A 72,089-nucleotide genomic window follows, 5' to 3' on the forward strand; every position below is an offset into this window, starting at 1 on the left:
GAAGCTACACGACCTGTTGACCAGTATCAGAAATTTCACTCTGGGGTTTTAAGTTTACATTAAAGTTTCTTCCTAGTAAACCTCAGTAATCCAGACAGGAGTGTGGGGTGGATGGACGGGCGAACACATCAAGTGTCGCATCATGAAGCGGGATTATTCTTCGGCAGTGACTTGTAATAGTTTTGAGAGGCTAAGACCAACGTGGTGTTCTCCTGCTGGTAGGGACGTCCAATCCGAAAAGGCTTCTTTACGTCGTCGCATTGACAAACGAAAAAAAAATGTTGATTTAATTTATGACTTTATTCCCTACTGCAGCATTCAAGTTACGGCCACACCAACACACTTGTCAGATAATAATCAGAGAGGCAGGATAAGGTGGTTACGAGAAACAAACGTCTATTATATTTTCCTTTTAACTGATTTATTGTTGAGTCTGTAAAACGAGAGAGAAAAAAAAAAAGACTTTACCAATCACAAGGCCCGCAGCCAAACTTGTCCTACCACCGAAATCACTTGTTTTGTCAAGCTGACAGTCCAAAAGAGAAAAATACCGAAAGAATAGACATCTTGGAAAATGCAACGTTACATGCTCAATCACACTTAAGCTGCAATTTTCCATTTAAATGATACCTCGCCATGAAACCACAAACATTTGTGTTTGTGTACGGAATAAACTGAGAAGTAACACCATGCCTGTTAGTGACCCTTGGGGTTTGGGACAGAGCCAGCCTTTTAAGTTTCCTGCACTTCCTTACGATCATATTGAGTACACAGACATGTCGGAGGGATATCTAGCTTCTTTAACATTTACTTTTTAAATAGTTGAACTACCTCTTTAAAAACTATGAAAAGATTCAACTGGACTTTACCGAATAGGGTATCAAGCAAATTATTGTCGATTACCTTCCCGCGAGTCGACCGATCGCTATTATCCGCTTCATTAACTGCTTGCTTGAGCCAAGTTTATTTCCCACTGAGCATACTTTGGGTTTAAGGAAAAACTAGAATCGCAACTTCTATATTGACACGTTCAAACAAACAAACGTGTAGGACTTTCCTAAACTTCCAAAAGCCCGACACGAACAGCAGCGCCCGTGCGAATATGGTCTCCCGACTGGGTTTCTAAAAGGTTCCAGTGCTTATTGGAAGGGCTGACGGAGCCTTCTGCTATAAGAGGGCAAACTTCTCCTCCCTCGAGGACGCCGGGGCTCTGCCCTTCAGACGATCTGGCTGTCTTGTTTGGAGTTCTGTCATCCTGCTTTTCTTCCACTTGAAGGAAAATTTGAGCTTAACATGAACATGTGTCGAGATCAATTATCGCCCTTCTGAAAGGCAGCAGCTCTTTTGAAGAAGGTTCTCTTGAGGAGGGATGCGTGAAAACTTCCAAGTCAAAACGCACATGTCTGGAAAGAGTCCTGCTCCCAGACAATCTTAATTGGGAATTTTGTGCGTTGTCTGCTGTACTCCGGGCACAGAAGTGACAGTTCAAAGAGCAGTCCCTCGCTTTATTACTCGCATGCAAACCATTGGTAAAAATGCCTTTTCATCACGAGCAACCAATCGGTCATTTTCATGAGAGCGTCTTTTAAAGTTAAAACCAACAATTTCGCTGCAGCACAGCTAAACATTTCTTTCAGTACGTCTCGCAGCCCACAATCCCTCCGTCCTGTCACGACGAGGAAAATCTGCACTGCGGTTCAAAATAAAATATTGAAATGAAGAGTACTTTCCATCTCCCGTGTAACAAATCAAAACCGTGTCTGTCGACGTGCGCCATTCTGCGTGTTCAATGCGAAATATGTACGATGAACCTGCAGACCGGGTGTGCGAGACGGGTATCTCGGCTTTCCATCTGGCCGTAGTGCACCAGACGAGACTCCGCGTTCGGTTTTTGACGTTTGAAGATCTCTCTTTTAAGATACAGAGTTCAACGATGGATAAAGCAAACTTGAAACTGAAAGGACGACTCAGACGCCCCCCTGGCTGTTTTGATTAAGGCTGTGTGCGGAGCGTGCCTGGTGGAGATATTTGCTCAGACTAGGCCGGGGATTAAGAGGCTTCCCTTCTGGGAACCAGAGAAAACAGAGGTCTGATCCCCTCCATGTCCCTCCGCCGGGCAGAAGTGGGTGGCGGCTGTGCTCATGTGTGGAAATCGGAGGTGTGTGTGTGTGTGTGTGTGTGTGCGCGCAAGCGATTTTATACGTGTGCGACACTGTGTCGTCTGCATATATTCTAAGGGCGTGTGATTGCGTGCACTTACGGAAAGATGCACAAATATATATATTCTTATATAAATATGCCATTCATATATATATATATATATATATATATATGCACACACACACACAGACCTATATAAAGTATGTACTTTACTGGGTGTGCGTGAATGCTCTCACTGCAGCTTTCCTCTTCAAAGCAATCTCTGATCCCTTTACTTCATCATTTTACATGGCCTATATGATGCTCAAAGCACTTCACATGCTCGTACACACACACACACACACACACACACACACACACACACACACACACACACACGCACACGCGCGCGCCAGCGAGCGCTCAGAACCTTGTTTTTCCCCCAAAGCTGCTGCTGTTACACATATATGTGCAAAAACGGGCTCAGAGTTGCGTGTGTGCAGAGAGGGATCCGGATGACTGGAGGTTTTCGGTGGCTTACTCGGAGTTAAAGCGGGAGGAGGGAGCTAATGGTGCACAGGTGACTCCACACAGGTGCGCGCACGTGGCGTTTTGCGAGGGAGGGCGACGGCGCGGCGACGGAACGAGTTAAAGAAGCATAAAAGGGGAGAGTATCAGAAGAAAGAAAAAGCGGATCAAAAGAGACTTGCGAGGCTACCAGAAAATGCCTGTTTTTCTGCGGCGGCTCGCCCTCCAAAAAAAAAAAAAAAAAAAAAAATTCAGAAAAACACCACATGCGGTCAACTGTTTCTCAACGGACAGGCTTCATCGTGCCGTTGATATTGAGCTGAATGCACTCTGACAAGGGCGGTCTGTACGTCGTCCCGCGGCAGATGTTGTCGCTCCGTTTTCCCTTTCATTGCGAGGCGCCCTTCAGAGAATCGGGCTCGTTGGCAGGAAAACTGTCTCCGTTTATTACGGCGAGGAACCGTCACCGAAGAGGCCCCCGCCGACCCACTCGGGAAGAAATAACAAGCAAATTGAAGCGAGTCAACAAATGGACGTCGGCCTCCGCTCCCCTCGACTTCCGGGCGGGTCGTTAATGTCACGACATCGTTTCGGTGCGTTGACGAGCTGCATTAGTAAGCTTGAGAAAACGTGCAGACTTTCGACAGGCTTCCTTCCTCTCATCACGGCTCGTCTGCTGAGCGGCGGTCAGCGCAGTTTTTCCAAAATCGGTCGGCGGACTGCGGGAGGAAAAAAGGCGAAGGGCAGAGAAAAACACGCAGGTGCGGCGGAAAAGGAAAAGGAAAAGACGAGGGGTGGAAAGAGAAAGAGAGACGGTCTGTTCAGGCTCAAGCTGTGATTGAAATCCTGTTTATACTTTATTACATTAAGTCCGCTGTTGCTCTGTTGAGGCATTCGGTTTGATTATAAAACCATTATCAGGAAGCTGCGGAGGTGATATACATTCGAGGTGGGCCCGGTGATCTTAAGCAGCCAAGACTGCTCATTTGTCAGGTTGAACGTCAACATATCCGTCAGTACTTCAACGACTTCAGAAGTCTTCAGGAGCTTTTCAACCACTGCAATTCAACAGAGGTTTATATTTTTGACGGCAAAATCTTCCTTAAAGCTGTGCAGACAATGTACAGATTGAGCACAATTGTGTTTCCCGAATAAATTTAGGATTTCTTTTGTTTGTTTGTTTTTGTTTTTTGTATCCATTGTACCAAATGGGTTGACGTCCGGTTTGAGGCAGACGATGACACCGCGCACGTCAGACAGATAACCGAAACATACGTGGACTCGCTCGCATTTTGAGCACGGTCTAATTTCCCACATTGCTGCGCAGCATTAACAGTAACGAGCTTTCGGAGTTGTCTAACTAGTGTTTTACATGCCGCGGTTGACCGTGGACTTCGACTGTTCTGTTACATAACTGAAACCAACCATGTTGTCAGCATCAACCGTCTGTGGGTCTTTTCTTCCTTCTTGCATCCTGTTCAAAGTAAAATCTCTTGAGAGGAAAGCAGATTTTTTTTTTTTTTTTGGTTTCTTTTCTGGTCAACATTGCCATGTTGTTTGAATAAAAACTTTAATTGAATTGGCTAATGGACAAACCCAATCATGGGTTCTGTGTTTCTGTGCGAGCACCCAGATCGTGACTGGCTGATTAGACCATCCGATTCGGGCACCGAGTCCGATGTTTCGGGCCGTGCAGAACAGGAGAGTTAACGCAACGGGCAAAACTACTAACAAAACAGCTGAATATTTGCTTTGATTGTCACATGCACACTTATAGCATTTTTATATATATATATATATATATATATATATATTTTTTTTTTTAAAAGCCAAGAGACCGTGAAGGGCTTTTTCAACGCGCTTGAAAATGTTTGCCCAAAAAGCTTGTACCCGAGTCTTGGAGGTGCCAAGGAGCCGCCGGCAGACCCAAAATAGGGCTTTTAAGACTGCAAGGCGTCTCGTGAAATCCTCGGCGGCTCCTTCGACACTCCGGCCCGGAGGCCGGACAGAGATCAGCTGCGAAGGTGTAACAGAGGAGACGGAAGAGGAGCAGCTGAAGGAGCGTTGGGATTCTGCAGGACACTGAGCTTGTTAGCGGCGCGAGTAGCACCGTAATGACTTCGGTGTTCGGTATCCGATGACGCCGCGTGCTCAAGATCTTTAGGCGGAATCGTTGCCATGGAAAAAAAAAAGGAAGAAAATAAAACGACAATAGAGGCCGATGTAAATAAAACATTTACATATAACATCTTTTATTCAAGGGGTGCCTTAAAAACCCCAACATCTTTGAGAAAGCAACAGTCAGCACAGCACAGTTAGATTGGTTACATAATCCGCCCCCCACTCACCCCCCCCCCTCCAAAAACAAAACAAAAATCGACATTAGGTTTTCTTTTCTGATGCCCACACCAAAGAAAACTGCTGATTGTGTATCTTTTGAGGCACATCTGCTTTCAGAAAGTGGCTCACAATACAAGTAGACAGAAATTAGGAACACAACTCGGCCATTGTTCTCATGCGGCCTGGTTTGAAAATCAGACTTTTACTCGCACGCACGCACACGCGCACGCACACGCACACGCACACACACACACACACGCACACACACACACGCACCGCCTCGAGGCAAGGAAGGCCAGTGACATCAAGTGTATTCAATTCACAAGGAGGCATGTTGAGGAAATTCTAGTCGCAGTTTGGAAAAGACCTTTCGGAGGTTCTTTTTTTTTTCCCCCCCCCTCCGGCGGAGTCGACGTTGCTTAAATAACAGAGAGCGCTATCTTTGCCTGCAGCTTCATTCAGTGAAGTTTGGGAAACGACCCTTGAAATAACAAACTCACCGCTCTGGAACCGAAAGCTAAGTGGAGACGAGTGTTCCCGCACCGCACTCATCAACGTATAGTGGATACATATTGAAAACGAGGCGGCCCCAAATTAAAAATGTTTGTAGTGTACGGTATAAAACAAACACAACTTCTAAAGGCATGGTGAACATAATAATAATAATAATAATAATAAAAAGAGCAAATAATCACCGAGGAGTTATTTGAAATACGTACATACTGCTCGTGTACTTCTTGAATAAATACATTTCAAAAATACATATATTTTTATCTTATTATTTTTACTAGAAAAATGTTACAATTTCAAAGCAGCTATGTATGTTTAAAATATGGCATTCAATCACCCAGTGAGGTTTTTTTAATTTTAATTTATTTATTTTTTTTATATCAAAAGCCCCCAAACACAACGTGATTTCCCCCCAAGAAGAAGCACCGCATTACTATCATTTCTGTTTCACAGCCACGGACTTTCAAACTGAAACAGAAAAATCTCTTTCTGCAGATGGTGCAGGGAGATATGACACAAATCCTTCAACAATTCAATCTTTTTTCTTTTTTGGAAGAAGACATCTTCACGAGAGCGGATTAGAGGCAGCTCTGATGATGGGAAAAAAGTAACAGAGGAATATTGCATATCTTGGGCGCCACCGAAGAGCGATTGGACCTCCTCCTCTCCTGTAACAGCTGCATAATGCTTCGGGTGAGCGCTGAAGATGGAGCGGTAGCAGCAGCGTGAGGAGAAGAAACGTAAAACTCCCGAGAACAAAGTTGGAAATTTATGAGAAAAATGTTGAAAGTTTCACAATATTTTAAGAACGAACTGGAAAGGCAAAATTCACATTTTGGCAAAAAAAAAAAAAAAAAAAAGAATAATATTTTGAAATGAACAAAAATACTTCTAGAGTAACATTTGATAAAATTATAGCTTTATTCTCAAGAATTTACAAGTCAAATTGCTGTAAATTGAGGAAAAAAATATATTGTTATGCAAACTATGCCATAAATATAAGCAGAAACTAAATATCTAAATAAATAAGAAGTGATTCTTTTATTAGCCTGAAGTTTTAAGGCTGTAAAAGTCTCTTTAATCATTTGAGAGATTTATTATATTTCAGGAATACAGACAACATATTAAATAGTGTATATTAGATAAGATATAAATATGTATAAACTATGCTTGAGCATGTTATTTGTGAAATATGAAAACTTTTTTGCCAAAATGACCCCCCCTCCCCCTAATTAAAAAAAACAAACAATCATTCAATAATATGACCAGGTTCGAATGACATTACAACTATATTATTTTAATTATACCTTTTATCCTCGTAGCGATGCAACTTTATTCTTAAAATCTTCGATTTTTCTTTCCATCAGTTTCGACCCCAAGATTCCGTCCAACGGAATTTTTTTTGTTTTTGTTTTTGTTTTTGTTTTTTTGACAGTCCTCGGTATCAAAAGAGAAAAACACATTCAGTCATCCCAGCCAAAGAACCGTCCAGTCATCTGGTAGAACTTCATGTTGAAGGGCCGGTAGAAGTCCCGTAGCCTCTGCACCACCTCGGGATCAATGTTCGGGTGGGTTCGTCCTTTGGTTTTTCCCAGGCAGTGGGGCTTGCTGCTGCCCTCCGCTTTCTTCAGGCACGGGAACCCCTTGGTCTGGTTGAAGTAAAAGTGTTTGTCCGTGATGATCCTCTTGAGCCCCAAGAAGTCCTGCACGCGGCCCAGCTCTCCGGCCGGGTCGCTGATCAGACGCTCGCCGCTCACGAACAGGATCTGGTCCATGGGGAAGTACTGCAGCCAGTTGTCCAGGTGCTTGGCGTAGATGCCGATCTGAATGGCGCTCCACGACGTGTCGATGAGCCCCGTAGTCCTGTTTTTGAAGGTGAGGCTCTCGAAGGAGGGAATGTCGGGCTTCTTGGACAGCGTCTGCGTGTAGTCTGAGATGGCCCTGGTGACCGGGTCCCTCACCACCACGATCAGCTTGGTGTCCCGGGACATGGCGGAGATCCGGGCCGGAGCCTCTCTGGTCACGAAGTAGCTGGGGGTTTTCTCCATGGTGATCTGGCCCTCCAGGGTCTTCGGCATCAGCTCTCTGCAGAAAGAGCGAAAGTGACGAGAGGAAGAAAGAAAACAAAAGGGGAAGTGAGATGTTTATTTAACCTGCACTTCTGACTGAAACGTACCCGGCGACGGTCACAGTTCTGCGACCGCTCTTACTGCAATAAACACTTCGACTGGATCAACTCGGCCTGTGTCATCAAAAACGTTGAATCCAATCAATCAAGAATAACACTGGAAACAGTTTGTCGGGGGGGGGGGGGGTTATTCATTCCATTTCTATCACCTGTGACCAAATGTTGATTGGCAGTTTTGGCTCCAGCTTCAGGCACGTCTCCGGATGTAAAGAGATGTGGTTTGGTTCTGAAATCAAGAGGCGCTCCCTCGGGTGCATTTGAAAGGTCCAAAAAGAAGGACGTCAATCTCTGTACTATGGTCGTGCTGATCGTAAAATATTGACAGTGGAGGCTCTCTCGGCGTGATTACCTTCCCGTCTTCCTCTTTCTGCAGTGGATAATAATAAAAAAAACAAAACATAAAAAAAAATATTTGTATTTTCTTCCTGTGAAAAGTGAGCATTTTTTTTCTCCTTTTAAAAACAACAAAACAAAAAAAACAACAAAAAATGTTCAAACTGGTTGAACATTGTTTATTTGACGTATCATTTGGTAAATTGCCGTTTTGGTAAGCGTTGGAAAGCCCTTCCGTGTGGCGTCGTAGCGTAGCTGCGATTATCGTTGACTTTCAAGTCGTCAAAGTTCACTTTCTTAACGGCGACCGAAAAAAAGTTCAGCTCGAGCGATCGCTGAGATTCTAACGTTTGGTTGCGGATTTAAAATCGGCGGAATTTTCCGGTCCCTCCCCGCTTTCCTCCTGCCCGGCCGCCTTCAAGGACCGTGACCTTAAGCAAAGCGGGTAAAAGCAGCCCATGAATGATTAAACACGCCCCCCCGCCCCCACCACCACCACCACCACCACCACCATCTACCATTTAGAGTCTCTGCAGAATTGCGGCTTTAAAATTCACCAAAGTACAGAATGCGAGCGTCAATTATTCATCTGCTTGGCCGGTGCCGCTCAGGAAACGGGGACCGGCGCCGACTTAAGTGGCCCGGGCCCGCTGCTCCCGGGGCGGACCGGGTTTTCCACCTGTGACGGGGGGGGGGGGGTCCTCCCGAAAACATCTGAAGGACGGTTGTCGACGGGACCGATCGCGTACCGTGACGGTCCGACGGCGGGCGTCTCCTTCTGCCGTGATGGGCACCGTTCCTCCTCCTCCTCCTCCTCCTCGCCCCTACACAATCCCCGTTTAACACACACGGCGTGAAATCGCCGGGATGCCGCTACACAATCATGCTCCGTTTAACACACACGGCGTGAAATGAGACGGAAGGCACCGGGATGTTTGCCGACGCCGAGTTTTACACAAACAAAAGCGCGTTTCTTTAAAGACGCCGACGGGTACACGTGAGGAAAAAGATGTTTATTTCATTCTATTTATTTTTTTTAAACGATGAAACCGGACTTTCGGCTCCGAAGTGCAGCGCTTTCTCGACCGAGCGCTCAAATTCCATCTGCAGACTTCGTCTCCGAGGACTTGGTCGATTTGAATGTTGCCTTTCTGGCGTTCGCTTGAAATGACTGTTGCCGCTGTAGTTTTGTTATTGTCAAAGTAACACTCCCAAACACTTCCCTTTCAATGAATGTCTGCCGTGTCACTTTCTCTCGCTGAATCAGATAACAACAATGCTGACTCAGCGTCTGGCCCGCCGATGAAAGCCTTTTTTTTTTTTTTTTTTTTTTTTTGCATTCGCAGCGTTGTGAGCTAAACAAGCCGTCTGTGGCGACATTCCCGGGAATAATTACAAGCAGCGTGAAGTTAGTGACGCATTTTCCATGACCCGGGCAGCGGCGGTAATGCCAGAGAGGGGGGGGAGGGAGGGGGAGGGGGAGGGGAGCTAATGCGACAGATGATCTTCAACTGACTGGGGTTGCCAGCGTCATTGTTTAGATATCTGGGAAGTTCAAATACCGCTTGTCGCTAAAGGGAATTGAATGGAGATTTTTTGTTGTTGTTGTTGTTGTTGAAATTTGTACTTTTAATGTTTGTTTGGTTTTTTTTTTGTTTTGTTTTTTTCTCTTACAATAAGATGCATTATAAAAACCAAAAACATTTGGATGAAACTACTTTCGGGAAAGATTAAATCAAGTCAGGAATACATTTGGAATCGATGTTACGACGACACAAATTAAATCCCTGCCAGATGAAGAATCCCAAAACTGCTGCAGGAGCCGCGATTTAAGCGAAAGCACGCCGCGCGCCTTTGCTGGTTTTCTCTTCTGCTGACTCTCCGGGCTTCAGAAACAGCTGCTGGTTGAGAGCTCGGTGTACGAAGCGAAACGGATCTCAAAGCCAAAAGTCAACACCTCCGGGCCGATGTCAAAACACATCCGGCCTACGCGGCTGAGTATCCCGAGTGGATGTTCTCTCTTTTGAGGAACGGAGCACGAGGTCAGCACAAGAGGGACCGGTGGGGGGGGGATGGAGGGCGAAGCGGTCGGTGGGAGCGACCAGCGTCGACACGGGTGACACCGATGCCTCGCCACCGACCGCCACCCGACCTCCGGAGTCCTCTCGGCGCCTGCGACCTCTCCCGCCGACGCCGAACGAGGCTGCCTTTCCTCTCGCGTTAGCTCCGCCCCGTCGCACCGGGGGGGGGGGGGTCCGCGGCGAAGGCAGCGCGACGCCGCTGTGAAACCAAATCAACCGGCCGGCCGGGATCGCGGCGGCCGCCGCCGAGCTGACGGGTCAACGATAAAGAACAGGGAGACTAATTATTGATGAAGGAAAGGGAGGATGAGGGGAAGGGGAGATCCCAGACGCCGGTCATGCAAGTAGTCCTCCCCCCCCGCCCCCCCACCGAGTGCCTTCCCGCCGACCTCGGCAAAACATGCTGGTTTTGGGAACCTGCGGACGGACCGAAGCGACCCCTCGCTGCTCCTCGACTTCGCCGCGCAAAAGACGACATTGTTGTGTTATGAAAAAGAGATGAGTCCGCACCGAAGGAGGCATCCATTTTTGATGGCGCGCGTCGAGCTCGGGTTTCCGCGGCCGGCGCACTCACGGCAGCGGCGCGAGGGCACTCGGGGAGGAAGGAGGGGGGTGAGGAGGAGGAGGAGGAGGAGGGGGAGGTACGCGGCGCGGCGGAGACGGCCGCGTTCGTGCGTTCAGGTTTGATGGAAACGTTTTTTGGGAGAACGCTTTCAGGTGCATCTGCGCGGTCGTGTGAAACGGAGGACGGCTCCAACAACAAGCTTGTTCCGTTATATGAAAATAAATTTAAAAAAAAAACAAACGTCGACGTGTTTTCTTCTCCTTCATCGGCGACGTTTTTTTGCAACCGATCCGGCATTCGAACCGTTTTTCACATCGTCGCCATCCCGGTTAACATTTAACAACGTTCATTCCACCGCACCTGCTTATCCGTTACCCCACAACGCAGCTTCGGGCGCGTCACGACGGTCGTTAACGTCGCACTTGGAAAAGCCCCCCCCCCTCCTCCCTCCCTCCCTCCCTCCCCCTCCATCGGTTTGATTTGGATTATTGCCACAAATTGAGGTCCTCCTCAGCGAAATCTCCAATTTTGAAAAGTTCGACAGTGACTCCAAATCCAATAAACAAAGAGAACCTTAAATCTCGACGTTCACGTTGCACTTCGGGGCGGAAAAGAGCGAGGAACACTCGGGTTTTTTTTCTTTTTTTTTTCCTGTAAATGAACTACCCCGGGGTTTTTCTTTCCATTCTCCAGCAGAAGCGCGCAGCACTTTCTAATGAAAGTTTACTGGCAGTGGTAGGTGATGTAACAGATGACAAACTGTCCAAGTGCTTGAGATTTACTGCAGTTCCAGATTCGGGCTTTGATGTGTTCAGCGTGCTGCTAAAATACGATTCCCGAGGCAACACTGATGCATGAAACACGGCCAGCGGGATCCACTCATGAAACGAGACGCAGGCCCCCGGAAAAAAAAAAACAACAACTAAAAAAAAAACTAAACAAGGAACACGGGCGCATGAACCCTGGCTTCCCTTTCAAATCAAATTCACTGCTTTGGCATGCGTTTAAGCGGCGGGAGAGAAAGAAGGGGGAAAAAAAATATATATATATATATTAAAAGGTGAATAAAGCGGTTTTGAACATTGCAAACAAATGTGTTTGTGTACATGTTAGAACATAACGCGTGTTGTAATTGTACGCGAGGCCTCTCATATGGAACTAACTAGGTGGAAAAGGCACGCCAGGACTCTTGGAGGCGGCTCTATTCCCTATTAAAAAAAAACAACAACCAAATCCAATGTACACAGTAACAGGCAAGTACATCACTCAATGCGTCCTTTGTAAGCTTGTCTATAAAGTAACCACTTTGGAATAAAGGGCCTGACGCATCACTGCTTTCGTTTCCCCCACTGAACGAATTTCACTCGCAAACCGACTCAACTCTGCCCTCATGTACAGCCTGTGACTCATGTCTGACTGTTATATAAACGCCCCCCCCCCCCCCCCCAAAAAAAAAAAAAAAAAATCCCCCCAAAAAAATCCGAAAGGCACCGTGAGGTCTTATTTACTGTAAATCGGCATATGACGGCGTGACATACGAATTAGCCAGGAGTAAAACAACAACAACAACAACAACAAAAACCAAACAAACAACGTGCTCCAAATGAGCCGTTTCCTGTTGTTGTCCTAGGCTTTTTTTTTTTTTTTTTTTTTTTTTAGAAAGCCGGTTTGGATTTGAGCCAAAATGTCAACTGACAGCAGTTGTGAAGACACAGAGGCGAGCCGGCGTGAGTGCCGTCCACTCCCCCCCCCCCCCCCAGCCTTTGATTCATTTTTCCTCTTCCAGCGGGGGAACCCTGGCAGGCATAAATACACTCCTACAGCGTTTCCTCCCCGTCCCCCCCCGCCACAACCACCAGATAATAATCTTGTAATTGGCTCGATATTTCTGCTGTTTGCAGGCGAAGCGGAGGGCCAGCGCCGCTGTCGGTGGCTCGGATATTTTCCAGGTCACTGGATGCTGGCGGAGGTCAGGGAAGAAACGGGGGGGAGGAGGAGGAGGAGGAGGGTGATTTAGAGTAATGGCTGTCGCGGGGGGTGAGAGGAAAAGCCGGTTCCTCGGAGCTCGGAGCTTTACCGCTCCGTCAACCTCGTGCAACCACACGGCCTCTTTTAAAAAATTTTTTTTTTTTTAACCACTATTTTACCTCAAAATTATCGATTCTGATTACGTTGACTAAAGACAACAAATTATTAAACCCCGTTCTGTTGTTAGGCCCAAAAAACAGAAGACGACGCTCTTGGATTTGAAGTAAACTTGGACTTTGTTTCATGTTTTCTGTCTTCACTCAAAATATTTGACTCCACTTTAAAGAGCAATGCTGCGGGAAGACTACGGCAATACAAGCAAAAGCTAAAGTCTCTGGAAGTGTACACTTTGATTTATGAAGAAAAACTATGAGGGAGGGAAGGGGGGTGCTCTTGTAAATAAAGAGGGAAATGGAGGTGGTGCATGGGAACTGTGTGTGTGTGTGGGGGAGGGGGGAGAAGGGGGGTAGGGGAGGAAGCAATTTTGAGCGACATACAATTTCTAGATAAGAGAGTCATCTATTCTGGGAAAACTAACCGGGAGGACACGGTCAACTGTTTTCTTCTGGGAAATGACGAATGAAGGTTTTGATAAAGCGCAAGTAGAAACGGAAAGAAACCCCGCACGACACCGGGGACGCGTCAGATAACAATGTCACTGCGGACGAAGAACTTTTAAATAACAGGAAATTCACTGTCAGACTGACGATTTAGTTACGTTTCAAATTAGACTAAAAAATTAGTCAGAAAGTGGTTTTAATATCGAACCTGTGGCTCCAAATAACGCGTTGCCTCTCGCTACCTTCTCGTTGTTATTAACAGACGAACGCGGGCGGGAAACTCTGGAGAATAAAAAAAATAAATAAAAAAACAAAAGCGTTTGTGGCGAGCCTTGAAGGCCGAGGCGGAGGAGTAAACGATAAAGGAGAGGAAAATAAGAGTGGAGCTGCGCGCTCCATCTGCATTTGTTTTTTTGTGTGCGTTCAGTCGCGCTGACGGTTCGCCGGTGAAGGCGTTCGAACGCACTCTTCTGGCCTCCGACACAAGGTTTGAAAAATATACGCTGGCCTCTTTCCATGGCAGTTTGATCTCCGGCTCCTGTTTTGAAAGGCTGTTTTTTTTTTGTTGTTGTTGTTGTTGTTTTTTTCAGACACACTCAAATATTAGAGACCTCATAAATAATGGCTGGAAAGAAAAAAAAAAGAATAATCAGACACACAATTTGTTAGTGGGCGATCTCGATTATAAATAGAGTAAAAGAATAATATTGTATCATGCCCCGCAGTAAAAAAACATTTCTTTTCATAAAATCTTGCTTTAATAAATCTCCCCGCTGGACGCTCGTCTCGCCACCGAGCTTTGAGAGTTTTCCTCCCCTTTATACAATTTTTTTTTTCTTTTCTTTCCATACCACAACTGCTATGCGATTTTTGTAAAAAAAAATTATAGTTAGCTTGGCAGTATGTTATAAATTTGTCAGCAGTATTTTTTTTAATTTTTTTTTTTACCAGAATCCTTCTGTTTTTCCTTGATACCCCGGTTTATTGCGTAAGGGGGGGGGGGGGAAAAAAATAACCTTTATCTTTATGGCAACTTGCTTATGAATTATTCACCCTTACTAACTGTGTTGGAAGAGTGACTGAGGGAGGCAAAGAGGTTTCGGGACGCGGTCAAGCCATTTGAGGCCTTTCAGACGTCGGCTAGCAGAGCCCGCTCGCTTCTGAGATCCGCACTGTATATCAGCACGGAGGGGAGGAGGAGGGGGGGGGGGGGGGGGAGGAACAAGAGAGCAAAACGGGAAGATGAAAAAAAATAGCCAAATATCTCAATTAAAACTCGCATTTTGTACCAAAGTGCAATGCCATCGTGGGCCACCAGGGGCTGGTTCCAAAAAAAAAAAAAAAAACAACCCAAAAAACCAACTTCTGGGGTCGTATAGACTCCCGTTCAAAAAGCATCAAATTTCTACCATAAAATACAAATTCAATAAATGTTTTCCACAACTCTTTATGCTATTTTTTTTTTTTAACCCTAACCCTGTTTTCCGGAAGTCGTTCTGAAAATAATACCACAATTAATTAGATATTAGGCTTCAGATGAGAGGTATGTTTGGGGGACGTGCCCGGTTTGACGGCCATGCCCGTGGTGCATTCAGGTTTCTGGGTCTATTTAGATGGGTATAGCATCTTTGGGTTCTTAGTCAGATCCACCCCCCCCCTCTCCCCTCCCCTCCCTCCGCGTCACTTCATCCAAATGTGGTCACTTATGGCTCCATCAAAACCAAGATGGCGTCGGCCAAAATGCCAGACTGCAAGCTTCAGAACGGCAGTTCACAAACCCAAAGGTGACGTCATGGTGGGTTACCACTTGGGTCGTACAGAACGGTCGCCAAATGTACCAGCGGTGCTGTAAGAATACATTCTTCCTCTTTAATTAACTCAAACATTGTTTTTTTTTTTTTTTCATTTTTGCCCTCGTTCTCTTGTTTTAAGCCTGTAAGTTTTTTTTTTTTTTTTTTTGAATTTAGTTTGAGGAAAAACTGAGCACTGCTTATCCGTAACATTATTGGTGATGAAGTGTTCAAGACGGACGACAGGAATTTCAGATGCAGCCTGGAGAAATACTTCCATTTATTTTTTATCGTTTTTTTTTTTTACACGTCTCTTCGTAGTTTGAGACGGAGAATTTGAATTTGTCCACAAAATGCCGCCGCGGTGCAGTTTACACCTGGACATTCGTTGCGATGTGATTCGCTGGAGGTGCAGTACTAAGCCAAGTGAAAAAAAAAAAAAAAAAAAAAAAAGCCTGTGTCCGAATGAGCTGCGACGTGGAACCAATTGTGATTACTGCCAGGAGTCTTGAGAAACCCACACGGACCGGGAGCAGCCAGCAGAGATGAGGCTTTAATTTTTTTTTTTTTTTTTGCATTTCTTGATTCATGTTGCATTAAACCAAACGACCATAAAGACCTAACCACTAAATATATACCCAAAAGAGGAGGTTCTGGATTGTACTTAACGTCGTCGCATGTAGCTCCGGAGTCGATTCTCAGACGGCGCTAACATTACTTTTTCATATTGCTCTGACCCACTTGTTCGGCGCTCCATGCAGTCGGAGACGCAGCGTGTGGCGATGACACTTCGGCGGGATCGGCTTTGGCAAAAGCTCGCTGCTGTTTTTCATTCTGCCAAGTCAGGTCTTTTTTTTTTAGGGACTCGGCAGCTCATAGGAGATAAGACACCTAAACTTGGGTTTAATACCAAAGCTCATTTTCAAGGTATTGTGCGTCTTGAATGTTCTCTCGTGTGCTGAAGGTGGCTTCATGAGGACACTTCGAGTAGCCTTTCTAGAGCCGTTCTTATCCTCTTTTTTTTTTTCTCTCTCTCTCTCTCTCTCTATGGTTTCTAGTATTGAAATAATCTGGAGAGAGAGAGAGAACGACTTGCCTCAAATGGAACCAATTTCAATGGGTATTTAAATTCTACATTTAAGCCTGATTTAAAAACACGCAAGAAAAAAGAAAGAAGCCCTGTGTCAAATGCATGGGAGCAAAATTAAATGTGAATTTGTTCAGAGCCAAATGGAGGGCTTTAAGGGGCCTACTCTGTGATAATTACCCATGACAAAAGGCTAGGGCTTTTGTCTTTGGGACCATTGCCATGGTGATTTTCAAGCTGCTGAAACATTCAATATAAACATTTCAGGCGGCTGAATATGCCACATAGACTGTCACTAAAAAGATATCCGTTATGGGCCACATTTCTTGCTGGCATGGATCCCGCCTGTGTGGCTGCTGCTGCTGCTGCTGCTGCTAGTCTTGTCGTAGGAAGAGGGACCTCAAATATTAAGACACAGGGGGGAAAAAAAAAAAAGATGTAAAAGCTTGTGATTTAAAAAAAAAAATATATATATATATATATAAAGGCTAAACTCCGATAACTAAAGCCTATTGCGCACGCAGCTGCAAAATATGATGGGCTGGCAAAAAGACAATCCCTTCCTTCTTCTCTTGGTTTGTAGGCAGAGATACACTGGCACCAGCATTCCTCCGCATTTTTCTAGCTCAGCGTGGTGATATCGATTTCAGCAACAAACCATTTAACATGTTCTCGTTTTACAGGGAGCATGCACCCCACCCCACCCACCCCACCCCAAAACACAAAGCCCCTCGTGTACGGTGGTGAACCGTTCGCTCATTTTTAAAAAAAATTTGTTTTTGTGTGTTCGTTTTAAAAAGATTGCTTCGCCTCTTTCTTCAACTCTCTCTCTCTCTCTACCGCGCCGCCGCTCGGCTCTTCCTTTATCATCTAATAAGTATTCCAAAATGCAGCTTATTAAACGCAGCCTTGTAAAAAAAAAAAAAAATCAAAGATGATGGTTTCATTACAGTTGTCAGCGCTGGGAGACGTGAGCGGACTCGAGAAGACGCGTCGTATGTGTAAAACGGGATGAGGTCATCATGAATGTGCTGAAATGCTGTTATCGCCTGCTCAGTAAGATGTTATTGTTTTAAAAAAAAAAAAAAAAAAAAAAAGTATGTCACCGCTGCTAGAAAATGAATTTGGACAGGCCGCAATAATACGGCGCGACAGTCTACTATCATTATTAGTTCAAACCAGCATCCTTCTTTTTTGTCAGTGTAGATATATCCTTATCGCGCGCTGCTCCATTAACTTATCCCAGCGTAAACATCCAGAGACACTTGGCTCGTTGATAAATCGCAGCTTATTTCAGACTCTTTGTCAGTTGAAACGGTTCGGTGCTACTTTCAATCCGCATTTTTGTGTGTGTGTGTGTGTGTGTGTGTGTGTGTGTGTGTGTGTGTGTGTCTGCATCTGTTTCCCATCACGTTGGAAGAGACGTACCGAGCGGTAGGTCTCGGCTACGGCTTGCGTTTCACCAGAGCGGTCGACTGACATCCAGCGTGTTAAAAATGAGGTAATTAGTGTCACGGTTACCGACAGTTTCGCTGCTGTGTAGCGTTCACGTTTCAGGATACGGCTGCCGTTATTCTCTTTTCTCTTCTGGACAAAAAAAACTAAAGCTGCAAATAGGATGCCAAAACACCCAAACGTACATTTTTCTCTGAACAATTAACAGCTTCTCTACCGTCTTTGGTTCTCGAAACTCGGTGTTTCCTGCTGGATATTTACACGTGACGTGGATGTAGTGTTATTATTCATAAACACTGTAGTTTTTTTGTGTGTGTGTGTGTGTGTGTGTGTGTGTGTGTGTGCAGAAGTTACTTAAACTGGAGAAAATGCTGCATTTGTTGAGGACAATATTCAGCCACGGGTTGATTTCCAGTTCTCCGGCCTTAAATGCAGTAACATGGTGTATGTGGGCTTAAAAATGATCAACGTCTATTCAATCCATTCTCATCCCACGGAGTCAAATACGGCCCGCCGGCGTTTCATCTATTCGCGTGAGATATAAGGTGCCTCAGGCTTTTGCGCCAATAACTGCTTGGTTAGGTTCAGGACAATATCATGGCTTGGGTTGAAATAAGTTACTTTATGTACATTATAGAAGTTAAATACATTATATTGTGCAAATGACTTTATTTCTCCCCCCCCCCCCTCAGAAAAATACACGTTGACTTTTGCTTTGACACGGACTCGAACACGAGTCTCTTTGGTAAAAGTCTTACGTTTGTTCCTGCCTGCACAGATGTTGTCGCTCTTTCTGCTCCGTCACATGACCTCCTCCTTCAACTCGGGTGGTAACACCAAAACGGCACCGTGTGTGTGTGTGTGTGTGTGTGTGTGTGTGTGTGTGTGTGTGTGTGTGTGTGGGACGGGTGGGTGGGTGGGTGGGTGTGTCTCTCTCTCTCTCTCGGACGCCCTCGGATGAGATCAGGCTGAACTGGAGGCCCACATGTTCACCGTCATCATAAATGAACACGTCAGTCTGTGTAACTCACTTTTCATAGTTTCTGGACAAATTTTTTTTTAGCTTTATGACACAATGGAATAAATGTATTAGGCCTCGAGTGCAGAGGCAAGACTTAATCTTTAAAAAAAAAAAAAAAAGATTTAATCCAGTGATGGGAGAAAAGGAAGGGACGAGGACGAGCCGGGCGCGGCGGCGACTGAACCGCGCGTCACACATCAGATTGTTTGTCCTCTCGCTTCTTTTTTGTTTTGTTTTTCTTCTTCTTCTTTTTCTTCTTCTTTCTTTTTCCGACCAGACAGCGCACATTTCCACGAGACGAAAAGCTCGCGGCGACCGCGTCGTGCGCGTCCTCAAAACCCACTTCTTCGATAAAACGTCCACTTTAATCTCCGGCGGTAGTTTCATCTCGTCTGCGCGCGCGGCGCAGGTAATCATATCGGGTGGGCTGAAGTGGCGCCGCGCGCGGGGGGGGGGGGGAGAGTTTAAAAGAAGAACTTGACAGGTTGAAAAACCCGTTGAGTCCCGTTGGCACACTTCTGAGAGCTCTGACTGTAAACCGCCTGGGATTTTCTGAAAATAGAACAACTTCTGAAAAGGAGTCATTGTTCTGTTTGAACGCGAGCGTACAGACGAGCCAAAATTAGTCGGGTGGTATCTCGGCCGACCGAGCTGGAGTCGACGCGCTGGCAGATTGTTTCCCTGTGAACTCGGAACACGGTTGTGCGTTTGTATTTTTATTTATTTTTTATTTTTTTCCTCCGCTGCCAGACGTCGTGGACGACCTCGCGGCGGAGAGCCGGCGCTTTTTCTTTGCAGCGCTTGAGTCTCCGGACTTGTAAGCGGAGGAGGGCGAGAGGCAGTAAAAAAAAAAAAAAACGACGCTTCCATGTGAAATTCGATCGTTTGAACATAATGAAACCCAAATATTTTCACAGTTATAACTTTTGGGAGCGCGCGCGGAGCCGAGGAGTCTTAAGCTTTACCTAGCTGAACAAAACAAAACAAAACAAAACAAAGTTCAGAAGACAGCGGAGCAGCTCTGCACATAGGCAATACGTCCAAAAACCTGCAAGCTCGGGTTTCTGTTCAGACTGAGCAAGAGGGAGGGGAGGAAAAAAAGCAAAGAAAAAGAAAGGGGGTGAAGGGAGATGGACAGTGTGAGATATTGGAGAGGGGGAGTTCAGGGAAGGCTCAGAATGAGAGTCAAGTGTCGGGCGGACAGCGGTATCGGGGAAGGGGAGGGAGGGAGGAAGGGGGAGGGAGTTAGAAGTGATTACACTGTCTCTGCTCGCTCTTCCTCACCGTCTGCTTCTTCTTCTCTTTTTTTTTTTTTTCCTATTTGGTTTTGACCCTCCTCCTCACTGCCTCCGACTCCCAGGCTCAGAATACAAAGCGCCCCTGGCAAGTCGCACCCCCCCCCACCTCCCCCACCCCAACCAACCCTCCCCTCCAACCCTCCTCCTCCTCCATCTCTCCCTTTGACATGAACTCATCACAAACATGCTCCTACGGTCTCTTCGGTTGTTGTTGTTTTTCTCCTAGATTGTAGTGCCAAGGAGACACAAGACGGGCAGATGAAGATTATGTTCCCCTTCTTAGTCACATCGAGGAGCTTTAAATATTTGATAGAATTCTTTTTTTGCTTCTCCTTATAACATCCTGGAGAATAAATAACGAGTCGGGTAATAACAAAATGATTTATGCTCACTGGAGGTGAGAATGAATGCAGTTGCGGGGGAGCGGAGGCGTGGAGGAAGCAGCCGGGGTTAAAGACATGGTCGATCGATTTTTGCGTCCCTTTGCACAATCCATTAAATATTGGGTGGGGGGGGGGGGGGGTGGGGTGGAACCTGGGGGATCTGGCGGCCGGTTTCTGTCGAGGCGGCGGTGCTGCGAACAGGTGACGTCGGGGCGCGATCAGCAACAGTCGCTGTGAGACCCAGAATGATGAGAAACCAGGAGGGGGGGGGAACTGGCGGCGGGACAGGAAAACACCTCCTCTTTCTCCCCAGACTGCCGAGAGGTAACCCCATCTGGGAAGCCGGGCCGAGGGTGCAAGATAATATGAAGTGTAACCGAGAACTGCGGAGTCTGAGGAGCCGCTGACAACGTGCTAATGTTTTAGCCTGTCAGCTCTCTGAGAGCAAAGACGGATGGTTTTAGAAATAGAATGTAATTACAGGGCAGAACCTCATTGTCGGGTTAGGACAATGCATATAGTGTAGTTGAAGGTTTCTGTTTCTTTTTTTTTTTTTCTTTCTTCCTTTCTTTTTCCTCACCGGCTGAAAAGAGAGCTCTGCTGAAAATGGAAAGTGATTTTTTTTTTTTTTGAAACACGGAGACAAAATTCGCGCAAAAACCGCCGACGCAAATGATGGGCCCTTTTTAAAATTCGATATTCATGCACGGCATCCAATTCATCTCCTCATTTTGTTATAGTTGTTCTATCACACACACCCCCCCCCCCTCCTCCCCCACCCCCATTTAATGACTCGACTAATGGAGTCATCACCTTTCACGTGCCTGGCAAGCGGCTTATCCAGGAGGTCTAATGAGAGAATAGAACGTGCTGCCACCGATCCCACAAAGTCTCCGAGCGAGGACAAAGTGCTGGTGCAGCAGCAGGGTTGTGATCCAACATAATGACGTCCGTTCACTAAAGAAAAACAAAGAATTCCCACAATAAGGAAGTAGAAACAAGGCAAAGTTTGGCGTACTGGAATGAAAACTTGCTTCAATGATTCCTTGATGATCAGAGAAAGAGGAGATTATTCTGACGTTTTTTTTTTGTTGTTGTTCGAAGAATTGTTTTGCCAGAACTCGCGATTCTGAGCGAATTATGATTAGAAATGAACATTTGTCTTTTAAATGGTCTTTTTTTATTTATTTTTTTCCCCCCTTTATTTTGTTAACTCGACAACGCAGGAACAGACAGGAAGCTGAGGGAGAGAATTTCCCCCGTATTGCTGAGCCCTAACCGTGAATGACCCGTGATAGCGGGATATTGATGAAACGCTTATTTTAAAGTACTTCTCAGTCGTTTCGATAGTTTGCCTTCGTTGTACAAATGGTTTGGCCTCGGAGCAGAGCGGGGAGACCGAGTGAAGGGCTCCTCCACTTGAACAGCTTGCAGCTCAACACTTATCTCCATGAGGGATGTTGCACTTCCGTCTTCCACGAGCAGGTCTGTGGTGTATTTATATACGACATTATGGAGGCGCGGGTCCGTGCGGCTGTCCGCCCCCTCACCCACCGCCCACCACCCCTATCTGTTCGGTATCGGACGCTCCAATCCTCGCCGAGGCCCACCTGATTACAAAGCCGGCACCCGAGCTCATGTATAAGCAGGTGATTCGCTTGTAGGCAGTTCCCCAGCGTGTCGCCATGGAGATGGTAAATGAGGTGTTCAAAGGGGGGGAGAGGGGAAGGGGAGGGGGAGGCGCGGACGCGCGAGCTTGATGATTCATGTTATCAATCCGACGGTTATTTTTCAATATTTCACGTTGATGTAATCGTCCTAAAAAGAACATTAACATTGAGGGAGTACTCCGCCGAGAGATAACGGCGGGATATTTTGCGGCGTTATTGAGTCGAACTCTGCCAGCCTTGAATGACAGATGCGCCTCGCGTGCAGAGGGAAGCCGCGGCGTGAATAAATACGACCTGTCCAAATCGCAATTAGAAAATAAATAAATCGGGTGGAAAGACAATAACGAGGAGGGGCCGGGCGCGATCATCCGGGGGCGCGCCAGGAAAAAGAAGCAAACCAAAACGAAATGCGTATTAGCGCCATTCACACTAATGACGGCTGAATGGAGGTTATTATGAACCGCTTTCAGTCACATTCACGTTCACATTACAGGTCTCTGGTACAATTGTAAACCGACAGAATAAACTGTGGCGCAGGTCAACTGGACTCAGTTTAATCCACTACCTTATATATCTATATATATATGTGTGTGTAAAAAAAGAAGTGTATCCAGTACATTTATGGCATGTTCGTATGCATTAGTGTTCTACATGTTGAATGCCAACACATGCCGGTGATGCGATGCCCTCTTATGCCCCCTATGTGTCCGTCTGCGTGTTTCCAAGTTCACCTGGAGACTCAAAAGATCTCCTCTCAAAGCCCATTTCTGCCCGAATGTGCATTCAGGAGTTCATCAGGGAGCGCTAGAATCGCGCACTTGGCGCACTCCGCTGCCAGAAATAAAAAGCTTTGTGGAGGAGTGTGTGTGTGTGTGTGTGTGTGTGTGTGTGTGTGGGGGGGGGGGGGTCCCCTCCTGCTGGATTTACGCCCTGCCGGAGCCGACCCCGATTTAAAGCTAGTTGGATACAAGGGGGGGAAAAAACACACACACACACACACACATAGGAGCAAAAAAAAAAAAGCAGGGCGGTGAAAAATAATATTCACTGCTTGCTGGGCTGAGTGGAAAATAATATGATGTAATAAATGGCATGTCATAAACGGACCTGCCCACGACAGCCGCCGAGTCTGAGCGCCTGCGAGCGTGAGCGCGCACTCTGGCGCGCGCGAGTGCGTTTCGGGCCTCTCCCAATAGTCGTCCCGTAACATTTTGGTGGAGCGCAGAGCGATCAATGAGGGACCGCCACGGCGTGGAGCGTCAGCGGGGCGAACCCCCCTTTCCACGGCACCGGCCTAATTACGCAGTCGCCTCAGAAGGGCCGTAAATCAATACTGCTGTTGAATCCTGAACAACAAAATCAATAGAGTTGCGTCTCGACGGCCATAACGAGGATCTCGTTGACGATTTTAAAGTCGGCCTCGCACGGTCTCGTCCCAGCGAGGTGTGGAGCGCATGTTAAGCGACGGCATGGTGGTCAAAACGAGAGCAAGAGGGTTTTTGTTTTTTATTAAAGTCAAATGGCACAACATTATTTAATTGTGACTATTAGAGAGACAATTGAAATCTTTTTTTTTTTTCTTTCTTTCTTTTTCTTTCCTCCTGCTGTTTACTGTGATAAGGAAAGCTGTGACTGCTTCTGTGTAGAGCGTCATGTAAACCGGTCGGGGACCCTGAACTCTCATTTGTGTTCATCAAACTTCTCAAAATTGTTTGTGTAATGAAATTATGGCTGTCAGGGAGGCCTGGGGGACATCAATTAAGAAGATAAGCAAACGAAAATATATCACTTGTTACCAAATGCGCGGCCGCCTGCTTGTGCGTCCGGAAAACACAGGAAAATAACAGGAAGGGATTTCGTTCAGCGATTTGAGGGCCCATAGATCCCAGCGACAAGCAAATCAGTGAAGCCGCTTTATTCACGGAGCTCTGGGAAACAGCCCGAACATTTACTTCCTCCTCCGAGCTAAATTTAAAGAGAATATTATTTTTCATTTGCACGTTAATAATGATTATTATGAGTCTAAATTGTTGCAAGTGGTTTTGATTGGCCTCAGAAAGAAACAAATCAATGTTATTTACTTAGTTCCTGTCTATCTTTTTCATTTCAGCTCGCGTACACACACGCGCGCACACACACACACACACACACACACACACACACGCACGCAGCGGAGCAGACGATGGAAACAGGTGAAAATACTATTACTCAAGTCGATGACAACGACATGCGTCACCTGTGCATAAAGCAGTGTGCAGAGGAGAAGAAAAGTGGTGTACATTTTTTTTGGTCAGTTTCTGTAAGCGTCTCAAGTAAACGATCGCTATGGTCAAAAACAACGAATAGATCGATGCCTCCAGACCCCGAAACTTCAAAAACAAGCGCAAATACCAGAAAAAAGGACCAATGACGATGTTTGGATCTCTGGGAAGTAAAGTCCAAAAAAAAAAAAACAACAAAAAAAAACCCAGCTGTAATTACATCTTATCCCCACAGGTGCCGCCAAAGACAACGAAACGAGAGCTCGTCGAGGTTTTTTTCTTCTTTCGCGCCGTAACGAGACTGCAATTTAAAACATTTACAGAGGTTCAGCACACCGCAAAAGCGTCTCGAAAAGTCTGAAGTGGCGTTTCTGCTTTTGAATGGCTCTGCGCGATCAAAGTTCCCCTTCTTCAGGAAATACTCTTGTCGTTGCTGTGACTGAAAATGTTGAAGGAGAAGCAAGAAAGCTGTCATGACGCTCCGCACAACAATACACAACGTGATGGAGGCGCCATTTGGCTGTCAAATATGTACACTGGGTGGGGGGCGGGTGGGTGGGAGGGGGGAGTGTTCGCGTGCCGCATGGGAGAGCCACAATGAGTAAAGACAGTGCAGTTAATGGATGTGATCACAGCTTCCTGGTGAATAATGCAGCCCTGCTAATTGGCTGGATTAATAATTGATGGGGGCGCCTGTTTGAGGAGGCAGCGGTGGGAGCGAAGTCTTATTAGAAAAGACTTTGGATGCTATATCTCGTGCGCATCTGTCTATGCTGTTGGCTGGCTCGAAATAACCGGCTTCCTCCTCTGTATTGACTGCAGGGAGGGATGTGTCCATGTGAGACAAAGATGTCAGAATAAACAATCTGCCCTGACAACATAATGATATAATGAGCCCCCGGCCCCACCGCGTGCTTGACGGCTAAAATGACCGGGGCTCATGGCGGGTCCCACAGGCTCCACAATGTTGTTACATCCTTGGTCGAAACTGACCGTGGCTGACCCACGAGCAGGCAGCTGCGTAAATACAAATTACTGCAATAATGCAGAAATTAAACAGAACATGTGTATATATATATATATATATATAAAACGGGATCCGTTTTTTTTTATTTATTTTTTTACAAATTCTTGGCATTGACGCGGGGCCTTGGTGAAGCCTGACGGGAACGAATGTTCGGACAGGAACAGGACACAAAGCTCCTGGAGAAGATATAAAGTGTACCAAAAAGAATGGGATACAGGAAGATAAGAAAAAAATTGATTTTCTGCAAACTTGATTTATCTGCTGTTCTGGAGTTTCCTACAGCATGCATAAAACCAGCCCATAAAGAAGTCTTGTCTTGCTGTCTCTACGGGTCAACACCTTCAAACTACTGTTGTGCTCTTGCAGGAAACAATGGGGATCAATATTGCAGGGTGTGTTCAAAGGATTTCTGACGATTCAAAAGCATTTGTTGCAGAGCTCAATAGTGGATAGACACAAAAGAAAAGAAAAAACAATGAGCTGGTTCAAACGTTGAAGCCAATAAAAGGCTGCGCCTGGGTTTTTGTCTGATGAAAAGCGGCGCAGAAAGACACAACACAGAGCTGGGAACGTGGAAATGTGGCTTCTGGCCTTGGATGATGAATTTCCAGCACAAAACATGGGACGTTCACAGCGGCGACTTCCATCTTTAAAAGGAACAGTTTAACATGCGGGAAATGTGCTTAATCGCTTTCTTGCCAGCAGTAAGATGAGATGATCGATAGCACTCGCGTTGCTTGTCTATTAAAGTTGCAGTTAAAGCCAGTGGCCAGTTAGCTTAGCTTAGCATTAAGACTGGAAACAGGAAGAAAGCAGGCAGCCTGGATTTGTACAGCACATCAAAAGCGTGCTAATTAACATTAGCGATATAGGAGTGTCGCCATATATTGGTATTGACGATAACGGTAATATGAATTTTTTTTTTTTTAAATAATGATGTCGCTCGTGATGCCTGGCGCCAGTAATTATCTGCTTCACACTCCAACGCAGAAGGGGGCAGTATTACTCCAGATTCCCCATTTGCCATACAGTAGAAGAAGCAGATGACGCCAATAGGGTTCAATAGTTTTGATCATTTATGTTCAAAATCTGTCAGTCCATCACGGGACAAATTAGGTCACTTATGAAAGTACTTCCTGTACAGGTATATTTGCCACTTCCTCACTTTTTGCACCGATGGTGTGGAGTCTTAAGTCTATTTTACTTTATTTTCTGTCTTAATTGAAATTTTCCAAAATGCACGTTTTATTAAATATCAATAATTCGACCGGTTAATTGAATAATACCAATTCCATGATTTCTTTTGGCCACGATAAACATGTATTAATAAATCTGATATTGTGACAGCCCGAACATTGTATTTTAAAAATTTTTTTTTTTATCTGTACAACAAATAATGGAGTTAAGACTTCAGGAAGTTAATCCACCCGAACACAATATAGTCCAAACGGAAACGGTTTAACCTGTTAATAAGTGAACTTTACAGGTGCTGATAGGCACATTTTGTAACATTAAGTCAGCCAGGCAGGCCGTTTTCCTCCAAGCTCCGATAAGCTGCTGGCAGTGCCTTCCTACTTTTAATAATGATTTTCTCATCTCACTCTCAGCATGAAAGTACATTTCACAAAATGTAGGATTATTTCTTTAAAAAGGGACTTTTTCCTCACAGATTATTACATAACTGTTGGGAGAATTTACATCGGTGAACGGCTTCCTCCCGGATTTCATATCCACATTTTCCTCTTGCCACGGTTCATCGCTCACTTCTGGTCCGCAACTGAAGAAAATCTGTTTTACTGCTCCTCTAATTAACATGCAAATCCTCATCTTTCCCAGAAAGGATAATAATGAAAAAGAAAAGAAGAAGAAGAAAAAAAAAGAAGCCCTTTTGCAGAACTCCAGAGCGCTGAGGATGTTTCCTTCCTACTTCTATTAGCCGGACGTGTTCCTTTGACAGCGATCTCCCTCCTGTCTAATGTACAGTCAGACCTAGTTACAGCAGCAATTACTAGTGTTCAGGTTAAGATTAATTGAATTACTGTGTGGCTTCTCTGCACTCCTCTGTGGGCACATCAATCACGGGCTCTGCGTTGCACCGGCCCTTCATCACCCTCTTCCATCTTTATGTGAAAAGACGCTGGTTGTGCTGTTGCACTCCATCTATCAATAAACGGCTCTGGGGTGGCAAACTCATTTTCTAACACGTTCCTCTCTTTAATCAAGCTGCCAGACCTTCGGCGGTAGTTAGTAAAAGCTACGCGCCATCTTTTCTTCAAATGAACAAAATGTTCGGGAAAACGTAAAATAGTGCAGCTGGGATTACAATGAGTCTTGTTTGACTTGAGAAACGCAAGATGAAATCGATGGTAAACCTCTGGATGACTTCAAAGAGCACTCGTGAGGCATTTCATTTGATCATTTGTAAAAAGAAATCCCCGCACTGAATGGTTCTTTTGTGCCGTGCGAACGTTCACAATTGAAATACAATAGACTTCGCGTAAAGCATTTGTTTGAACAGCTGGACTTCCACTTGAGGAACCAGGTAGCGTTTCTAAAACCGCACATGCACTGGATCTGCGGTGCTTCTGTTTGAATAAAATAGCTCTCAAGGCAGATTAAATGCCACTCTGTCATTCGCTCTCCATTCACCACCTCCATTATTAGCTATTTTAAAAAAAATTGTGCAGGATTTCTGGTCATGGTCTATAGTACTGCCAAACCTTAATCTTCAGCATGTTTTATTTCACTCATCGCTACCAGGCAACTCTTTGTTCGCCATCTAGCAGGAATATACAGAATACGGTGGATGTAAAAGTGCTGAAAGCTCCAAAATAACATCTGAAGGAAATGATGTGTTGGCCTCTTTGTTGGCCATGCCAAAAAAATGCCAATCCCTCTTTTCGGGTGGACTTCGAGAACCGCACGCACGCACGCGCACACACACACACACACACACGCACACGTGTGCCTTGAGCTTAGCTACAGTGTAATTCAGTGTTTTGCATGGAGACAGAGGTTGGGTAGTCAAAGTTAGGATGTGCCCGGGGTGCCGTCTGGCACAGCCGCTGCCCGTGTCTGCAGGGCGGATCCTGCCAAGGACACTGGCACCGGCCGTGCCCCCGATGAAGCGAGAGGGGGAAAAAAAAAAAAAGGTTGTTTGGTGCCATCCTATCGCCACACAGGCAGCTGCAGATAGCACACATGGCAAGTGCGACAGAGTCCGTGCCTTCGAGCAGAGAGGCGGAAAAAGGAAACGATTCCATGTAGGCCAGTGAGCTTAGAAAAAAAAAAAAAAAGAAAAAAGAAAAGAAAACTCTCGAAAAGACACACAGGCTTTCCCTCTGAGTGCACAGACGTAAAGGGCTGGAAAGATGAACTTCCAACTTCCTTGAGTAGTAAACATTTCAATATTTTTTAATTTTACATGGACTTGAAATAGCGGACCGAGATGCGTGCCAGAAAAAAAAAAAATTGTACGTTGCAAAAGTATTTTAAAGAAAACACGGCTGTTGGAACGGAAAATGGAGGACCCAGGAGGAGAGGGGCTTCCTTCTTTTTATTGGTTCCCAGGCTTTCCATCGCGATGGTTCTCCCTCTCCTTCTGTCTCTCTGTCTTTTTTCTCTCTCTCTCTCTGGTGGAAAATATGGAAGGCTCCCTGTCCTGTGATAAAGCTGTAGCCCGCGAGATGGGAAAGAGAGATCCATCACACTGAGGCATTGGTTTACCCTGCCAATCCGCACCACTGAGAGCTGTAACGCATACATGCTCCATCCATGCATCATTTACCCAGCCGTTCTGTGCCCAAATAACACGGTTTTGGCTGCACGTTTCTGAAATCCTAAAGCACTCTGGCAAATCCTCTGAAAGTCTTAATATGCATGAATTCTGGAGGTTGTTTTGCGGTTTGTTTAGTTCGCTTCTATGACGAGAGCTGCGACTTAAGTCTAGTCTAAAAAACCCTTGACTCTCCCGTGCCAAACGATAGGGTTACAGACTCTCTTTGTTTGAGGAAGGATAACACTTAACTTCCATCAACTTTGAACTGCCAAGAAGAAGGAAGAAAAAAAAAAAAAAAACAGAAATATTGTACAGGAAGAAAATTGCAAACATGATTTTTCATTTCAGCCATACTGCTCACGAAGCGCCTGGAGGCAGAAAGGCTGCCGTGTTAGAAAACATTACCTGGCAGGTTTCCATGGAGTTCAAGGAAAATAAACATCCCTGACATTCACGGGTACTGCTTGAAAAGCATTAAACTAGTAAAGGGCTTCAGGTATACTGGCTGAAAGTGCAAAGACTTCAGAGCAAGAGCTTCAGACGTGTAAACAAATGTTTAGAAAAAAGGTCAAACATCCCCTCTTCAGAAACAATACGATAGAAACCATTACGGGGCATCATTGCTTTACAGAGCAATGTATTTCTGTACAAAAAGAAAATGACCTCTATTGGTCTTTTTTTTTTTAAACATAAATCCCAGATTAAAAGCCCCATAATGAACGGTCTAATACCTCATAAAAAAAAAAAAAAAAGGCCAGCAGCTGCTAGAGATACAACAGGGTCAAACAGGTTGCTGAACTAGTGTACACACAAAGCCGTAAGTGAATAAACAACCTGATCCCCATGTTGCAGTACCATCTGTTGGCATTGTGAACTCTGAGGGTGGCATATTATGTGGCAGCCGTCGAGGCGACCCTCCTGCCTGTGATCAATCACACTTCCCTTTCTGCACATGTTCGTCAAAGCTCCGGGAGGGAGCCGCTGATCCCCGACACCTGAAATGTTTGCGCCGACGTTAACCGCCCGGGCTTCCTTCGTCTCGCTCGCTTTTCGGGACGACAACAAACGGTCCTTATTTTTAGGCGTGTCAGGTGAACGCGTCAGGTGTGAGCGCCTGGTGGAGATCCAGGTGGTGGCTGCCGAGCGCGCCGCACCTGCTGCCTGTCCTCACCCGCCCATCGGAGGGCAGATTCCCGGGATGCCACAGGGCAGCTGCTGACAGGCACTACTTTGGATATTTCCCTCGCTCCTATCTTGCCCCCCGTCCCCCCGTCCCCCCATCCCTCCCTCCCTGCATGCGGCCTCCCGGGGTCAGCTGCTAAGGGCATGCAGTGATGTTGGCTGAGGGTGGTGGAGGTCAAGGAGTTGGTGAAGGCGGGAGGGGGAGGGCGGTACTGTCGTTTGCGGGGCCGCATGCCTTCAGCAGGAGGTGAGCGTCCCGGTTTTACAATTATACCCCCATGATAATCACTTTCACAATCCAAAGGCGGCTCGGAGCTCATGCTCCGGAGGTCCCTGGTGATCACGTTACGTCCGCCGAGCGTGTGCCCTATACAACCCCAACCGTGCCCCCCCCCCAACTCCACCTGCCGTTCGCAGACCTGCCTCTATGTCAGCAGATGAAGTTGCGCTCCTGGAAAACGGAGCCACTCGATACAAGTTGTTTGTTTTATCACCAAGTGAACATTTCCATTATCGTCACGTGAGGGAAAAACATGCGTTTTAGGCGAGCTTTTATTCTGAAATTCCACTCTTCTCTTGCAAAGTGCAGAGTACAAAGATGATTTATTTTGGAAAGGATTTCATTTTAAACTGGAAAGTAAACCCGCATTTTTTTTTAATTTTTTTTTTTTATACAGTATGAATCTCTTCCAAGTATATAAAACCTCTCCCTACCAAAATAAGTTCCCACTCAGACATCCAGCTTCCTGCCGCAACATGTCCAACTACAGTAGAAAATTACCATCCAAAGCCATTTCTAGGGACCTATAAGAGTATTTTATTACTTCTTCGTATTTTCTAATGTACAGTCAAAACAGAATAAATCAAACGGGATCAATTAGGGGAAATTGGCTAAATCCGTTTTCAAAATCTTGACTTAGCCTTGGAGAAATGATACAACAAATTGCTCCTTTCAAAGCCTATTTAAAGAGACCGTGGAGAAACAGTTTTAAAAGGTTGCACACAAAGATTAATAACGCAAGAAAAACCTTGCAGGATGTTCTGCGTGTTTTGATTGTATAAATCCAGATCGGCGGGTCGAGGTATTTCAGAGTCGGTAGGCAGAATGGTGCGAAGGGAGCGAGCGGCGGGGGCCGAACTATTTTCAACTCGATCGCTCTATTTACAACTCGGTGGAACCCGTCATTCCTGTATTCCTGGCCGGGTTACATCCCGGGGCAGCGAGCGAGCGATAAAAGTGCTCTGGAGGTACTTACAGGTTCCACGCTCTCGTAAATACGGACACGGAGTATACGCACACTCACAAACACACGGGGCTCTTGTTCCAGCTGTTGTATGATTTTTTTTTGTTTGTTTTTTGTTTTTGTCATGACAACCAGCCACACAATAAACAATATCCACATGTCAGGAGTTGTTGCATGTTGAGCACATTTTCTGCCATTTCCAAGGTGTTTGTGAATCGGTTGTAATTGTAGGAACTTGTGCTTCGGATCGGCGGTCCTCCACCCTCAGGATCCACATCTTTTCTTAGTCATTACTAAGCCATTACCTATTAAAATGTATTTCTAAATATACACTGCCATCGTGCGCTGTTAAAAACGTGAAATATACTAAAACAAAAGTGCTCCGAGGGCTAAAAGCCCACTGAAATGACAGGCAAGCTTCTCTTGAATTGCAGGCATATGTTTTTCGAAAAGAATTTAACGGTGATGCTTATCGGCTTTCAAGGATCTAAAATGAGCTGTCGTGAAATTAAGACTTATCTAAACTTAACCCTATATTTACAGATGCTCAAATAAAAGCAAACGGCTGATGGTGTGATGTTAAGTTTTTGTTGTTGTTACTGCTATGACAGCGCTGGCAGCAAACAGCTCCTGCACGCGCACCGCGTCGTGTAAAAAAACAAAAACAAAACACAAAACAAAAAAAACATGCCCGTCAAAATAAAAGCACAGCAGCAAAAGTTCTGTAGACTTCACAGTGAAGGTTTGACTTTTTTGGGGGGATTTTTTTTTTTTCCAACTTTTTTTCTTTCTTTTTTTTGTACGCGCACATCCCTGACCCTCAGGTCGTGACCCACCAGTCACGAACCGCTGGTTTCAAAGTATTTAGGACTGGCTGCTTTAGAGCTATTACGACTGAAGAGGTCCTCCATTAGTTCTTCACTGTTAACTTCTAGCCCTTCCCGTTTTGAAGCCGTGTCATTCTTTCCACCGGCCGTCCAAACGTCTTCACACTCAGAGTGACGAGGGAAATATCAGGCGACAGCAAACAAGACCAGAGTTTAAACTCTGCCACCCAATTAATTGACACACGCTGTTTAACACAGCCAACAAAAACGAAACTTGGACGTCAAGCCTCTTTTCAAACGCTGGGAATTTACTAGCTTTTCACCATCGGCACTTGACGCATGCAAGTTTTATTTTCTTTGATTTTGTTTTCGTTCTCTCTCTCTCTCTCTCTCTTTTTTTTTCTTCTTTTTTTTAATGAATAGTCTTTATGTAGGAAAAAATGTTAATCACTTTAAAAAGAAAATTGGCATTCGTGGAATTTAAACACAGACAGGCCACACATCCACATCTGGATCTTGAATTGTGTTTGAAAAACAGAACTAAAATCTTTCACTTGTCCCGTGTTTATCCACATCTGAAGCCGTCTTGCCGCACAGACCGCCGTACGGCACAGAAACACGGATCGGGCTACAAAACACTGCCGGTTTCTAACACAAATCCCCACTGGGTTACTGCTTTTATGATTAAAAACCCCTTCTTTTTTTTTATTACCCTTACAGAACCTCCTTTCAAATAAGGCCATTTTTACAAACAGGGAAACCCCTAATTTAATGTGATTTTTTTTTTTTTAGCTTTTCTAGCTGAGCGTACTGTTTTCATTTCTCATGGTTTTAAGTTTTATGTACACGAGGAACAACTTTAAGGGAAAAGTTGAACTCTGATTAACTTTCAGCTCGAGATTTGCTGAGGTATAAGCTCATATGTACCTTTTTATTCCCTGTTTTTGTCCCGTGTGTGTGTGTGTGTGTGTGTGTGTGTGTGTGTGTGTGTGTGTGTGTGTGTGTGTGTGTGTGTGTGTGTATCCGTCTGTCTTTGTTTGTTATTATTATTATTATTCTTGTAACATGTGTGTGGCGGAGCTGCCGGCACATCGCCCTTGTGTTTAACGGGTCACGCATGTTTTTATGAAGGGTAATTAACCCATTAAAGGATCTGGTGAGCCTAATCCAACCGTCTGCTGACATCAAACAGAAAACTGCAACGGCCGGGGTCTAGACAGGTGAAAGCTCTGGGTGTTCAGTAACCCAAGTAGGCCAAAAACACAATAGCGACTACTCTGCGGCCGAGACCTCTGCCTTACTTCACAGTGCTCGGCGCTTGACCTCCTTGTTCACTGCGAGTGTCCTTTTCCACAACAAAAGCCGAACCGGTTGTGTTTGGTTATACAGCGAAATGTGTAGTGAAATGTAACACTGACTGCCTGGGCAATTGGAACGGGTGTTGGTTTACATGTAACAAAAGGCCCCTGAATTTACCAAACGGTGTACGAGCGAGATGTCGTAAATGGGCCTCCTGAAGAAAAAGGACGTTAAAAATTGGGAACCTCGTGTTTGATTTTAATCAAACCGTGGCGCTGAAAATATGTTTTGGGTTTTAAAACACGAGCAAAACCGATTCCGTTTCACTTTAGCCGAGGTAAGGTCAACATGCGGGATGTGCCAGCGGGGGGAACGCCCAAAACACTCCGGAAAGGAAATATCTAAAAGTTGTTGCCGAGATCTGAATGAAGGCAGACGGGTGAGACAGACGTTAACGCAAATATTTAAGAGTTTTTGGGGAAATATAAAAGTGAAATTAGAAGTTTTAAGCCTGTCAAAACGGTAACTTTTAACTTTCGCAGTAAATTGCAGATTTTGGCATCACTATTTTGGATGTGCGCAAACCACATTTTTATAGCAGTTCAGGTCAATTCCAATTAGAGGCCAGATAATGTATAATTCTGGGAGAAGTGACATTAAGAGCTCAAAGCTGGTGAAGTTTGTTCCACACATTTCCATTGGGACGAGAGACGAGTGAATTCTCCCTGAGGACGCGTAACGTCCTTGACAATAAACAAAAAAACTCTCCCGAGACGGAAGCCTCTGTGTTTTAAGAACTCAGTGTTGCTATTGAAGGTAATCACATAATTCAAGTAAATTAGACACAGAAAATCTTATTTATTTATTTTTTTTAAACGACAGTATTGTTGAGAAGTTACCAGACGGTGGACATGCGCGGTGCCGCTCTGTAATATTTTATAGATTGCTCCTCGGCCCCGACACGCGAGGTTTCACACTATTACATCGCTTTGAAATCTTCAAACCAAATCGGCACGCTGTCGTGCGGAGGTTCGGGCTATTTTCGCGAAGGCTTGGTTGACTTCAGCGACGCACTCAAGACAGATTTCCTGGTTTTGACGAGCACTTCGTGAAGTGCGGAAAAACACCTCGACGTGACCTCGAGCCAACATCTTCAAATGAATGCAACTCCATCAAAAGCTTCCAAGTTCAAAAAAAAAAATTAAAAAAAATGCAACACAAAAGCTATCAACAGGAAGACTCTCCGATGTTGCAGAGGAGCGCTGACAAGATGAACTCCTGCAGAGTGGGCCGTGCTGTTGTAACAGTTATTTATTCCTCTTTTCAGTTCAAGGGTCCTTCTGTTTTTAAAATGGGCAGCATTAAGGCGAACCGGCACTAAGGTCTATCCTCGGAGGCACGGTCCAAATTCCAGAGAATCTTGGCAACTCCTCGGGATAGATGGGACCCTCATGGATATAAAAACCCCACAATGGATGAATAGGTAAACAGAAGGGTGTGAAAGAGTGATGGCCAAAAGAGAATGTTCACTCTCAGAGAGGCACAAAGAGGGAGGTGTGTGAGTGGGAGATGGGAGAAAGCCAGAGTGTTTTTTTGGGAGGGGGGAGGAAAAGGGAGAGGGAGAGAGAGGAGGGGGGGGGGTGCGTGAGTGGGAAGGGTCTGAAGGGAGTTGTTGGGGAGCGAGAGTAAAAGTTTTGTCTCCAGGCTTTTTTTTTTTTTTTTTAGAGGGTGCTGTGTGTAGCGTTAACTCAATCAAAAGGTGAATTATACCTCCTGAGACACTCAGGTAACCTTTCATTATGGCCCTAATCCTTCTTAATAACAGAGCTGCAATGTCGGCAATGCCCCATTAGACAGAGAACCACCGAGAGGAAGAGCCATTATTCCCCACAGGCCTGTGGAAATGTGAGCACACAACACTCACTCACACACACTCGCGGTGACAGATGAAATCAATCACAAATTCGACTTGAGCGAGGGGGAAAAAAAAAAACACCAAAAAAAACGCAGGACGCTCCTCCATAAGGAAAATGGAGACATCGAAGGTGTGTGTTTATGTGGGGAGAGTGTTTCGCTAAACTTTTTGTCAGGCAAGACTGGAACTGAATCTACGAAAGCGAATTCAGACTGAAACTGACTCTCGGCAATAAAAGGTCGACGAGGCTGTAAACTTTTTCAGCTACAGAGTTGATCAAAATAATAAAAAATAAAACTTTTTTTAAGCACACATTTACTCTTAAATCCACAAAACAAGGCTGAAAATATATTGTATATGTTATTTATCTTACTTAGCTTTTGTTAATTTAGTTCTTAACACTCCAAGGATATCTCGGTATATCTAAGGATTAAATCAGGGTTTTACTTTTTTATTTTAGAAGATTTGCAGACAGGGCTTTCTGTAAAGTTTAAGATTTGTACAAATGTGTATAAATAATGCTAATAATTAAATAATTATTGTTTTAAGAGCAAGTATGATTAAAGTTTTAGATTGAAGAGAGAAATAGGTTAAACAATTCATCTTAAAAAGACTGCTGAAAAGTTATGTAGAAAGCCAAAAGTTATCTTCGGTGTACATGCACAGAACCGAAATAAATAAAGTTGATTTAAAACTTTGCCTCAGCAGAAAACTATTTTAAAATTGACTTTGTGATCTATCTCGGTCTTCATTTCCCAGCCTAATCAAACTGTAAACCTTAAGTCCACTATGGCTCAGACCAAAGCAACTTAAAAAAGGCAGCCAACCCTAAAATGTGAAACAAAATGAGGAGGCAGATACAATCTAATGAAAGCAGGCCTAATGTGGCTTTAATAAATCAACAGGCTGTCTACGGGGCTTATTCCAGCAGCAATTAGACTACCTCTAGATGTTAAATAAAGATTTCTGGGTCTTGTAGACTCATCTTTATCAGTGATGGAGCCCATAAAATGTTGGAAAAACACAATCGATCATCCTGGCAATTTAATGACTAAAAACAACATACAGACGTTAAGCTGGTAAGAGGGACATTAATTCTTGTTTTTTTTTTTTTTTAATTTCCTCTCCCTCTTTAAAGGAACGTCAGTTTGATGGAATAGAACAGAATTTACGCACAATATTTACGTCAGACTAAACGGCGTTTAACTTAAAAGTATTTTTTTTTTTCTTCCCCTCTCCCTCCCTCTATGTGTAATTAGCTGATTAAATACACACCTGTACCACTCCAGTCCGTTGTCGTAGTTGCGGTCGAAGAAGTGCGGCTCCGCTCCGACGGCTCTGATGTCCGGATGAACCCGGAGAAACTCCAGCAGAGCCCGGGTCCCTCCCTTCTTCACGCCGATGATGAGAGCCTGAGGCAGCTTCTTGCTCCCTTCCCCGAGCGGGCTGAGTTTACCTGCGAACCTGGGCGACACTCTCCTGGAAACAACTAAACCCGGAGGCGGCAACATCAAAGACTCTCCGGGCACCGCGCGCTCATCAGCGAGGACCCGCGAGGCGCGCCCGGCGGCCCCGTACCCCATCAGCTCCGAGACGGCGGTCCATTCGTACGCCAGTCTCTTGGTCCTCGGCGGACTCAATTCCCCGCGAACCCCGGCAGCCCGACCGTAGGAGGCTCGGACCGGTAAGGGCGAGGTGGTGGCGGTGGTGGTGGTGGTAGTGCAGCGGTCCGTGAGGAGGTGCAGGAGGAAGACAGAGGCGAGGAGGGAGCACAGCATGACCGCCGCTTTCCTGAAGATGCCTCGGGACGGGGGGTCCAGTTTACTGATGCGGCTAAAAGCCATACCGGTCCCTGGGTGGTCGGTGCGGGAGCCGCAGCCATGCTAGGCGCACATCACCGAGTCCTCTTGCCATGAAGAAACTGAGGAGTCTTTCATCCACAGTGCGCTGTGGACAACACCTCTTATCTCCTCCAGAAATGACGAAAGGTACCTGCTGGGGACAGGTGTGAAAAGAGCTTTCCCCCCCCCAAAAAAAAAAAAAAACTGACCTAAAATACCCCCTTTAAAAGGGTGTTTGTAGATAGTGGCCGGCGATTTATGCACTCAGGTAATAAAGTCTCCGATTCGCTTGCTCTGTGCAGGATGCCACCACGAGCCCTGATCCACCAGCTGCACGTGTATAGAGTTGTAAACTTGTCTCGCACGTCAGTTTTCTTGACGGACACCACTCTGGCCAATGAGACGAAGGGAAAAGCAGGCAGGAGCCAATCATATTCCAGCTGGGTGGAGACGCAGATAAACAGCCCATGCTCAGCCGAAGGAGAGGGCATCTTCATGTACAAAATAAAGTTGAAATGATCTGAGGGGAGAAAAAAAAAATGCTGCATAAGACACTCTAAAGTAATACTACAGTAATATAAAGAGACATGATATATATATAATATATATTAGCAAATTTGTTAAATACAGGCTAAATAGACACATTTTAGCATATTTTATTTTATATAATTAATTCTAAGATGTATTTTGCTCCAGATCAACATCTTTTTTTCAGTCGAGGCCTCACAAAAAACGAACATGGCCAGAAACAAACCTTGTCAAATTCAAAACGACACCAGGACAGTACATAAACATACTCCTGAACATAAAACCAAACACACACACACACACACACACACACACACACACACACACACACGCTCAAAAACTTTAATTTCCTTTCATTTCCCTGAGGGATTAATGATGTAATCAAGCGATGTATCTAAACAAGCTGCCGTCAACGCTCATGAATAATTTGACACGTTTGTTGCGTGCGTCATCGACAAAACTTACTGTAGCAGCGTCTTTTGAGATGTCATCATTATTCCTCGAATCTTCAAACCGCTCGCTCGCTTTTTCTGCCACCGAGAGGGCGGCACGCAGCTCAAGTGAGGCCACCAAAGAAGATGGCCTCCGCCGTGAACTCCTTTTTATGACACACAGGAGAACAAAAAAAGTGAAATAATGATAACGGGGCACATTATTTCTTTACAAGTGAACAAGAACAGAACCAAATGTTTCACATCTGCTCCTGCCTTTTGGATATTAGCATGAGAATGCGCAGGCAGTGCTTCAATGCTGCACAGCTCACTGATCGAGAAAGCGGATGGAGACCTCCACACTGGGCTGTATTGCCGGTGCCAGATGTCCCCCCGTGTTGTCGAGACAATGCGTGGGGGTGTCCCGCATTTAACAAATCACACCCCGTGTCTTTTCTCTGTCTCCCTGACACCGGAGAGATGTTGAGCCACGTCAAACCGACCGTGATGACACCCAGCATTCCCCCACAGAGGTCAAATGGCTTCACATCCCCAGTTATCACAGATGAAGGCCGCTGAGATAATCGCGCCTTAAGAAACAAGTCTTCCTGACAAACTGCTGAAAGTTTGTCGAGACGCTGCTAGGACACTACTTGTTTATTTACGTAAATGAATAAACAAGGAGGAAATAGTCGTTTTAACTGCACAGTCGGTCCAGATCTAGAGGTCACACGTTAAATCGGAGGGGTCAGACAAGATTAATGGGAAAGATGAGAACGAAAAATGAGTTTTCACACATTTTCTGACGTCTGTGCTCTTTTTTTTATTTTTTATGTTTAACTGAAATAGTCTATATTTGTTATCGTCCAGTGGAAGAAGTGGGTTAGTCAGATGATTTACCCAAATAGATAAATCACAGTTTAAAAGCAGTGTTACGTGTTTCAACGAAAATTCTAAATAACATATAAGGAAAGTGTCATAGTAAATAGTGCAATATAGATAGATAGATAGATAGATAGATAGATAGATAGATAGATAGATAGATAGATAGATAGGTAGATAGGTAGATAGGTAGATATTTTATTAATCTATTAATCTTTTACTTGATTGTTTAATGCTACTTTTTTTTTACTTTTACTCCATTTTCTACTCCACTACATCTATTTGACAGCTTACATTTAAGGACAAGATCTGACACAATGAATACAACACATTGTTAAAAAATTAAACCAGTGGTTTCCAACCTGTTTGTCTTGCGACGTCTTAAAAAGCAGTGAAGTCGTGGTCACATTTCAGCCGTCTGAAAGAGATTTTTTTTACCTGAACTTCAATAAATGTTCGAATGATCCGATATCTCAGCGAAAGTCAAAGATTGGGGAAAAAGTCAAAAAACTGAAAACAGATTAGTGTATAAGATACCCCCCCCCCTCTTTCCTGTCCCAGTAATCATCTCACCACCACATGTATCTGCTGTCCCTGAATATAAAACTGGATTTCAAGTAGTTCAAATTAGCTCCACCTTCGACAGCTACAACAGTAACACGCCGCTTGATGCTTCAATATTGATAAACTAATTATGTCATATAGAATAATATATCCATCAGGGAGACCAAACCGGTACTGTGACTTTAATACTTTAACTACATTTTGCTCCTAATACTTCTGTACTTTTATAGACTTTTACTTGTGAAGAAGTATTTTTACATTGTTGTATTGGTACTTTTACAAAAGTAAAGGATGTGAATACTTCTTCCACCACTGTTTGAGAGTGTCACTCAAGTATTATTGTACCTAAAAAGTACTGTGATGCACAACAATGGTCCATGGAAGTTGTTTTTTTTTTAAATATTGATAATATTATCGGCTTGTTGGTGAGCAGTTTAAGTAGTATGTTGATGTTGCAGTTGGTTTGAGTTTATTTTTTGTACCATTGGATAGTTTAGTCCTAAACCAGTCGATCATATTTCAAACAATCGGACATGTTTTGGACAAACAAACAAAAAAAGTTGAAGGAGGAGACTAAAAAGAATATTTCCGTCTTAAACGTGGGAGATTTGTATAATGTATCATAAAATGTAAATACTCAGGTGAAGCACTTCGTACCTTAAAATTTACACTTACTTTCTTTGGTATTTATACCTTTCTGGTCACTTATTTAAATGAAACGGCTTAAGAATGACATCGCCTCAACTCGTAGCCCTCAAACATTAAATCTGTGACGAGGGGTCTCACATTGTTTCATTAAGCCCCAAACAGGTTGGGAACCACAGATGGAGACCATTGATTAGTCTAATACCACTGTTGTGATCAGGGGCGTCGGAGCAGGGACTCTACATCTGGGATGTGCCTTGTGCAACGTGCCCATTTTGAGTCGGGCGTAATGTTTGCGCAGCGACACGTACTTCCTCTTAAAAAACTGCATTTAGTGTGTAATTACACACCCAGACATTGGTGCTTTTAGAAAAATGTGCAAGCAGTCTAGAAGGCATGTAAAAACGCAATTCGGCTTTCATCTTCGCCGTTTATCCAAATTGCAGCACCATGGTTACTCTGACGCAGCCTTTTTGGAATCTTGGATGCCGAGATTTTTTTTTTTTTTAAAGTCTTAAACGGAGTACAAACATAAACTGTTTATTATCCTTTGAATATATTCTTGCCTTTAATTTTTTTTTTTGCATATTGAATAAATTCTCCAGGAATGTGGTGGGAAAGCGAGCAGGCGAAGCCAAACACGGACCAGCTGAATTATCTGTGTCTGATTGTTGCTTCACAGAAATGTATTAACCATACGTAGACTTGTGCGTTAGCGCTCTCAGATGCACCATCAACACTCAGAATATAGTTATGCAGAAACTGTTTCCATTGCCGAGCTGGCCAAATAGTTAGACTGTGTGTCTCAGCCATGCACATAATCTCCAGACAGGTTTATGAACTGAGGTTTGGGAGCTGTCAGTTTGGAGGAGACATCTTTACTGCCAATATTACGGCTTTACGTTTCTCAACCTGAAACCCTGGCTGGCCTGGTGATAAAAAAAAAAGTTATATTTTCAGGACAATGGTCATTTTTAGATTCAGACAACCAGCTTATTTTAATGGCAAATAAATTGGATAAGTTGCTACAAAAAGTTGTGGGTATGGAAATATCACCAGAATGCTCTGCGGGGCAAACATGGTTAGAAACAGATGCAGCAAAAAAAAAAAAAAGTTTTATACGTGGAAATTGTATGGATAGAATTTATGACATGTTCCATGCCTCGGCGTCACACATTTCCACACGAGAAGAGCGCCTTGGCTCCGAATGTTTGTCTCCTAAAACCATCTCGCTTTTTGAGCAAAATTGAAATGGCATTACCCACTTAGGAGCTCAATTAGGTACATTAGGAGAAACCTGAGTATCCTGAAACTATACAGCACGATATCTGCCTTAAAATTGTTAATATAATTTCAACCCGGTGTATATTCTGTAAGAATTTTTTTAATCTATTTACTTGCAGCATTTATAAAAACCTCTTTATATGACGTACACATTTAAACTCGTATACAGTTTGTATGGTGTGTGAGGAGTGACTCAGTGTTTAACAGAAACCAGGGTGTGTTTTTCTTCTTCTTTTTTTTCTTCGGTGCGAGAGGAAATGTAGTCGTTCTATATACACAGCTGTTGGCCATTCATCGAGGTTGGGTTCTTCTGCCTCATTGGCAGGCCGTGCGCCGAGCAGGAAGGGTTTCTATTGAGCACGGAAACCCAAATAAATCGTCCTCTTAATCAGATTAATGCTCGTCTGAAGTGGCCCGAATGGTCTCCAAATGTCAACATGCGTTCCAATTTGAATACAGCACACGAGCAATTACACTCCATTCATCGGAGCTTTATCTTCAGATAGTTGTTCGCTGTTGTTTGCTGCAACAGAGGAGATAATTAGGGGGTTTTTTCTGTCTTTCTTTAAACGGGAGGGCATTACGACTTAGTTTCTAGATGTTCCAGTCATTCTAAGGCTAAAATATTGCTTTTAAACTCAATTTTCAATCCTACAAATCTGATGTCATCATCTATTATTTAAAACAAAAGCATGATTAATTTACGGATACGTTGAGGTGATAAATTCAAGATTAAACCACTTTTTTTTTTCCCCAAAGTGTGGTCCTGTTGGTGTGTCCTGTGTTGCACCTCGTGTCACATTCCTTCCTGCGAGAGGCAGCAGGATGCAGCTGAATACAAGAGAGGCGGGCGGGACAGGGAGTGTGTGTGTGTGTGTGGGGGGGGGGGTGTTAGTGTTGGAAGGTTGTGTGGCTGCATGTCCATCTCTGCAGGCCAGTAATCAGGGTTAAAGACAAGCTGGTGTGGGTACAAAAAAATAAGGTTCATTGTACATATGGCTCACTGGGTTGTGTTGCAAACAGGAGAACACAATTGCCAAATTAATCTCCAAAATCCATTTGTCAACAGGAAAATAACATCCCAGTGACTTTGAGCTCATTGTCAACAGGGTTCCCAAGGGTCTGGGGATTTTAAAAACTCTTTTACAGACAGTCAAAGTCAGCGAATTTTATCTTTTTTTTGGGGGCCAAGTTGTGGCCAGGGATTTATTATTATTTTTTGCATGTTTACATTTGTTTTACTTTTTATCAAAATGTAATATTTTCCATGTATGCAGCTGTAACATTAGGCAGCTAAGTCTTGTGTATGTTTGGTAGAATTTGTGGTCACTGACAAATGTAATTACTAGGTTGCAAATTAACTACTGTTATTGTTAAATAAATGATTTGCCTCTGCAACCAGTATTTAGACATGTATTAAATTTCCTACAATATCAGCGCAAATTGAGGGGCATGTGACAGCCTGTTCTTATCAGAAATGTAGATGTTTCTTGTCTGCTCAGCACAACAGCAGCAGGTTTTTCTATTTACTATAGTTCAGTCAGGTCAGTGAAAAGTCAGGGAATTTAACATTTGACTTCGAGTGGGAACCCTGTAGTAAGTATGAAACCTTTGAATACTTTACAATCTGGACTGTATTCAAAAGGAGGTCAGTATTCGGCACCTAAAGCTCCAGCAGATCTTCAGTATTTATCTAAATTAAATAAGCCAAAATTTTAAATCAAATTTCAGAGATAAAAGAATTCTGAGGTCAGACCAGGACTCAAAACTAAGTAAACAACAATTGTCATCAGACTGTGATTCAAATATCACCAGACCTGTTCACTTCAAGCTAATGAGAAGAAGCGCAAGGAACTTATCACAAAGACAGGAATCTCAAAGGTAAAACTAACCAAAACTGGTGCGACCCCGTCGCTCAGAGGAAGAAACTGATTGAGGAAATGCGTTTTCTGGACCTTTCGCGCGCTGTAGGCACCAATAAATTCCTTTTGATTTTGGTTTCTCGGAGAGTCGTTCGTCAGCGCAGCCCTCGACGGTACAACCGGGCTGCGGGAAGAGACGATAGCATCATTACACAAAGACTCACAAGGTCCGGGGACAAATACGCACCGTGTCGACCTTCTGACCCCGATCTGTTGCTGCGACCGGGCCAGAACGAACGCGGAGGTGGTGCCGGCTGATGTGGGATTGATAAACGGCGTCCAAACGTCCCTCGCAGATGATGCGTCGCATGTGGGCCCATTGGAGCGCCGTCGGACGGCACCGTGCTGTGTTCATTAAAAAGCAATATGTGGAAGTCTGCTCTGCCATTTCCTGCAGATAAGTATCGGCTCATGCGTCCGGAGAACACAGCCAGCCTGCGGGTTGTTTGAGCCACCACGGAGCAGCGTTATCACAAAGCATACATCCACACACAGCAAGTACGAATTAACCACGTTGCTAACTGAGCCTGAAATTGCGCAGGATTGAAGGTTGGGGATCCGGCCGGAGTATCTTCATGCTGTTTGCTGTCGTAATGCCCCGGTGGAGCCCGAGCCGAATCGATTAGAGCGATCATTTATCGAATAAGGTGTTTGTTTTTTTATTGTTGTTTTTTTTTTGTTGCCTGGCTGCAGCAGCAGCGCTATGACTTTTCCTCGGCCCGACGGTGTTACGGTATATGCAGTGCAGCAACAGTCTTTATTTTTATTTTGGCAAACGTTTCACGTCAAATAACCGACAAAATTGAGTATCGCAGAGCGTGCGGAAGTTATATCAGCTGGCGCTTGAATGTGTAATGTTGTGGTTTTAAGGCATGTTGCGCAGCCACAACTGGGACTCGATCCACTTCGTCTTTGATTATATGGCAGCCATCAGACCCGTTTGAAGCAACGTTTGAGGCATTCGTACACGTCTCCCCAGCGGTATCGTGTTGTCCCTGCTCTCCCTCACACCTGTTTTCCTTGAAAACGATATCAATCCAAGTCCTGACGCTTCAAACCTCGCACTGTGAACGAGCGCGGCTTTGTGTGGTCTTCGTCTCGCGCCGAGGGTGCGAGTCTTACCGCGGCCTTTCACGCTGACGGACACGCGAGAGTCGGAAACGGCGTCCAAGACAAACAAGGGCGTCACTTTGTGCGATCGTGGTGCATATTTAGAATAATTCTTTGCAGAAAGAAAAGCGGAGGATGACGGGCTGCTGTCAGGAGTCAGGAAACACCGAAGGTGTGCGGCGTGATGTATGGAAAGAGACCACCCTCCCTCCTGTTAATGAACTCCCTAAAGGCTATATGAGCAGAGATGCAGCCACAGACGAGTCTGCGGTTGCGGATATGGCGGATATTGCCTTACCTCTGGAGAGGGCTCCGTTGCTCATGACGAATGGACGGTTGAAGTGACGGGAAAGAGATTGAGCTCTTTAAATTTTACCCCGCAGACATTTAATCTCTTCCTGGACCATCTATGAGGTGTACCGTGGTGTTAACTCAAAGCTTTTTTTTTATTGCTGTCATGTTGAAGACATTTTTTTTTTCTTTTTTTTTTTTTTTTTGGTCTCAGGTGCGCCCCGAATGGAAACCGCACACTCCGAAAACACCTGAGTTTGGTCCTCCTCGTCAGAGAGGTCATGAGAACTGGGATGAAGGGCAGTGAGAGCGTGCCTGTGAGTGTGTTTGGGATGACGTCTGAAGGGATCGGCTTACTTCTGATGTCGCCACCAGATGTCCTGAGGGGCAACGAGGGAAGACCGATACACGAAGCTAATCTATTAGCAGTGCTGATAAGTACAGGAAACAAACCCTGCATTCCTACCAAGTATGCCAGAGAAAAGATTTAGTTTGTCCCAATACATAGTATGTTAAACGTAGTATGTCAAAAGTACTGTATATTAAAAGTCTATGATTGGTCCCTTTCCAGCAGGGGTAATTTCCCCGTGCATCAGGACTCGACTAAAAACAGAAGGTTGGATGCAGTTTGCATTGTTATTTAGATTCCTGTGTGGTTTTCAAAATTCTCAAAATATTACACATTTGCATACTTTTATCTACAGACGCACCCCAAAACAAAAGTCTTCAAACGCAGCTGCCGAACACGAGACGTGCAGTCCAGTGTTGTTATCATTCACGTGAACGAATGCACAAACACGTTGAATTGATGTTCAGTTTGTCCGCTGTGCTGTTTGTAGAACTCACAGACAGTATAGTTGTTTGACATTCATGGAGTAATAGCACCACTCGCACTTTATTTTCACTCTTGTACAGAATTTGGATGGAAAAATTTGAGGAGGATTATTTTAATCCGCTGTGGAAGCTGTCTGATACTGTCGGATTGTTTTATCCAAAACTGTAGCACTTCGTATCATGATGGTACCGAGTAGACAGTTAGGAAGCACATAGTTCAACGTACAGTAGAAAACCCAAACTTTTCCATTGAAAAGATTTCCTGTCAACCTTAAATCTTTTCAAAAAAAAAAAAAAGAAGATTTTCTAGGGATTTAGTTTTGAAATTCAGAAGAGTTTTGGGGCTTTAAACAGATTAGGATCAAATGAAGGATCAAAAGAAACAACAGATTTGAGATAGCCTCACTTTTAAGTTGAATTTTCTTTCATGATAACGTTGATGATGACGTAACGTATTTTTTGATGCTTCTTTTTTTTTTTTTTTAACAGACTGAGAAGTATCCATACGACCCCTGACTTTGATGTCCTCCTTTAAGATCTGGAGCACAGTGAAGAGTTGCGTCATCTGCCACAGTCACGGTGAGTTTTAACATCCAGCTACTTTTTTAAGGGGAGGATCAGTGCACAGGTGCTGCCGTAATCCTCCAACAACAAGCTGCATGTAGCGAAGGGACTTGTTACAGCTTTAAAGACGGTGATTCCTTAATGCTCTTTATGCCGTGTGGTGTTTAGTAGGCTTCTATAACCAATGTGCAAACTTCAAATGCATCAATCAATCACAGCTGCATTACATGCGAAGTCTATCTTTAGAGCCCGAGCACCGATGGTGCGAAAGCCCTGTTGTTATCCAAGCGATTATTATGATTCTCCGTAAACAACTGCATTTTTGGAGGCTTTATCATATTCAAAAACTCATGAAAGTTGGTACACCCGTCTCTCCCGGCGAAATGTTTTTTATTTTAGTGGAGTCGCGAGCGGGCGTGGCCAAATGGCTCGCTAGCGCCCCCTAAAGAGATTCCCCCGGCGGCTCCATTTACCTACATGCACGAAATTCGGTGAACATGTGTATCACACCTAGACGTACAAAAAAGTTACATCGCACCGTCACGTCAACTCAACAGGAAGTCCGCCATTTGGAATTTAGTCGCCATTTTTGGCGATTCACACATGTTGTACTTTAACAAACTCCTCCTTCAGATTTTGTCGGACCGACTTGAAATTGAGTCTGTTCCCTCTTAACATGTTTGGAATTAAAAGTTATCATAAGAATTTGTTTTCGTCAATCGGTGTGCCTGTGGCGTGGCGGCCAAAAAGTGACCCAAAAATGACTTTTAGGTCACTTTTTGCTGTAGTATGACTTTTTTTTTAATAATAACATTTTTTTTTTTTTTTTTATAAGTCATGACAAAGGGGGGGATTGAACCCCAAACCTTCTGGCTGAGAGGTAGCAGTCCTAACCACTACGCCACCAATCTTCCCAGGAACTAGACAGCATTGTGACAAATCTTTGGCTCACTGCAACCTATAACTCCACCGTCCATAAATATTCATTCAAATGCAACCTCATGAAGACACGGGTTCGAGCCCCGCCAAGGTAACAACACACATGGTTCATGGTTTACTCACCGAGGTAACAACTACGGCTATTAATGGTTCAAATTCCACCTTGGCCTGTTGATGGTGATTCAACTTTTTGAAAAGTCACCATCAACAGGCCAAGGTGGAATTTGAACGATTAATAGCAACCTTGGTGAAGTAGAATCTTTTACCTGTTGAGTTAACCAGACTGTCGTTTGAGTCACTAGAAGCGCTGAGGGAACTCCGTGAAACTCTTTCTCCTGCCGCGACTCGTCCTCCGGCGCCGAAAATAGTCCAGTGGTCTACGACACCGACTCCGAGCTGGAAACAACCTCATAAAGACACGGGTTTGAGCCCCGCCAAGGTAAAAACACACATGGTTCATGGTTTAACCGCCGAAGTAACAACACTCGTGGTTTACCCGCTGAGGTAACACACAAGGTTTACTTGAGAGTGAGTCCCCTTAATAAGCCACATGGTTCACAGAGAGCAAATCCCTCTGTGGTTCACAGAGGGTGAGACCTCCTAAGGCGAGTCCCTCTAAGGGTAAGCCACACAGGTTCAGGTTTGTACGTGCATAGTAATACCAAACCAAAGGTCAACAACAAAACTAAAAAGTCCAAAAGTGACTTTTTTTTTCATATTTTGGACATGACACGGTGGTGTTAGAGTGAGAAGTAACTTGAGGCATGCATGTCAGTTCAGAAAAAGGTAATACTCCAAAAAGTCATGAAAAGTCATCCAAAATATCCAAAGTATGTTGTCTAAAATATTCCAAAAAAAAAAGTCACACTATAGCATGTCGTCCAAAAAGTGACCCAAAATTATTTTTTTTAATATAGTATAGAGTATAGAGTATATAGTATATTGTATAGAGTATAGAGTATATAGTATATAGTATAGCCAGGGCGATGTGGCTAAGTTTGATGTTTCACCGTGACACAGGAAGTTGATGTTTAAGGTCAAACGATGCTCCAAACTTCATGAAACTTGCGTCAGGTACCAACTTTCATGGGTTTTTGAAGATGTTAAAGCCGCCAAAAAAAGCCTTTTTTAAAAAAAAAAAAAGAAGAATAAGGAACAAGATCGAGAAAAAAAAACAAAAAAAACTGCAAGCGGGAATATGCCGACCCTCGCGTGCTGCACGTCGGGGAGCCGGCGGCCCCGACCCGCCGGATCCCCGACGTAAAGCTGCGAGGGCCCAAATATCACTGCTTGCAGTTTTAATTTAATTTCTTCTCTGCCGGGTTGGGCAAGTGGAGTCTTAAATGTCTATCTTTACAACAAAGTCACTTAAAGTTAATTACTGCAGAGTAAGTAGAGCCATCAAAGTAGTAAACGTTGCTCAACTGTTAGAACTGTGGCCATTCCCCGGGCCGCACCGATAAGCTGGACTCTTCAACCCGCTGAAACTACCGAGGCTATTAACAGATGAGAGTCCCTGTCCTGCAGAACATTAACGAGATCCATCAGCACCAGCGAGCGTGCAGAGAAATAGCGTACGCACAGACAAGACACGTACACACGGCCACATACGCTGGGAAAGTCAATCACAAAGTAATACACACACACACACACACACACACACACTGAGACAGATGTGACTGCTCTGACAATCGAAACAGAAACACATCTGGGCTAATGGTTAGCGCTGCGGACGTTTCCCACGAGTGTTCACCTCAACAGCCCGAACGCACCGCATCTCTCCACCCACACAGGCTTCAACGGAGCACCGTACGTGTGTGTGTGTGTGTGTGCGTGTGTGTGTGTGTGTGTGTGTGTGCGTGTGTGTGTGTGTGTGTGTGTGTGTGTGTGTGAGAAGGTGCCACGCGTTCTCAATTTTCTTCCAATTTTCAGTGCGGTCAAAGTGTTACATTCCCCACACACACACACAACACACACACACACACACTACCTCACAGCTTTAAATTTGACCAAAAAAAAAAATAAAAAAGATCCCGTCTCACTGTGATGAGCTGCCAAAGGAGGGGAAATGAGAATAAAACATGGTGCCGTAACGCAACCTCTCATATCGTTTTTTACAGCTCGTAGGAAGACAAGCGAGAGATAAAACGCGATCCGGGCCAAGGTTGCGTCAACTCCCCGCTGTACGTAGTGAGGGTGGGGAATGCAGGTGCATGAATCGGCCTCGTTGTGTTTCGCTGATTTGTGGGATGACGACACCCAGAAACGAGGAAGGATGTTTGAGTCTTAAATCAACTGTTTCAATCCCTTCTCATTGGCCTTAACCGTATCAGCAGGCACCCTGAGGAACCCAACAAGCGAAGGTCCTCTTCCATATTCTCTTTTTTTTTTAATTGAGACCCTAGATCTGTGAAGCGCAAATCTATTTTACACATGAAAAAAAAAAAATCCATAATTTAATGGGAAAGAAATCCAGGATCGCAAAGTCTCCCAATGCTGCAACCGTACTGAGCATCTCCTCTGCCCCCACCACCACCCACCACCACCCACCAGCACACACACACACATATACACACACGCCACCACAATGTCAGCGCAACCTCATTTCAAAATCCAGATCGGAGAGATAAGGCCAACACCTCTGCCGCCACAATTTGACACAACTAATTTAGAACTGGTCTTTTATGGAAGCCTGGAATACATTACCTTGCCAGAACATAATAATAATGGAGCAGCATCAATCAAACGGGGCCCCGTGCATACATTGTGTAATAAAGCTTATCTCCGGGTGACACCGGCTGTCTGAGTCAGCCTGCCAGCCTCCGACGAAACTATATGCGAGCTCTGCCATCAGGCGCTGGTTAACACTGCATAAATATGCAGTTTAAGAGTCAATGACATTTTAATAAGGTAAAGCTGACAGCTTATGGCTCGCACACAAACACCCAGTTGTTTCCCCGAGTCCCAGAATCAAAAAATAGACGAGCTCGGGGTCCCTGTGTCTACACAGAGTCACGTTGTGAGAAAGAATGTTGTTTCTTTGAATATGCATAACCCCCCCCCCCCACCCCCAGCTGTCAGCACACACGCCACCCCTCCAAATTGTCAGACTGCCCCCACCCCCCCCCGCCCCCGTCGCCCCATCCATCCCCCTCCCCTCGTCAAATGTTTCTATAATTTTTTCCAGGCGTTAACTGGATTCAGCTGCTTTGGCTCTCATCTCCCACTTTTCCATAGTATTTAGAAGGGGACCGTTTTGTTGATGTATGTTATTTTTTTTATTATTTTTTTTTCGGAGCTTGTTTTTTCACCGACTGTTCTCACCGCCACCTCTCAAAGTCCTCATTGTGTGTTCGGGCGGAGGCACCGTGATGTCATGCCTCCCCAGCACCTGGGAAATCCTGGAGTTTGTGTCGCAGCGTGTTTGGATGAGGCTTTTCGTAGGCGCCCCCGCACGTCGGGCGCATTTTGGGACAGCTTAGCGTTTGTTGGTCGTGATGAATGGCGACGATGGGCGGGGTATGTGAACCTCAGAGGGAGACGAGCCCGTCTGATTTGTCAGCTGTGGTCATTGATAGCACCAAAGGTTGAACTAATATCGTTTCTGCATCTACATAAACCGACTTTAGTCTTGAAATGTCGCGTTTCATTTTAGGAATTGTGCAAGAAATATCCAAGAAATTATCGAACTATTTACGCATTTATCTGCAAAACTTTGTTTTTTTTTTCCATCCCTCAGCCTTCACTCGACCCCGTCAGTCACAAGTAATGTCTGCTGTCACTGCATCAACGCTTCACGACAGAGGTCAACACGCGGGGCTGTGACGGCTCCAGATGGGCTGGAAAAACATCAGCTTCACAAATACACGCTTGTGTTTTCCTCCCTCCTTTAAACAACACCAGATTAGGTCTCATCACTCTTTAGGACCTTTTGCATCTCGCCGCCGTCGGCCCCCACTTCTCTTCCAGTCCCCGTTGTCTTTGGAAAGAATGCCCTTCAACGTCACGTAGTAATCCATCGAGCACACATGCTCCGGCTTTCATCCTTTACTCGGATCCCCATTAAATCCCGTTGTAGTGGGCGCTAATAACATTTTGGGGTAGCCTCCTGTTTATTTGCCGACACCTAATGCATCACATTTAGCACAGCCTTGACACCCAGCCTACAGAGGAATGTGGAGATGGAATACTGGCAGAATGAAGGCTAATGGGGATGATCCTCCCAATGTGCACTGTCACTCATTGTCACTGTGGTTTGGGCATTCTGGCTATTAGAGAGATCAGCGCGAGGACATGGCTCATTGGACTCCGAACGGTTGTAGCCTCGCTTTCCTCCCTTTTGTAATGCCTGAACTCGGAGCGAGCTCAGAGAGTAATGTCAACATGATAGATCTCAGCTGCTTCTTGATGCAAGTAGTGGCGGTGAAATCTCAAAGTAAGGCAGTACAGCGCAGAATAGAAATGACAAAATGTGTGTTTTTTTTTTTTTTACCAAGCGGCAACCAACAGTGACGTCACCCGTTGGTTTGCGAACGGCCGTTATGAAGCCTCGAGTTCGGATTTTGGCCGCCGCCATCTCGCTAGTCCTCAGCGGTTTGGAGCTGGTAGTGACCATATTTGGAGAAGCTGACTCGATTGATTGGAAACCCGGCGATACTACGTCCCCCGCCCAACGATAACCGTAAACTGACTGTCAATCAAACAGACTCGCCCCCCAAAACACACAGCCTGTTGAAGCTTATTTTCAAATCATTGATGGGAAATTTTATTTACTTTAACTTTATGAAAGTAGTTAAATGGGAGTCTATGGAGTTTTTGGAGCCAGCCTCTAATAGCAATCGGTGGTAGTGCAGCTTAAAGCACTTCTGCATCAGCCTCACTTTTCAGACCTGGAAGTTGCGTCCACTTTTATATACAGTCAGTGATTTTTTTTTTTTCACTGCATTTTGTGCAGCTTCAGAGGCTACAAATCGATAAGGGAACATAACTTAACCATTTGTTGTGAAAGGACTTTGAACTTGTCTAGACATATCATTGGTTAATCCGGAGCCAGTCTGCTGCGCGTGCATGTCTTTTATGTCCTCCACCTTTTTAAATGCTGGGTTTGCTGATATCTCATTAGGTGACAGCCAGTCCGGCGATAAGCTGCAGTCAGACGGGATGAATCCCGTATCGTCTGCAGGCCGTAGGCACCACACCCAGTCCAAACGCACACAAAGCAAACAGCAACCTCTGCGCATGAGCGTATTGTGTACAGCGCATAAATATACACACGTACAGAAACACATATACACACACACACACACACACACACACACAACATCCTCAGCTGTCACAGTCTTCACAGCTGATTTACCATCTTGCCTTTGAAATGGTGGGCAGCCGTATACTTACTGAGCAGGGCAAAGGAAGGGTAAGGCTTTTATTTTAGGACGGCTGTGTATCACCTCCGACTGTAAAAATAACTTTTAACAGTGCCTGTGAATGATGCACCGTAACATCTAATTACTACACGTTGTATTCTCCTGTGAGGGTGGACTATGTGTGCTGTTTACTACCCTGCAGTTAAAGACAGTGAAGCACATATTAATTTGAAATATGATGCCGTTCTGACTATATTTTGCACTTCGACATGGCACCACTTATGTGATGCTTTTAGCACTGATTATAACTAGCTGTGACAACGGCGCACACACAGTTGGGGGCTGCTTTGTTCCGTTAAGAGACATCCTAAGTCCGAAGCAGTCCCGTTTAATGAAATCCTGTCGTTTGAATAGTCCAGACGAAAATACTTTCAACATAAATTTCCCATGAAATCGAGTGCAAGATATCAACGGTGTCCAAAAGATGAACCCTAATAACTGTGGTGAAAACGGCCCCTGAATAGTGAAATAGCTCAACATTTGGATTCTCTCCCTGCTGATGTTTTGTGTCCTTTCTGTGCTTTGCTTAGGCACCACTTGATGGTCACATTTGTAGTTTTCAGTCAAACGTCTCAACAGCTGTCGATGAATCCCCATCAGCTGTGGTACAGGCTTCAGGCTTTTGTTGTGTTTGCAGTCTGAAAAACCCTGTTTGCATTGAGGTTTCAAGCACACAGCATGTGGTGGTCAATGCCGATAGATTAAAGGCTGCTCCAATCGAATTGACCCAAGTATGAGACGCCTGGAGACAATCCTCAGTGGAGCGTGGCCGGACCCGTATATTCACAGGGTGAATTTGGGTCTCGTAAAACCAGGCTAATTCATATCCCCATCCGAATGAAATGTGAAAAACATCATAAGGTCCAAATTTCAATTACTTTTCAATTAAAATTTGAAGTAAAACTAATCACATTTCCATCAGCTGTTCTTTCAACGCTAAACAGTAAATAGTAACGCTGAAATGCTAAAATAAGATTACGAAACATTTGTAGCATGTTAGCAAGCTGATATTGCTGATAATCTGGATTTTTTTTTTTTTTTTTTTATCATCTGGAGGAAAAACTAAAGCTGAGCTAAAAAGTCCTAAAATATTGGTAACAATCTCTGATTGCACAGGAAAACTGAGTGTGCACATCTATAAGTTTGGCAGGTCGTGATAGATGTCTACGCCCGACAGCATGGGGAACGATTTTACAGTTTGCCTTCATTTTCTCTTCCAAAAAGGTTTGAGTAACCTCTGTATTTGCTTCAGATCACCGTACAGCCTGACTCCTTCTCGACCCTTCGGACTTGTTACTATCAGTGGAAACCCAAAATAAGACCAACCGTGTTATACGCTTTACGCCATTCTTACCCACAGTATGCTTGATTTCCAAATGAATGCTACAACTCATGGAATATTGTGGCACCAATACGTAGAGCATGAATATTTAATTGTATTGTACGTAACCATTAAACAACGCAGAGTCCCTTTCTTTGTGGCATGTTTCCTTAAACCGAGCGCGTCGGGGGATGCACGTCTTTGAAAGTTTTTAGTGACCGTCCGGGTGTTATGATTAAGATGCGCTGAGCACACTGTGGATATATTCTCTTTTTAGCTGCAGTTTACATTGTGTCCTCTCCGTATAACAGTTTACACTCCACTTCAATCAATCTTTATGACTTGAGCGAGCGTGCGGCGGTGCGGACAGATGGAACGTCTCCAAAAGCTCCAACATGGCAACTTCTGGAGATGTCAGCTCTCCCTAAACAAACCCGAAGGCCTTCCCACCGGGGCCGCCTCGTGTCATGCACAGCTCGAAGTCGTCAGTGTCAGGGCCGGGATGCCTCTCCGCTCCTCTCATCTCCGCTCCCCTCCTCTCGAGAACTTAATTACAAGTCACGTATTAGGACATAACTTTGATCCAGACACTTTCCGTGCCAAAGCGTTGTATTGAGCCAACTAATCCCTGACATGCTAAATGAGTACCTGCTTTGCTAACCTTTGATCTGCAGGGGTTAGGACACGCACTGGTCCAATTACATTCAAGCTTTTATGAGAGGGCAACAACGTGCTCTTTCAAAACCACCAGGATTTAAGCTTTTTTTTTTTTTTTTTTTTTTTTATTACAACGTGAGGCTTGTTTCTCAGACAGCACCCTGAAGTATTAAGGATTAGACGTTAGAGGGGGAAAATTGAGTTGGCCCGTTCTTATTAATGGACGGCCGCATTCTGGCTTGTTACACGGTTTAATTCTAACCCCTGGCCCTCGTGGACCCTAAAAACCCACCGCAGCCACTGCTAGGATTTCAACCATGCTGTTTGAGGTTAATGATTTCTTGGCAAAAGAGAGCAGTTTAGACTGTGAAATTAAGTTGTGTCAGACACGGCCGGCACAATGGAATCATGCATTGTGCGTTGGTCAACTCGGGAGATCATTTTGGGGTTTTGAATTTGTGCCGACGTGAGAAATTCGGCGTTTTAAGATATGTTATTAGAGATATGTGTAGAATGCAGAATAGCAGCATCTACTACATATATAAGTCCTCCAGGATTTTTTTTTTTTGTGTGTGTGTGATTGTTGCGATCAAAAATGCTTGATTATGCAATTTGAATTTGCGGAGTTTTAAGTGAGCGGCGAAAAGCACAGAGTCTGTAGTGGTGCGGAGAGGAGAGGAAAGGAGAACCGCGCTGATTGTTAAAGCTAGTTTTGTTGGACGAGACCACTTTATGCCGTAATACTTTCAACACAGCTTCTGTTGACGACGTTTTTTTTTTTTTTTGCGGAAAAACCGCGGGAATTTAAAAAAAAAAAAAAAAAAAGCGCCCAGCTCCCGGCAAATACTACAGAGATTGCTCGAATTTACGTTAGATACTGCGAACGCATGGCCGCGATTTCCTGGAGGCGCCTAAATACGTTGCAGTGTGCTGAGATTGTTTTCAGCGGGCCGTGTGGAGCCGTGCCATACACACCTCCACGTCTTTGTGGGTTTTGTTTTTTTTCTGCAAGAAGCAAGCAGCAACAGTTTCAGACCTCTGGTTAGGAGCCCCGTGGGAACACTGAGCCGTAATGGACAGAAAACTGATGAAACCTCCATTTCCTGACAGCCCAGTGTTCAGGCGTCTGTTGTGCAAAAGGGCGTGTGTGTGTGTGTGTGTGTGTGTGTGTGTGTGTGTGTGTGTGTGTGTGTGTGTGTGCGCGTGTGTGTGTGTGTGTGTGTGTGCAGCAAGTGGATAACTGCTCACTGGGGTCTTATAGTCCGACTGGGGAAGGACTGATTCTAATAAGAAACCTCTCCATCTGCTGTGTTCACTATTTCAAGCCACCCCTGCTTAACTGGTCACATTGGCAGAGATTAAAAAAAAAAAAAAAAAAAAAAAAAAGAAGCTGAGAAGATCCAAAGGACCAATTTCATTTCAAAACTCAATCCGCCAGTGCATGGGATTTGCATAGCTAATTAGACACTGCCTTACCCTTTCTTTTTTTTTCTTCCCCTTCCCTTCCCTTCCTCTCCCTTCTCTCCTCTTCCTCATCCTCCTCCTCATCCTCCTCCTCCTCCGAGCCCGGCTTTGTACTGACAGCAAAGGGAGGCTGAGCCCCACGCAAAGACCTCTGAACTGAGCTTATCTGGCTAAATGAAACACCATGTTCCTAATGTAAACTATTTTTCAGCTCATCACCAAACTTCAGTGTCAGCTCAGGCTTCCACTGGTGTTTTTATTTTTACTTTAAGTTTAGAGCACTTCCGGCTGGCCTACTTTTCCAGCAAAGGGACATTGTTGTCCTTTATGGCTTTTTATTTTGCCTCGTGTACTTTATTCTCCAAGTGTGTTGGATGGTGTAAGGATTAGTGGTGTACAGTAGATTAGGCTATTTTACTCTCCATCTCGCTACAAGGGGCGATTAGGAGACATCAGAGGCCTCACACATAGGTTTTCAGTTGTGTTGAAGTCTTTTTTTTTACTCCGCAGAGGAAAAACATTTCTCCCCCCTCCGTCTCCCTGCTTCTCTCATATCCCATTGCATACGCTGGAGACGGGGTATTAAAACACAGTCGCTGGTGGAGGGTTAAATCAGCATACGCAATGAAATGCATTGTTGTTTCTCAATGAGGAATAACGAGGGGAAGGGTGAGGCGCGACAGAGAAACGGAGACGGACACGCAAAGCGATGGAGGGAGGGGAAGACAAAAAAAAAACGCAGCAATACGCAACCATGTGAAATACTGAGAAGTCAAACGGGTATCGCTCCGTATGCGGCGTTTATTCCTGCAAAAGCTTTACACCTAATTACCCCAAAGTGCTCTTTGGAACGAATGTGAGGCGAGGGTCTCATAATCATAATAGAAATAATAACTGCCTGATGCATATGTAAATGATCAGAGGGAAGAACGATGTTTTGGAAATAGTCGATGAGGGTTCAGGAGTTCAGCCGGGGCATTAGAAAATATAAATGTCTGCGTGCTTACGCTGCAACGACCTTTCCAAATGAACTATGGCTTCCTTATTGATTCTCAATATTGTGTTCTCGCGTAATGACGTTTTAACGATTCTAGGATTGGATAAAGACAAATATTTGCCTTAATCTGTTTCTCTATGTTAACAGAAATCAGACACACGGAGCTGCGGGGGCCGCTGCCAGTGTCTCAGTCTCTGTAATCACCCGTGATTAAATAATACAAAATAAATAGTGCAGTATTTAGCGCAGTTTTGCCGTCTCCATGTCTGCCTCCTACTCTCCGTCTCCCCGCTTTCGTTTTCATCATCGACCTCTCCCGTGCTCGCCCCCCCCCCCCCCAACCCCCTCCTCTCTTTAATCTCTGGTGTCGCTGGGAGACTTTACACTGTGTGTTTTCTTAATCATCTGCAAATTAGCCCCTCGCCGCCGATAAAATCCTCAAATCCCCTTTTGGCTCCCATCGCCCCGCCGACCAGCCTTTTCGAACGCGGGCTCGAGCTGGAAAACTCTGCCTCAACCGTCGTCATTTATTTTGACTGCGCGAGAGGAAAATATGCAGTGTTTGTGTTTGTGGATGTGTCGAAGGCCCACAACGTTTGGGCTGTAAACTCTCCCCTCTCTCGGCTGTTAATTCCAAGTTCAACAGCGGTTCTTGTAGCCGACTGCGTGTCTGTTTTGCTGCACGCGTTGTGTGTGTGTGTGTGTGTGTGTGTGTGTGTGTGTGTGTGTGTGTGTGTGCGCGCGCGTGTGTGTGTGTGTGTGTGTCCTGCAGCAGAGTTTGTACAGTGGCTGCCTCGCTGGTTTCTGTGTGGTCCTCCTCTCCTCCTCCTTTTTTTTTTTTTTTTTTTTTTTTGTCCGTCTCACACATCACAACCTGCTGCTTGTTTCATGCTGAGGCAGATCAGTTGAAATGAATCACAGGTGCTTTTAATCAGAGTGAAGCCGCGCAGGCCGGGCCTGTAAACGACGGGCTAAACTTAGTTCAGCTTCTTCTCCATCTGTCTCCATTCTTTTTGCCTGCTCACTCTCTTTTTAACAAGCCCTTTATCTTCCCCGCCTCCCCCCGCCCCACCCCCTCTCGCTCCCTCCCCCCACCCCCCCCCCCACCCATCTCCACCTATTGCTGTGCCGCCTCCTCCTCCTCCTCGTCCTCCTCGTCCTCCTCCCTGACTATCTTACTGTCTCTCACTCACTATCTCTCGGTGTCCTTGACTGCCGGGCTCCTCCTGTGAACGAGCCGGGGAATCACATTTTGGCATTCCTGAAACAACTCTGGATTTGATTTTACAACCCAATTAAAGTTAAGTTGTAAATCACCACGGCCAGCGAAGATTTCTTTATTCTTTTTTTTAATTTTTTTTTTTTTTTCTCGGTGGGCACATTCAGGACCCCCTTTGAGCCGCAAACAAATATAAGAAATAATAGAAATAAAGAAGAAGAGAGCTCTGCAGAGAGTTTACAGAGCCGAGTGGGTGTCCTATCTGCGCATGAGCACACACACAGACTCATATAATGATTCATTCGTACTGTAGCTTCTCTCTTTATACATCTCTCTCTCACTCTCACACACACACACACACAAAACCTGGCCGACCCGACTAGATATATGCTAAACCTGTCACGAAAACGGAAGCGTTTGATTCATCAGAAAAAAATCAATAGTGGGATATTCTCCACTCTACTAGTGTCCCATTAATCTGCCGGTAGATTAAAATGTCACACCGAGTAGCGGATGGGAGCGGCGACGGAGCTGTTTTTCATGCAGCTCTTCGGCCCGGACAGTAATTGCGTGTGCTGATCAATCAAAAGGGACGTGCACGACTGTCATTTTACATTATAAAGACAAAAGACGCCGACGGCCTGTCAACTTTACGAGAGAAATGCGTGTTAACGACTTATCGATAACTGGCGGCCGTAGCCGGTGATGTGTTGTGTTTGGAATGGAAGACGATGTGGAAAAAAAAAAAAAAAAAAATCCTTGAATTACAATTCTGGGTTTATTTACCTTTTTTTTTTTCTTCCCCCCCCCATTACTGCAATGCATTCAGAAGGGGAAAAAAAAAAACAGCAGCCAGAAATGCGACTCTCTCTTTCAGCTGATTAACTTATCTGCTGACGCATTGTTGAACATCGTCTGGCAAAGTGAGATACTTGTTAAACGCATTTGTAAACTGTTTGCAGTGAGGTCTGACTGGAAGGCTCAGCAGAGAGACGGGGAAAACATCGGGGGAATTCTCAATGTGGTCGCAGATGAGCTGAATAAATGAATGGGATTCTGCTCGTTACATCGGCAGATCAGCTTCTGAAGAAAGAAAACAATACAAAAGTCTGTTAATACGCTGAAACAAGCATTCGCAAACAAACATAGCGAGCACCTCGCATAGACTGGATGTCAGAGTTAATTTGACCCCGGCGGACACATCAAGTCAATGAACGTTACTGCCGCTGCCTTCACAAAGGCACCATTATACTGCAGTGAGACGATGTTCGTCAGCATGAAGGCTTCCAGCTCTTTTATTAACTCTGTGGAGCTCCTGCTGTAAAGTTGGAGGCATGAGACTAATCACACCGCGGCTCCCACGCCAAACAACTGCCACGAACCTTTGACAAATAAAGGACGCAGCCTTGAAAAGTCCACACCAGGAATTCATGCAGGAAGAGAAATATATATATATATATATATATATACCAAAAAAAAAGGCAATTAATGAAGCAGAATGAACACCGCTATGCATCATTTTGCCTCGAATACTAAATGACGTGTCTCGCTAAATGTTGGAGGTGTTGCGTGTTAAAAAAAAAAAGGACCCCCACCTCTCCTCCCCAACCCCCCCCCCCCCCAACCAAGGTCAGTTTTACGTGCTCATTATGTCACGCCTCTCGGTTGGCCGCGCCGCGGTTTCCCATTAGTCCCGGCTGACAGTGCAGCTCAGGCCACACTCTGGATAAGACCGAGAGGGAGCGGAGTGGATAATACAGCCGGGGTCAAAAGGCAAGAGGCGCCAGGGACTCTCATGATTACACAGGTATCTCAACAATGTGCCGCTTTGTCTCCAGTGAAAGAGACAGATATGAATGTCAAAGTCACAATAAGGTCACGTTTTTGTTTTTTGTTTTTTTTTGGGGGGGAGGGGGGGTGGTTCTCCAGAAACTGTCAGGCGCCGAAATTTATACCGCTGAATACTTAAATAAAAAAAGCAGTCAGAGGATATTATGTATGCTTTGCAAATCCAGTGCTGTCAAACACACGTGAGGCACTCAATTTATCACATGTTTGATGTGTTTTTTCAGCTGCGGCTTCAGAATATTTCCACAAAGTAAACTTTCGGTGGAGACGAGTCCCACCTGTGAACGTGAGAGCGTGACTGTTAATAACCACGTTATGCAGCTGCGTTCAGACCTGAACAACGACAACGATCTTAATGCAGGAGATGACCTGAAATTGTTTTATTTGCTCTGAACATTTCTGAAGCTTGCATCACTGTTGCACACGAAGATAACAACAGTCTTCTGCTGTAAATATTGTATTGAGCTGCTTTTTTATCGGCATATTTCTCAGCCCCGCTGCACTTTGATGAATAACTTACTGAACGGAGAATTGTCAGATGTGAGCTTTGCATCTCTGAAATAGAAAAGACAAAAACATAAAGGGCAGATTATGGAGGCCACATTAGCAGCGGAGTGCGTCATCGCAACTTCGGTAGTTTATTGGGGGAAATAGAAAATGTTTGAACCGATTCACACACGCAAATCCAACATGGCGGCCCTATTTCCCAGACTACTTATTTTACTAAACATGAATCGTCCAGTGGTACATAAAAAGAACAAAAGGCAGGAAAGTTGAACTGTTACAAGTTTAAAGTTTTATATGTTTGGAAAATATCAAATGACTCGGCTGAATACAGTCAGTTTATCATGATATCCTCATACAGGGCTGTCTCCAAGTAAGTGGTCTTTGTGTATCGTCCATATTTACAAAATCAGTACCCATACTAAATTAAATGTCATAATTCTTAGTTCGATAATAAAAACTTGTCCTGAATGCACACAGTTTTGGTCCATGTATAATCAGCCCACTGCTCTTTACTCTGAGAGAACACAGGTATATTGTCCTTTATTATCAGGTACTGTCAACATAGTTCGGTTCACCCTGAAATATCTCAACCAGTATCAGAAGAATTCCAATGAAATTCTGTACAGTTGTTCATGGCGCCCGGAGGATGAATCCTACTGAGTTTAGTAATTTCCTGAACTTTGTTCTTGTAGTAGCACAAAGAAGTCTCTTTTTTTTTTTTTTCACTTATGTAATGAAATATTTCAACATCTACCAGTTGGTCTGAACTAAATATTGTGCTGACAGTCATCATGTCATCCTAATGACTTTGGTGATGCCTGATTATTTCCCCTTGTGCCACCGCAAGACTGAATTTGTGGTGTGAAATTTCTCGACCACTTATGGACAAATCGACGTTAATATTCCCCCGAGCGCGACTCGTCATAACTTTCATCTGTCAGAATTAATTCATCACCATCAACTGGTTCAAATTTCAATGTGTGAAAGGCGTATTTTAAACCAAACACCTGCAAAAGTAATTACATCCCAGTTGTTTTATTTCCCTCCTCAATCTGAGCATTATGGACAGACAGCAAATATATGCTTTGTGATTTGAAGTATAAATTGGAAAATTAACTCTCAAAAAAGTTTGCAAAAGTTCAACCAAAATGGCTTAAACAAAAATATATTAATATAGTACACTAAATGTGCTAAAAATACTCCTGGGTACGTCAATGCACTGACAGGGCAGGATGGTTTTAATTTAGCAACCAACCTCAAAACCTGATTGATTCGTGAGAAAAAGAGAACGAACAGCCATAAATATGTCAAAGTAGCGTAGCACTGAATTATAATGAAAACATATGGTGCCGACATTCTCCTAACATCACCCCTAATGTCCCGTCCAGCTGTACCTGCCCAGTGGTGGTGGTGGTGGTGGAGCCTCCATGCAGCCAGTGGAGGTGGTGACTCATCAATGGGTGGCCGAGCTCGCTGCCATAATTATAATGGGCAGTTACTCCGAGGTTTGAGCCAATGGTGGCACTAAAATCTCCCCGTGATGGCCGTGTGAAATGGGAACAGAGTTTCAGTGACGTGTTCGGGGGTCCGCAGAGGCTGTAAAAGAAAAAAAAAAGAAAAAAAAGTTGTGACTCTTTGAGGGGCTTGATGGTGGAGAGGAAGAGGAGGAGGAGGAGGAGGAGGGAGGAACCGAAAGGGGGCTTCCCAGGGCTCATCACGCACATAAAAAATAAAAAGAAGCTCTTTCAACCCCACTCACGGATGCACAACTTCAACAACGCATGCACTTTATGTGTGTTTAGAAAGAGAGCCGAGCAGAAATTGCTTAACTATATAAGCAAATCCTAAAAAGTGTGTTTTTTTAGGAAGAGATTTGAGAGTGGATACCAATCTGGCTAAGCTAATCTCCTCAGGGCCATATGGCTATGCTCAATGATTTTCTCGAAAGGGCATTTAGTGGTGAAGTGAAAGGAAATGAAAAGGACCCATGGGAGATGTTTCTGGCATGAGCGAGAAGGAGTCTCCCTGAACAATGGATGCTGTCTGGGATGAAGGACGCTTCAGTGGCAGAATGTCAATAAAGTTGGTTAGAAAACCGAATGTGGTGTTAGGCGGTTACTGTATACGTGTTTTAGGATTCAGTACACAACTTAAAAAATTCTAAGCCTTGCATTAACAGTGTTTAAAGCCCCCTCTTTCTCCACGCTAATCCTCGCTTAGTTTGTGCCTGTGGAGGTTTTAGGCGAACACGTTCTTTGTTAGTGTAACATGGGATTAATGTGAGAGTGAAGCCGCTAAAGCCACGGGATTACAAAGTTTACTTGTGCTTCAAGTCATAATGATGAGCAACACCGGACATTACTTTTGTCTTTTCTTTTTTTAACCGTGATTTAACGGGCTAAAATAAACAGCATAACGAGAAAAGAAAAGTTTTTTTTTTTTTTTTTTTTTTTATTATACTTTTTCTATTCTTGTCCAGATGTGTTCTTGTCAAAACGCTGAGATGGCAGTGGCTTTGTTCTGAAGGAGCTGTTTTTGATCTTCAGCAATTTATTCTCACAAAATGCATTCCTTTGAAAGTTTTCTTTTTTGAAACTGTTACGGAGGACAGCTACCAGCACTGTTTTATGGAATACAGAGTATAACATAGATGTTCTGCTCAAAGTCTCACAGCAGAGTCACTTCCTCAACACCATCAAAAATGGAAGGAATGTCAAGAAAAAAACCCGTATAATAACACGGGCCGATCCAAAGTTGAAATGTGCTGCAGAATGTCAACTTGAATACTACTTACTAGAGTGGAATATGGGAAACTACAGTCTCAATGTTATGCGAAGGCAATGCTGCGTTGGCATTCGATCAAGAATACCAGCAAAACGGTGTTTTTAAAACAGTGGTCTCATTGGATTACGCCAAATCATTACTAATCCTCCACTGAGAGGAGGGAAGGGGAAAAAAAAAAAAGAAGAAAAAAGTACGTTGCTCAGTCAGTTTTGTGCAATCTCGAATGCTCATTTTGGGAAACATCACAAAGCTTCTAAATGGATTTTTCACACTGTTTTGTAAGAAGCGTCACGGCTCCGGAGAGTTAATCCCAACTATTTCGGTGATTCCTGAACAGGTAGTCAAATTCATTGGCCTCAACACTTGCAAAACGACTTCCTGGACTTGTTCCCTAGCGGCACGAGCGTGTCGGTCGAGTTTTCATGGGGTTTTCTTGAGCCGCCTTCGGGTCAAAAAGTTAATCTCGTAAATTTGATTGAAGACGTACCTGCAGACCTAATTACATCTGCTTCAGCAGTGTTTGATGCTAATTAGCAAATGTGAGCGCGTCGACACACTAAACTCAAAAGGCCGTCCGCCCCTAAAAAAACGAAGCGGTTGAGATCATTTTGTGCAGGCATCTCAATGTTACATTTATTGCGACCTTTCGTGGGCGTTGTAATTAGGACAGGAGTGAAAGAGGAAGTCCGGTTCGGAGTATGAGGAGTGACAGAGACCATGTAAGGAGGAGGACAGTGCTGGTTGGACATTTAACCCATCCTAAATTAATCCAAACAGTTTGGGGGCCTAAACCTACCCGGACTGCTACTGATTCACGACGTCAACCACGTTTATTACTGTTACCGTGACGACAAAGGACCGAGCTGTCGCTGGTACTCTCCAACAGTCATATATGTCCTTTTAGGAAATGACTTTTTCTGTCATTTAGGTATGAGGATGTGTTGAAACTAAAACACCGTTGGCAGTAAAACCCTTTACCTGCTTAAAGTCAGCAGCCCTAATATTGTAATAATAGTGTTAGCATTTGGGAGTTTAATTCCAATGGGGACCAAATACACGACTCCCGCTTCTGCTGTCGTGTCATTAAGAGTCATCCACAGTGCGGGCAGTATCGGCCGGCAGATGTTGAGAGTGACTGTTGGAGCCGTAAAGAGCATTGGAAACTCCTGCAGTTGTTGTTCCACACTGCAAACCGACATAGGAGGGCACGATTGCATGCAGCTCCTCACACACACACACACACACACACACACACACACACACACACACACACACACACACACACACACACACACACACACACACACACACACACACACACACACACACACACACCAAATTGGCAGCATGCCAACTCCCTTGGGTGTGATGCTCCTTGACCACGAGACCCACATGTAACACCTCGCCCCTCTCGGCACACAACCCTCAACACATCCTCAACAAAGACAAAGAACAACTGATCTGCCCTCTTCCCGGCCGCTCCGCTTGTATCTGTTCGTCCTCCTGTCTGCTCCCGAAAAAGAACAAAATGATGATTAATGTCTTTACTCTAATTAATATACAGCTGCGGGTTGGAAAGGAACAGACTCGGCCCTCCGAAGGGATTTGGACGGTAGGTAGCGAGCGCATAAGTGACCCTAAGTGTGTGTGTGTGTGTGTGTGTGTGTGTGTGTGTGTGTGTGTGTGTGTGTGTGTGTGTGTGTGTGTGTGTGTGTGTGTGTGTGTGTGTGTGCGTGGATGCTGAAGGGGGATTTCGGTGTGGCTTGTGTGAGGCAGACAGGTGGTGCTGATGGGGGCTACGTGATTCACTTTGCTCCTTATTTGCATACATATGACAACCATCTGTGCTAATAGGCCAGTACGATGTCTCTATTAGGCTCCGTGCCACGCTGTTTTGCCTGAGGGCCGCGGCGTTGTACCAACATTGTGCTCGTGTCCGTCAGGTTTTTTTTTTTTTTTTTTTTTTTTTTATGCAACACACCAGCTGATGCCGTCCCGTGGATGTGAGGAAATAGAATGGGGCGCTCCGATTTTCGGTGGGAAACGACTGCGCAGGAAACCATACGGGCTCCGCGCTGGAGTCGGATTGTATTTTTAGTTTACAACAACTTGTAGGAGCACGTAAGTGGCGTTTTCCCGCACGCGAAGCTGAGAAAAAAAAAAAAAAACAGCCGTCGTGCGGCCCACAACTAAAAATTGCCCTCTGCGATTCGACCAGAAAATATTCCTCGCCATTCGCCGAGAGCCTTTTGTATTTCAGCGTGCGTGCTGTGTCAGCTGTTATCTCCGACGCGCCATCACCTTGCATCACAAATACTTTAATTTACCAGGAAAAAGGATCCACAGCGAGGGTAAAAATAAAAACTCTGAGGTAAATTGATGTGGAATTGTCTACGGTGGTGTTTTAGCAACTGCAGGATGATTCAGCTGAAGTGTCTGAATGGTTTTTTTGCTATTTTAAGTTTTTTTTTTTTTTTTAACTGTGAAGATGATGGCAAAAACTGGGGATACACACATCGGCGGTTTGTCGGCGTTTGGCAACACTGAGAAGAATTTGCAATCATTTGTAGTTTGATTTCCTCGTCGGGGAAAAAGGAACGCCAGAATTCATTCCTGTGTTTGGATCTTTAGTTTAGTTTGAGTAAACTATGATTAAAAAGATCTTTGTTTTTGTGGGGCGAGGGAGCAAAATGTTTGGTTTGCATCTACTCACACATCCTCACGTTTATGTACACACACACACACACCATGTTGACCAGCTTACTTTGTCATGACCGCTTGTTCCCGCTGCAAACATCTCATGAAGGTGTTTGAGGCCACTGTGACCGGAGGTGTACTCACTCACCTATGAGGCCATTATAATGGATTATAACTATTACTCCAAAGCTGTCTAGTGGTGGTCAACGGAACTGCTTTCATTGGATAAAATCGGCTTTCGAGGGCGACCCGACAGAGTGGATGTGGCGCAGATGCCGTCAGCAGTGAATCCCCGGATAGATTCCCGACCGGCGGTCCCTTGACTGCTTTTCATTCCTCTGCTTCCTCTCCCTACATCTCCTGTCCGTCTCTACTGCTCCTTTTTAAAGAAAACTAAATGCCAATAAAGTAATCTCAAAGAGAAATTAAGCTTAGATAGAAAGATCCTCTCATATTCTTTATAACAAATTAAGTAAATTAATGTAACAAAGCAAAGTAAATATCAAGATATTTTTTTTTTATGTTCAAGTTGTAAATTTTGAATAGAATTATTTTTTTAACTACAGCTTAAACTACTATCACACTTTATGAATCCTTAATTACAGTAGAAGAGAAGAATTATGTTGAATGAATGTTTCTAAATCCCTGTTTTTTTGTTTTTTTTTAATTTATACAAAGAAGGGTTGATAACTTTGTCTTCAAGGAAAATTTCAGCTTTGCATATCAAAAACACTGTTCCCAATGCTTTTTAAAAAAATGTTTATATATATATATTTTTATATATATATATAAATAATAATAAACGCTAATTGCATTTCCCCCAAATATCTATCATGTCTAACAAATCAGAGGACAAGTTGCTCGCGTTCACCAAAGTGAACGATGCAGCTTCCAGTGTATTCTAAAACTCCAGCTTTGTAAATGTTTTACGTGAAAGGAAATATATTTAACACACTTTGTGAGCCTCCGGCACACAACAGCGCATTTTGTAAAGAAGTGGCACCACAGGGGAAATGACCCGAGGAGATGCCGAAAAGGTGAGGAAATAAATGGTACGACTCGCCTTCCGACGGAGCAGTTAGAGCAAGCCGTACAATGGGCCGGGTCGTCCCCATCACACCGAAACCTAATCTGGAACACAGAGAACATATTACGCAGTGAACAAGATTAGTAGAGAAAGGGAAACAGCAGACAGAAACAGGGAGACAGAGTACCCCATGAGGGAAGACTGCCAACATCAGCACATTTTATTGTAGAATGCAGGCAATTTTTTTTTTTTTTCTTAGATTTTCCTCCAGCTCGTACTCACAACTGTATGTCTTGGACGTACATAAAAGTCCCCGGACTTGTTGAGTTGCTGCCGAGTTCCAGGCGCTGCGTTTTTGAACAACGGTCCCTGTCTTTCCCACGAATTTACTAATAAGAGAAGAGAAAACAGAAGGGGCCGAATGAAATCGTGCCTTGTTTTCTGCACCAAAGTCACTATCTATATTCCAAACAAGGGAATTAATACCAGCAGATTCATAAATCTGTGACGGCTGCTCCCTCCCATCCGGCGTGCACTGTCGAACTGTCTTTCTTTGAGCGCGTGGTTAAACCCAAAGGTCACGTTAATCACATAATCTTTTGTTTTTCGACCTTAATTACTTCCTCTTCGTACCTGCCTACCCGCGTGCACAGCCTACTGAGCGCTGCACAGCGACCCGTGCGAGGTGGAGCGATTCGGCCGTCGGGGTCAGACCGTCACCGCCGAGTTCAACTGTTGAACTGTGGTTTCGGCTCCCTGCAACTTCCTTCTATTTCCCCGAAATGAGGTTGAAGTTGAGGGTTCGCCGCTTTGACATTGTGGAGGACATCCGGTGCAAATCGCGGATATAATTGGATGCGGTTATAGAATTATAGCATATATAGTATTTTTGCTTTAATTTGTATTTCAAGACTGCGTTTTGAAGTTCTCGTTTCCTTTTCGGCATTTCCTCACGCTGTCTTTAAGTGTCTATAAAAGCGAGACCACCGAGCTGAACACCAAAACGCGCCGGACTATTTGCCCTCCTCGGCCTCTCTGCTCCTCCTTTCATTTCATCTCCTCTCCTCCTCCACTCCAACCATTAGCTCTTCCTCTTGTTGATGACTAAAAGCTCGTGTAGGCGTGATGAGTTCAAACACAATAGAGCCGACCCCTCCATGTAATGTTCCTCCTCGCAGTTCCTCCCTCTCCCTCTCTCTCTCTCTCACGTCTCCTCGTACGTTCTCCTTCCTTCCCCGCTGCTCAGTTTTGACTCTTTAATTTAACCATCCTCCTCCTCGTCCTCCTCTTTATGTTACTGCTGACAGCTTATGTGGGCGTGATTGGTTAGTGAACCTGTTTACCTCGTACCTTCTTTTTTTTTAACACCTTCCCTTTTCTCTACTTCAGATCTTTCCTCTCTCCTGCTTCACTCTGACAGTTCTTCGCTCTCCTCCTCTTCCTCCTCCTGTTGAAACGTGACAGCTTGCCGTATAGCGGGATGAGCTCTGTCTGCAGCTGCTCTACCCCCCTCCTCCCCTCCCTCCCTCCTCCGTCAGCGGTGTGCTCCAGACATCAGACTCCCAAGGCGGTAATGACCACTGAACAGATGATGATAATAGCAGCCAGGCTAAAGATGTCTCATACCTCATCCTCTTCTCCATTTCACGTTCCTCCTCTCTTTCGTCTTTCCCTCGCCTCTGTTTTTTTCCCCTCAAAAGAGAAAACATCTCTTGGCCTGGCTGAACAACCGTACGTGAGGAAGAGGAGGTTCAATCTGCAACGTGGCTTTCAATTTACCCCTCAAACATCCTTTCGCCGCGCACCTGCGACGCATACGAATCTGAAAAAGAAATAGAAGACAGAATATTATTAACAAACTCCACTCTCCCGAGGAGAGATTTAATTGCAGGTCTCCCCACCTACGACCGCGAGCGCCCCCGGCCTCTCGTTGGCTCTAATCCCGTTGCGTAATGTATTCTTGACGTTGTGCCTGGCTGAAAATCAATTAGCGAGCACCGCAATCGCAGAGTGCAGGAAGACTCCTGAACGCCGTCCAAGCCTCTTGATTTGTTCCCGAACGGACGTGAATTACACCCCGCTTGTAGTTTAGCTGCCTCGTGTTGTTGTTTCTTTTTTTTTTCTTTTTTTTCCCCCCCCTGTGTCATGCATTAAATAGACACAGGTTTCAGGGAATACCAAAATGTTTTCTCAGACAAGTTCCCACCCCAAAATGAGCTAATCGCTTCTCCTCGTCCCGGTGCAGCTATTTCCACCAGACATCTTCAATCCCTCAAACGCCCCGCATGGTCTTCTCCTCTATCATCCCTCCGATCCAATCTGCTCCTCCTCCGCCTTGTTTTGTTTTCGCCCAGGAGAGTACCGACGTCGAACCGGGGGACTGAGAGGAAGAAGGACGTTTGAGAGAGAGAAAGGCAGCTTAAATCCTCAGCGCGGTCCAACGTGGCGTTCACTTCCTGCAGAGTGAAGGACAGACAGGAGATGAATCACATCACCCAGCGGATTAACACGGGTCTATCCAGATGAGAGCAACAGACAAGGGCACGCACATTACCTCAGATTCACTCGTCGTGCTGCTTCCGTTGGGAAAAGCTCGTGTTTTATTTGAATGGAAATATGACAAATGAGCGCGCGTCGCACGCACATTAGAGATTAAAATAAGCAAAGCGCAGCGAAGTGTCGATACGTTGCAGTATAGAAGATCATAACACTGAACGGGAGAGAAAGACAAACGGGGCTCACACGGCCGCGCGTTGTCACTGATGAGTTGAATGACCTCGCTGACACGGCGGATGCTTATCTTGGAAGTGTCACTTTTATGAGGGGGTGGAAGGGGGGGGGACGCGGCCATTAATAAAGGCGAGTGCCAGTGTCTCATTAGACTCGCAGCTCCAGTGCCAGCTCGGCAGAGCGAGGGCAGCCGTGCACAAGAACTAACAGGGTCATCAAACTGCAGGAGGACTCGGGCCTGACACGGCGGGCCGACGCCCGTAATAACTTCTGTGCTCGGGCAGAAGCCCAGCTGCTTAGCTTTCACAGCTGTTCCTCGACTCGAGCTCCTCTGTGACAACATTTGTATCTGATGACAGTCGGAGGGAGCAAACATAAAGCTGCACGACCAAAAGTGCAGCAGTTTACAAAATGATCTGTTTCCCCTATTTCGTTTTAGTTATAACCAAAAAAAAAAACGAGAGTCGATTTTTCTCCGGTGGTAAACTTAGTCAAGAGACTCACCCGTGTTTTAGTTTTACGTGGGGTACGTTTTTGGAACCAGCCTATTTCTCGGCCACGTGCGGCGACGTCCTCGCTGGTCGTCAGCGTGCCTTCACAGCAACAGCGAGCTTTTATTTTGTGTGAGAGTTACACAAAACGAGATACAACATTGTCCCTTGGTCAGCTTTAAAAAGATTTTTTGAATTTTGGAGGGAGTGAGGTAAGCTGATTCCCCTGCTTCCAGTCTTGACGCTAAAAGCTAAGCTAATCACCCAAGCCTCTTACAGTATCCTCCTTACACACAGTCCGTATTGATTGATCATGCAAGGAGGGTTTCCGGACCATAATTACAGTGAAGACTGAAACTGTGGCCAATGGTCAGGCTGGGTATCTGCATGTACGAGCAGTCATTTCTCTTTAACGTAACACTTTCTTCCGAATGATTTGCAGTCTTTATACGTTATAAAAGAATCTATTCCCACAGTGTGCCGTGTTCTTCCAGTGAGTACAGCAGGCCTGTGTGACGGAGACAGTCTGATGCATGTGGAAAGCCCCTGCTGACCTAATGTTTGGATTAATTAGAGAATCTCATCCCCTGACGTCCTTTAGGAGGACACACTTTATCACTCCAGCTCTGCGTCTGTTTACCAAAGGAGACTAAGCAATTCCAAGCTGAAAAAAAAAATAAAAAAAAGTCCTCTCCTCTCTCTCCTTCCTTAGCTTTTTCCACGAGAGTAATTGAGCAATTAAGCATGATTGATTGATTTGGGGAGAGTGTGAAGAGGGAAATCTGCCCGGGGACATTGAAGGAATCCATACAGTAGCTTTAAATTAGTGAGAGAAATGGCAGGAGACTCGGAGGCAGCCAGACATCTTGACTGCAGCGCGGCCGGGGAGGCGCAGTTGCTTAGAAGACAGATAAGGAAAACAGTGTGTTTAACACTGCGTGGACGTGTGCGCGCGGACTCGTGCATATAACTAACTGCCCGCGAGAGAGATGGATGTGTGGCTTGGAAAAGAAGAAGGAGGAGGAGGAGGAGAACGGGGGAGGGGGAATCGAAAGTGTAATTAGCCTCTGAGTGATAACAAAGTGGTGTGTCCGGGCCTCATCGTGCTTTCCCAGGAACGTTGCAAAATCCAGTGTGCATTTTTGGGGTAAGATATTGCTTTTACATGCTGTTAAATTCACGTGACATCAGATCAAAAGTCCACCGGGGCGGGGCGGGGCTGCCTTCCTTCCTTCCTCCGGCTTTCATCCCGACTCCGGCGGGCTTTCTGAGGTCATTACTGATGAATTGCTAAAAGAGATTTACACTTCCATTTGTTTTGTTTTTCGTGTCACACTCTCATTTTCTTTTTCCATATCTGTAACTGAATCAAGTCAACACGTCAGATAACATGCCGTTTCATTACAATAAACACAGTGGAGATATTGGAAACGAGCATATCCATTTAAAGGGGACCTCGTCTTCAATATAATTCCCATTATTTTTCAGGCGTTGCTACTTTTCTATTAGGTGGAAGGTCAAACGGAAATAAACCAACTCATTGACCTCATGAGAGGTGTACTATAGCTCTATGTGGTGCA

The 72,089-nt window shown here is 44.7% G+C and overlaps 1 protein-coding gene and 1 long non-coding RNA gene across 2 annotated transcripts; both read right to left on the minus strand.

The window, feature by feature from the left end:
• Nucleotides 1-6,432: 6,432 nt before the first annotated feature.
• Nucleotides 6,433-37,467, minus strand: LOC138633618 (heparan sulfate glucosamine 3-O-sulfotransferase 3A1-like). The gene is made up of 2 exons (XM_069719963.1): nt 36,785-37,467; nt 6,433-7,602 (listed from the first exon to the last, which is right to left on the minus strand). Exons 1-2 carry the CDS (start codon nt 37,351-37,353, stop codon nt 6,981-6,983), a joined length of 1,191 nt encoding a protein of 396 aa, XP_069576064.1. The 5' UTR covers nt 37,354-37,467; the 3' UTR covers nt 6,433-6,980.
• A 29,856-nt stretch (nt 37,468-67,323) lies between these two features.
• Nucleotides 67,324-69,075, minus strand: LOC138633608 (uncharacterized). The gene is made up of 3 exons (XR_011311897.1): nt 68,915-69,075; nt 67,592-67,677; nt 67,324-67,392 (listed from the first exon to the last, which is right to left on the minus strand). It is a non-coding gene; the product is annotated as an uncharacterized lncRNA (long non-coding RNA).
• Nucleotides 69,076-72,089: the final 3,014 nt, after the last annotated feature.

The sequence above is a fragment of the Brachyistius frenatus genome, unplaced genomic scaffold, assembly GCF_029030835.1.
Source record: "Brachyistius frenatus isolate BFR_SWC_R1_liver_20210118 unplaced genomic scaffold, ASM2903083v1 Contig_228, whole genome shotgun sequence".
Taxonomy (NCBI): Eukaryota; Metazoa; Chordata; class Actinopteri; family Embiotocidae; genus Brachyistius; species Brachyistius frenatus.

Coding starts and splice junctions, on each gene's coding strand:
- LOC138633618 (XM_069719963.1), bottom strand. CDS start 37,353: ATGGCTTTTAGCCGCATCAGTAAACTGGACCCCCCGTCCCGAGGCATC. Junction 7,603..36,784: donor AACGGACTGGAGTGGTACAG/GTGTGTATTTAA, acceptor CTCTTTCTGCAG/AGAGCTGATGCCGAAGACCC.